Raw genomic sequence first — 72,089 nt, forward strand, 5'->3', positions numbered from 1 at the left:
TATATCTTACCACTTCCTCTCCTAACACCTTGGTTTGAGCCCGTGTCATCTCTTGTTTCTATTAAAGAAATAGCCTTTTGACTAGCAGATCAACCAGCATGATCCTTTGGGAAAAAAAGTCAGATCATATTACCCATTTGTTGTGGACCCTTTGATGGCTCCCCCGTCATACTCAGAGTGGCCGCATTCTTTGCCTTAGTGTACACTATGACCTGATTGTCCTCCTCCCACTGACTCTCAGATCTCATCTTGTACCTGTCAGCCTCATCATCAAGTAGCTGCTACACCAGCCTCCTTGCTGTACCTTGAACATATCTCAAGGATTTTGTACCTGTCCTCTATCCCTGGATGGTTCTTTTCCCAGATAGCTGCATAGCTAATTTCCTCACTTCTTTCAGATCTCTGCTCAAATGCCACGTTAACATGGGGAACTTCCTTGATAACCCTAAATAAAATAGCAACAATCCTGCCCCCCCATCCTCCTTACATTTGGTTTTACCCCATTGACACAATATTGACATATCCATTCTTATTTGTTTATTGTCGGTACCCCACATAAGCTGAAACTTAGTTTTGTCCATTGTATTCTCTTTGCCTAGAGCAGTAGTTGGGGTCCAGGTGGGCACACAGGTTGGGTAGTGAAGAGTCACTTCTGAATTATACAAGACAGTCTGAGGTTGGGAAAAAACACACCTCAGTAAGTGCTCAATAAGGTTTTGTTAAACAAAATAAACAAATGACTTGCCATATTAGTATGTAAATGTGTATCTCATTCTTTATTCCACTTGTGCGTGGAAGATATGTACATACCTTACTATACCTAACTAAGCCCCCAACCGAGAGATATTTAGGTTGTTTTCAATCTTTTGGTAAAAAGAAAATACTGCAAAGGATAACCTTTTACATACCTATTTTTAAAAACTAGATTGCCAGTTTATTATAAAAGAATACAACTCAGGCCAATTAGATGGAAGAAACGCATAGGGCAAGGTATGGGGAAAGGCCATGAAGCTTCTGTGTTCTCTGTGAGCACACCACTCTCCCCAAGTCTCCACATGGTCACCAATCTGGAAACATCATACATACATCATTTAAAAATATTTAGGTAATATGGATCTCTGGGATAATTTCCTAAAGGTAGAAATGCTATGTCAAAGGGATGTGCCTTTGTGATTTCATTAGATATTGCTAAATTGCTTTCCAAAGAGATTGTATCAACATACAATTTCATCAATCATGCATAAAGGTGTTTGTTTCTCCACACCTTCAACAACATCATGTGTTACATTTCCACATCTATGTCATAAGACGTCTTTCCTAGGAAGATTGTCATATTCTCAAAAGTTGAATGAATTCCAAGGAACATATGGAGAGATAGCATTTTCTAAATCAGCTTCTCAATAAGGTGAAATGACTAGAGCAAGGACAAACATGACATGACACATCAGATTAAAAGAAAAAAACTGAAGATGATAATTAAATGAAAAATTAATAAGAGAGAAATTATTGGAAACATTTACCAACATAAACCTCATGCAAATAAGTATAGAAAGAATGGGCAGAGATTTAAAAAATTTTTACTTAGTGTTACCACCTCAGGGTGTTGAAGTTTTTCTACACATCTAGATCGTCCCTCCAGTTTTCATTCCCCCCAATCTAGCATAAATCTGAGGTAGACTTTCAGAGACTGACAGTTTCTTTCTTGGATTATTATTATTTTTTGCTTCAGTCATATACCAGCAGGATTTCTCATCTGGCATTCTATGAAAGAATTAAACTCTAATTATCTAAGGCAGAGGTCAACAAACTTATTCTGTAAAGGACCAGGTAGTAAATATTTTTTGGCTTTGAAGGCTGTGTGGTTTCTGGTAACGATTCAACTCTACCATGGTAGCTCAAAAGCAGCCATAGACAATGCATAAATGAATGAGTATAACTGTGTTACAATAAAGCTTTATTAACAAGTTGGGAAACTGGAGTTTGCCCGTGTGGCAGTAGTTTGTCAACACCTTCCCTAAGGTACAGATGAACATAATGAATGAAGAACTATCCTATGCAATTAGATGGCACTAGCTATCGCTTATCTCTGGGAGAATTGAGAAAATAGTCACTCAAATCATTTTTTATATGGCTAATTCTTTTGCAAACTGTAGATGAGAAGGGCAATGGGACCTAGAAAACCACCTTGTAATTGAAGTCAACTAATCCCAGTGAAACCTAAACGCTGTGCCTCTGTCAATGGCGGGCGGTGGTCCTCTTCATCCCTACTTAGCGTCTTTGGTCTGCGCCTCCTTTAATTCCTCCTTGCCCAGCCCTGAAGTGTGGTTGAAAATACATGCTGCTGCATCCTGTGTTCTCTTTTTAATTCCCTAGTGCACCCATGGCTTGATGTTCTCATAACTTAATTGATACCAACAGTATTTTAAAATAACCCCCTAGCCCCTCTAGTAGCTTTTCTTAGTTTTGTGCAATGGGTGGAAGATGAACGGATGGAGCACTGGAGATATTTCTCACTCCGGGGGCAGGGGCAACATGTGATTTCTGGGAGAAAAATCAGTGGCTAGAAGACAAAAGACGCAAGCACAGTAGCATGGCATGTGGGGTTCAGGTGGGCACACAGGTTGGGCAGTGAAGAGTCACTTCCGAATTATACAAGACAGTCTGAGACTGGGAAAAAACACACCTCGCTTGTCTTTTCATCTTTTCCTTTCCATTTTTTATTTTCTGCAAGCCTTCTAGTCTTTTCTTTGTAGTTTTATGTCTTTTCCAGAAGCACATAGACTTGAGAGAGGAAAAAGTTAAAACTTAAGCTAGTTGGTCTAGTTTCTGGTTACTCTTCAAATAATAGATTAAGTATGAAAGAAGTTCAAAACCATTGAGTAAAGTTGGCTTTTGTATTATTTGTAAAATTTAGTTATTATTTCCAGGTAGCACAAATAATGCATTGTTGGTTTTACTCTTAGAAACATTTACTTCAGTTTTCAAGTCAGTAGATGATTATTTTATTTGGCTGCATAAATGCAGAGGTAGCATTTTGAACCCATCTGTGTATTTTATCACTATCATGAGTGTCTGAAATACAAAGATTTTCTTAGAAATAGAGTGACCCAGAATTCCTGTCCTTGGCCTTTCTTCCCAAATCAGGCCAAAGAGAAATAAAATACCTAGTCTTTGATCAGTTACAATACTGATAGTTGGGAAAACAACAAACAGTAGATTGTTTTCCTACCCATTGTGAAACAAAATAAAATGTTTACCTATAGGGGACACTAGATCGTCTTTAAGTCGCTCTCTCCTATCTTTTCTTCCTATTTTCTTCATGGACTCAGTGTCTTACCTGAGCAAACATCTTTCTCTGTTTGGCTTCTATTCTCTGAGTGGACAGGACAGTGACCTATTAACTGCAGTGTGGGCTCTGACTTTTTCAGGAGCAGGAATTTGAAATACAACTCTTATCCATCATATTTCTCCAATTCTTAGCTCTCCTTTACTTTTAAACACTTCACAAAATGGAAAACCTTTTTGAATAAAAGCAGGTAGTTTTTTTGGAGATACACAAGGAAAAGCTATGAAGAGAAGCAGGGTATTTTTCTTTAGTATGTGGCTGCTTGAAAGTTGCTGTTACATCAAGAGAAGTTTTTGAAAGTTGCTGTTACATCAAGAGAACTTTTTTGTTAAGAGTGATTAGAGTTTGAACAAAGTCTATTTCTAACATTCTCATTAGGGAAAAAAAATAAGGTATCTATAGCTATATATTTATAATAAATTTCAGAGGGCAAGTATATATTTAAACCTATATTAATTGCACATCAAAACAGGAGGCATATGTGGTGGGTACATTCCAAAAGGTCTTAGAATTACAATAAACATTCCAAGTTTCATATACTTATCCAAATTCTCTCATCAAGCATCCAGGATGTGAAGCTATGAGAACAGGATTTCTTGAGAGAATACCAATACATTCCAGTCTCTGGGAGACTCAGAAGATTCTCACTCAATTTATTATTACTTTGGCTGTAAACCAGAAAGAAATGATAGAACACTAAAAAAAAGTACAAGATGGAAAATTTGTTAAAATCTTGAAAAAAATTTGTGCTTGATTGGGGTAAAGCTTAAGAAAATGCTATTTATCTGAGACAGTTTCTTTACTACTTTATGCAAACATGAAATAGCATACTTTTCATTTTTAGTGCAATATCTCTGTTCTACAATAAAGGCGATGAGGGGTACAGTTGCTTCTGAAGCACCTTGAATTGATTTGGTAGATTGATTATGCTCTAGGTAACAAAATAATGGCCTGGGGGTTTGACAGTTATTCTACGAACCTATTGGGATATTTTATTTCATCTCTCTGCTTTGCCATCTGGCCCAAAATATTATTGATTGATTGTTAAGTGCTTCCCATTTTGAGTCAATGCAATTAAGGAAACTTGAAGGTCTGAGGGAATATCAATGCTTTCTAATAATAACAGCAAGCCTCACTGAACAACTACCCCAGGCACTGAATTGTCTCTTATCCATCCATCAATCCAACAAAGAGATAACTAATAAGGACCTACTGTATAGCATGGGGAACTCTACTCAATACTCTGTGATGGCCTATATGGGAAAAGAATCTTAAAAAGAGTGGATATATGTATATGTGTAACAGATTCACTTTGCTGTACACCTGAAACTAACCCAACATTGTAAATCAACTATAATCCAATAATTGTTTTTTAAAAAAATCCATCAAAGAAGGTCATTTTTTTAATCTTCATTTTCCAGGGAGAGCACCAAGGCTCAAAGAAATGAAGTGATTTGCTCAAGGACTTGTAATTCAAGTCCAGTTCTGTTTGTCTTTAAAGCATCTGTTCTATCCCTCTCTAACTTAATTCACCCTTTAAGATTTTTAGTATTCTGACCTATGCCCTGGGTGACTGCTTGGGTAACTTTTCTAAACAGTATGTTGATAGTAATATGCATGCTTACCTATGATATTTGCTTGAGAGGAAAATGTACAGGGCAGGGACAAGTATGGATGAATTGGGTCTTTTACAAGACTGGAACTCAGTAGCAAGAAGCAATATAGACCTAAGCTATGATCCTTACTAGATGCAGGTTAGGTGTCTTTGGTAGTATGGTGGAGTCCTTCCTGTCATGACGATGCTATCAGCACTGATTTTACTCTAGAAAAAAATAGACATGGAATGACACTTTTCCCTGAGTGCTTACACATTATAAATTTGCAAGGTACTAGGATCAGAGGTTTACAAAGACTCATGCCACTTAAACCATATTGCTTTGGATAACTTAGACACTGCTGTTTTAAAATCCACTAAAGCAGGGCTTCCCTGGTGGTGCAGTAGTTGAGAGTCCGCCTGCCGATGCAGGGGACACGGGTTCATGCCCCGGTCCAGGAGGATCCCGCATGCCGTGGAGGGGCTGGGCCCGTGAGTCATGGCCGCTGAGCCTGCACGTCCGGAGCCTGTGCTCCGCAACGGGAGAGGCCACAACAGTGAGAGGCCCGCGTACCGCAAAAAAAAAAAAAAAAAAAAAAAAAAAAATCCACTAAAGCAATGATATTATTTCTATTAAATGTAAACAGTTCAAATGTTCCGACTTAAGTCTGTAAAAATATGTAGTGTTCCTTCTATTTTATGTTTATTTCAGATACAAAAGCAATAATACAGTTAATTATAGTTTCCACCATCATGTGCTAGGAGAATTAAGGCTTATGCATTACTCTATGAGTCTCAAGTTTTAAAAAAGTTATTAAATGTATTGTTGTTTCTCTCAGCAAATTTTAACATGTTTGGGGTTTTTGACCCTTTGTACTATCATATTGTTGTCACCACTTTGGACATGTTTCTTTGTGTATTTCACTGCCCCTACCATGATGTATTGCTCTTAATAAGTATAATAAATATTTTTTAATAAAGCTGAGTCACAAAAAGTTTACAAAACTCTTTCCCTGGTATTCAGCTCATTAATGGTTATGAGATCAGCATGTCCGACAGTAAGTGTATCTTTTAATTTTCTTGATCATCCCTTAGTCTTATTTACTGTGGGCAAGTGGCTCCCATGGATTGCTTTCTCCACATCATCGGTGGGAAACGTCTGCAGCTGTGGCATCATAGGTGGCATCTCTGAACCTAAATAGCTTCAATTTGGTGCTCTTCCTCCGAGCAATTTTTCTTCTTTCCAGACTTTTTTATTTTCTTTTTCTTTTCCTTTATTTGGTGTTCTTCCTCTATAATAAAAAAGAATTTAGAAAAAAGGATTGGGAATTAACAATTTGGAAGAGCAGAAATTAACTTTGGTCATGAAAGGACTTGGATACTCGCTAACACAGCTTTTCCTGTTGGCTAAGGAAAAGAATGGCACCTAGGGAAAGAGGACAGGCAAAGAGAAAGCAGAAATCTGCCCGCTGAGAAGAACTTACTGAGCACTCGTTTCTACCCAGGTGATGTTTCCGTTCAATACCACAAAGGCTCATAATGTCCTTTGTAAGACGTGAATTGCCTCTCAGCTATACGAGCATTTAGGTTGATGTTAAAATTAACTGCATGTATGTGCACTGCCATGCGTAAAACAGATAGCTAGTGGGAACCTGCTGTATAGCACAAGGGAGCTCAGCTCGGTGCTCTGGGGTGACCTAGATGGGTGGGGTGGGGGGGAGTGGGTGGGAGGGAGGTCCAAGAGGGAGGGGCTACATGTATACATATAGCTGATGCTGTTCGTTGTACAGCACAAACTAACCCAACATTGTAAAGCAACTATACCCCAATAAAAAATAAATAAATAAATAAAATTTAAAAAATTAAATTAAATTAACTGCATGTGAGAAACACGTCATCTATGGGACAGAGGAGGCTGTAGCGGGCTGGGTGCTTAAGACAATTGGTGATAGATCCTGGGAGCCCACTGTGCTCTGACCCATGAGTCTGGGGCTCATTGTCATTTGGTCTGGTGGCCAGTCTCAGATTATTGGGGGCGGGGTCCCTGGAGCTAGTGTATGAACTATCAAGACACCGTTTCTTTAGACATTAGTTAACATTTCTTGGGAGGAATAAGTTAAATACAATTTAGATATAATTATGACTGTCCTCCAGAGACTCAAGAAGTCTAGGCTAAACTTAGGGAGTAGCTAAGAGAATGAGTGAAGAATTGGAGAAGACCACTAAACCAAAAGAGCTAGATTTTCTTTATTCTTTGCCATGAACTAGCAGTACGATCTCTGATAAATCGTTTTATTTCTCTGGTGCTGTTTTCTAAAGTTTTAAATGAGTTGTATTGGGAAAGCTTTAAAATACCTTAAGGCTTTGAAATTCTACTTCTGTCAAACTTGATCACTCGTACTGTCCATGTTTATTATTTAGGGCAGATGGGAATTAGCATCATTAATCACTCATTCCTTCCTTCCTTCCTTCATTCAGCAGTTACTGAGTGCCCCACCACCCCATGCCTCAGGCTCTGTTCTAGATACCTCGGATACATCAGTAAATAAAACTGACAAAGGGCTTCCCTTGTGGCTCAGTGGTTGACAGTCCGCCTGCCGATGCAGGGGACACGGGTTCGTGCCCCGGTCCGGGAAGATCCCACGTGCCGCAGAGCGGCTGGGCCCATGAGCCATGGCCGCTGAGCCTGCGCGTCCGGAGCCTGTGCTCTGCAATGGGAGAGGCCACAACAGTGAGAGGCCTGCGTACCGCAAAAAAAAAAAATATATATATATATATATATGTGTGTGTGTGTATATATATATATATATATATGTATATATATACTTATGTGTCCTTTTCAACATGGAATCTAGAGGTGAAAATAGACTTTTTCTAAAAGTGTTTTGACTGAAACATATTAACTGCAAATATTCTAAAGGTTAAGATCTACTCTTGTATAGTCCATAAAGTAAAACTTTTAGTTTTTACATAAAATTGATTTTAGTAAATTTGAGGTTTTCTGTTTTTCATTTGTTGAAAACTATGGTTAGTGAAATAATGAGTAAAACCTGATGCTTATTTACTTCATTTATAACAATAAGACTTCATGAATATTGAGTGAAGTCACTTAAAGTGACTCATATGTTGAAATTTATTGAATTACTTTAATAGGAATTTCAAAATCTGTAACATAGGGAAATAACTCAATTTTCAGAATTGTTTTAATACTTGAGTGGAAATCCATTTTAAAAGATTTTTCAAATACAGTGTCATTCAAGTGAGTGATACCAGGTAAAGAAACTGCTTAGCTTGTAAGTTTTTCAAATTTCCTGTTTAGGTATTTTAGTCATCACAGCGTTTCATGTACATTTTTAAAAGCAAGGGTTTTGCTTAGCAAAAGGGCCTACAAGAATCCTGATGCTGTATGTAGCCTACCAAGGACTATGTTTCATGCTTATCTGATTGCCGTTTATTTATTGTGAGAGAGAAGTGGGCATGCCCTAAAGAAAGGGAAGCTGACGTGGTCTCCAAATGAATGCATGGGTGTCTCAATGTTTTGAGTCCCCTTCTCAGCAGACCTGGATTCCTAGCCCTTTGCTACACCTGAAGGAACATTCTGCATAAAAGGGTTAGACTGATCTGACATATCCCAGAAATGCTGAAGTGACCACAGAGAATAAGGAATCTGGGGAAGAAACACTAACTTCAGTTGCTGTCAGAGAAGAATAAAAGATTAAAAAACAACTTATTCTCAAGAATAAGAACCATCTTCACACGTTGCTTATCTCTGAGTTGCAGAAATGCTCTGTGGTGATGCAAACATAGGGGTGAAAAAGCATCAGATTAATAAAGATTTAATTAAACTCTTACATATCTGGTAATGGCTATGAGGTAAAATTGATTTGCATTTCACTCTTTTTTAGTTATAAATCCTAAATTTATAGGCAGGAGCAAGACTCCAGAGGTCAACTTACCAACAATTATACACTGAGACTCTCATGCCTCTACCCAATGAAGTTTCTTTTAGAGTTGACAGATATTTTGGTAGATATGAATGAAAGTGCAATTATATAAAAAGTTCATGTTAAATGGCAACATGACTTTTATGTAAGTTTCAAATCATTAAGTTACTCCTTAATCTAATCCATATAGGTATTTGACCAAACTTTTAATACTACATATGGAATGCCAGTATATATAAAGGAGAGACTCCAGGTCTCTGCTTAAGTGGATTCATCAGACCCGTGCTGCCTTTGGTTCTCCTTCAACACACTTAGCGCCAGTGCTCTGACAGATCTGGTTCTGCATTCCAGAACCGTCCACTTAACTCTCCGCAGATACCGGGAACGCACAGACTTTTGGAGGCTGGGACTGAAGCTGACTGAGGAACTCTTTATGATAATTAAATTACTTTCCAATTCTTATTGTGTGTTTCAGGAAAAGAAATTCCAGGAATGGTTTCTTCTGATATTTTTTATTTCCCCAGATCAATAGAATTTTCCATGCAAGAACATCAGCATTGCACACAAATCAGTTTTTTTGTTTTGGTTGTTTCTTAATTCTCAAGTTTCATGCATGCCTCAGAACTCTCCAAATTTTCTGTTAAGATATAAAATCAAACACTTTTACCTTCTAAAGTGGTAAATTTTTTACTGAAATATAACATAAGAATACCACAGAATACTATTTGAAAGTGATTTCAAATTTCTGGAAAAAAAAGGGGTGTAATATATTGTATGTGTTTCCTTAATTTAGCTCAAGAAATGGACTTAATATTTGAAAGAAAAAGAGTTTTATGGATTAAGACTAGACACTAGAAGTTAGTTGATCTGAAATATTTTGCCTTCAGTATTATTGCTAAGACACTAATTTCTGTGACTGTTTCTCTTTTTACACAGTGGAAATCCTAATATTTGCCACAGATTTGCCACATAGGGAAACAAAGAGTATATATAAGATATTTGGGGAGAGGCAATGTTTATCTTCGTAAATAGTGTTACTTATCAGAAGAATCAGCTCTAGTGAACCTAAACAGGTAGAGCAATTATATTCAGTTCTCAATGACTTTTCTGTAAGATAAGTATACACAGTATTAAAAAATTGTTCCAAATCAGGACCAGTGGGTTCAGTGACCACTGGTGATATTTGTATTACTGCCTGAGAAAAGCAAGGAGTTGAAAAGACACCTGAAAAATATTTATACAATCCCAAGTCTTCGTAACAGTACAAGACTGAGGACGGTGGGGAGAGTCTTTAAAAGGTATTGCAGAGGAGCTGAGCATGGCGCCTAGACGGAGGATGGTATTATAGGCCTGAAAAACTGCCCATGACACATGCCCCAAGCTCATACATATCACATAAATAACTCTGCCAAGGATGCTAAAACACAAGTATGTGTCTAAACCAGAACCTGATGCTATGTTCAAAGGCCTTCTCTTAAATGGTTGACTTAAGTCCTAAAGAGACTAGAACAGAGCAGGATGAAAAACAGACCTATATTCTTGGGAAGCTGAGAATGTGCATGTTTATGTAAAATGTACTTTTTAAAGAGGTATGAATTTGGAGGTCAGGATTAAGATATCTAGAATTTCCATTATCCAAGTAGCACGAGTCTAGTTCATGACATTTGAGAATCAATGTCAAGGAAGAAAGAGCACAGAGAACACTGGTCAGCTCTGACTTTATCCACTCGTTTTGGCTTTAAAAAAAGGCCCAAATGCTTATTTTTAACTTGGAATCAAAAGAAAAATGTAGAGAAAGAAAGGAAAACAAGAGAGAAAGGAAGAAAAAAAGGAATAAAGGAAGGAAAGAAGGAAGGGAGAAAGAAAGGAAAGTTAAAATACCAGATGAATACTATGTTTATCCTCTGGAAAATATGCATTTCTTCTTCTCAACCCCTTATAATAGTTATAAAAGTCTTGACACACCATTTGGTATGTCCTCTAGTGTTTTCCAGGGAATAATATCATTCATTCCAATCAATATCTTATTTGTTAAAAATAGTTTTAGGAAATATTTAATGAAAAATTTGAGATGTAAACAAAGAAAACTGAAAATTATTAATATATAACCACCTATCCCAGATGGCAGGACTTACTCTCATTTCACTTCCCTTCATTTTCAGTCCTCAAAAATTTCTGGAAAATGTTCTTTAGTTCATGCAAAGAATTTTGTATCAACTGTAACCTCATGGTTTCACTAGGGATTCCAAGAACAAAGTTTGAGCTATGATTCCTATTGGTTTGTGTGTGCTAATCTAAGATCCAACAACTTTTTTCTTATATATTTTTGCATCCTATACATACACATTTATATTTTAAAAGGCACATTTGGGTGAAGTCAAGTGGGCTCCAAGCCTCTTAACCCAACCTAGTGGGTCAGAGTGTTCAAACAAGGCAGTTGGGCAGTGACTTTTGCCCACCTGACTTTGGGCAAAAGTCAATTCAGCTGTTGACTTGGGTTGGGTTGGATTCTTGACCTAGAAAAACTTGCCTCTATCATTTAGGCACAAAAGAAAAACGTCAGTAGCTGAAATGTGAGAATGTTTTCTAAATAACCAGTTTTTGACCCAAGAATACTGGAAGAAAGCCCTAGAATTCTAGAAGAAAATATACTTATAAACTAAAATATATTTTCAAAAATGAACAATTATGAATCTCTCTCTCTTTTCTTTTCTTTTTTTTTTTTTTTTTTTGTATTTCTAAATCCTCCGGTCTCTGGCAATAATTCTGACTACCGAGTGACAGAATTTTAACTACCCATAAGGAAGTGTAGTTGTCAAGACTTCCGGGAAGATGTCACTGATGTAGGGTCTCACACGTAACATAGGCTGGGCCCTGGGAGTAGCTTCCAGGCAGCTCCTGAATGGGATTTTTCAGTATCTCCAGAGATATATAATTTCAAGTAATATAATTATTACTTGAAACTGGAGCCACAAAGGCTGTAACTGCTGGTGGTTAGAGCTGGTTTACTGAGCAAAAGTCCTTCAACTAGGATTCAATTCCTGGGAAATTGGGTCATACAAATAAATTCTGTTACTTTTCCCAAATCCATAAAGTTGATTTTTTCCTTGGAGTTATAATTTTATATGTAAATTTGATATTGATTTATTGTACACACATACTTTTAAAAAAATGCTTGTCTCTTGACCATCTCAGATGGGAAACCATAGTTTATGTGGTCTTTAGGGACAACCAGTATTCCTCATACTACATCATTTTTACTATCTACAAATTGTAGTTTGGATAGAGCTTATGGAGCTGAGAGGATCTATCTGTAGCCATGACATTTAATTATCTATTCCAAATGAAATTCTGCTTCTACTGTAAGAAATTATCTGATTTTTATAATTCTTGAAACAAAAGTTTCCATATGTTAAAGAGACATATATAACAAGCTTATGTAAAATATACAGATCTGTAGCTCAAGAATTTATCTCATTAATGAACTAAATATTACTTAGTGCCTAGATAAATGATTCTTTGAATATGATTTGTATTTGACAGTTTCCAGGGTTCACTTGAATGCATCATCTCACTGTATCCTCACTGTATCACCGCAATGAGAAGCGCAAGCTTCTCACTGCAGTGGCTTCTCTTGTTGCGGAGCACGGGCTCTAGGCACACGGGCTTCAGTAGTTGTGGCTCGTGGGCTCTAGAGCGCAGTCTCAGTAGTTGTGGTGCATGGGCTTAGTTGCTCCGCGGCATGGGGGATCTTCCTACACCAGGGCTCGAACCCGTGTCCCCTGCATTGGCAGGCGGATTCTTAACCACTGCACCACCAGGGAAGCGAAGTGGTTAAGTGGTGTTACCTCCATTTTACAGAGTTGGAGATTGAGGCTTGCAGATGTTTGATTATGGACCCTAAATATCAGTTAATGAAGTTTTTGAGAAGCAAAGCAGTGTAAAACAACCAAGACAGCTAACGAAACCCATTTTGGAGTGATTTTTAAATGCTTCTGTCCTGGAAAATGGCTTTTCTTCTTTTACTAAATGTTATAAGACTATGAGTACAATTCAGGGAATTAAAAAAAAAAAAGATCTCCCCCCCAAACAAACAAACAAACAAACCCTGAGGAGCAGCTGATAATAGCAAAGACCTTTTTGTCCAGAGGTGCCCACGGTACTCTATAAAATCAGCTGAATGAGCCCAGCTGTGTGGCACATCCCTTTGAAATGGCCCCATGCTGTTTCTTGTTTTAATTCCCAGGTGTGTACATAAGACGCAAGATTTCCAAACTAGGCTATTCTTATTTGCATCTCAACCCCTGAGAAAGTGAACTGTTTGTGGATCTTATTTCTCCTAAAATCTTTTGTCCTCTCTTAAACAGGAGTCAACAAACAGTATTCTTCAATTTATTGGTTTAGTGCTGGATTTTCATTCTTATGAAATTTATTATGGTATAGCTAATCCCACCTGTTTGGTTATTTTGCCATCTTTTGAAAGTTTTCTCATACCCACCAAACATCCTTTTCTGCATTAGAAAAATATCCGTATTTGTGGCATTTTCTAATATCGGGAACCAATGGCATCTAACAGATTTACCATCCTCAAATTCAATGGTTGTTTATTTCAGAGTTCAAGCAGAGTGGCAGCCAGGCTGCGGTCATTAGTCTATAACTCAAAGGCAGTACTGGGAGTCAAGCCTGGAATTCTTTGTCCTCTAATCATGTATTTTACACCTCTCCAGGGAGTGGTGAGGAAGAATTGATGTGCACTTTCAGCTCCCACACTATGTGTCTCATCTCCCAACTGGGCTTCTGTCTCCAACTTTCTTCTTACTTAGCTCTACTTCTAATTTTTATTTTTAGGGCCACCATTCTTGGCTTGATTTTCAGCAAGCGGTGTGTGAGCAGCAGAATTTTTTTTACTCTGCTCAGGGGAAATTGTGTCTGGAATCCTTGTCATTTCTAAGTTCCTAAAGCAATATCTCGCTAGTTAATTTAACAAATGTTAAGTTGCTAAGAGAGTAGATCTTAAAAGTCCTCGTCACAACAAAAATACTTTTTTCTAACTATGAAGAATGACAGATATTATTAAACTTTTCATGGTGAGCATTTCACAATGTGTACAATTAGTGAATCATTATGTTGTATACCTGAAACTAATATAATGTTATATGTCAATTATACCTCAATAAAAAATGTATGTCATTCAAAAAGACAAACCTCAGAATGGGAGAAAATATCTGAAAATGAAGCAACTGACAAAGGATTAATTTCCAAAATTTACAAGCAGTTCATGCAGCTCAATATCAAAAAAACAAACAACCCAATCCAAAAATGGGCAGAAGACCTAAACAGGCATTTCTCCAACCAAGATATACAGATTGCCAACAAACACATGAAAGAATGCTCAACATCATTAATCATAAGAGAAATGCAAATCAAAACTACAGTGTGATATCATTTCACACTGGTCAGAATGGCCATCATCAAAAAATCTACAAACAATAAATGCTGGAGAGGGTGTGGAGAAAAGGGAACCCTCATACAGTGTTGGTAGGAATGTAAATTGATACAGCCACTATGGAGAATAGTATGGAGGTTCCTTAAAAAACTAAAAATAGAACTACCATGCGACCCAGCAATCCCACTACTGGGCATATACCCTGAGAAAACCATAAGTCAAAAGAGTCATGTACCACAATGTTCATTGCAGCTCTATTTCCAATAGCTAGGACATCGAAGCAACCTAAGTGTCCATAGATAGATGAATGGATAAAGAAGATGTGGCACACATATACAATAGAATATTACTCAGCCATAAAAAGAAATGAAATTGAGTTATTTGTAGTGAGGTGGATGGATGTAGAGTCTGTCATACAGAGTGAAGTAAGTCAGAAAGGGAAAAACAAATACCGTATGCTAACACATATATATGGAATCTAAAAAAAAAAAAAAAAAGGTCATGAAGAACCTAGGAGCAAGATGGGAATAAAGACGCAGACCTACTAGAGAATGGACTTGGGGACACGGGGAGTGGGAATGGTAAGCTGGGACAAAGTGAGAGAGTGGCATGGACATATATACGCTATCAAATGTAAAATAGATAGCTAGTGGGAAGCAGCTGCATAGCACAGGGAGATCAGCTTAGTGCTTTGTGACCACCTAGAGGGGTGGAATAGGGAGGGTTGGAGGGAGACACAAGAGGGAGGGGATATGGGGATATATGTATATGTATAACTGATTCACTTTGTTATAAAGCAGAAACTAACACACCATTGTAAAGCAATTATACTCCAATAAAAAAAATGTACATCATAAAGAAAACTGCTTCTCTAGTTAACATTTTCTAAGGTTTTTCTGTATAAGTAGCTATACAGAAATGCATTCAAGTGAAGTGAAAACATTTGCCTGTACAGATGAAAAATTAATTACTTTCAATCTTTTTCTATAAACATCTGAAGAATACACTTTTCTATATTGGTAGTTTTCTTTCAGAAATTAATTCAAAATAGACAATAAATTCATTTTATTTAAAGGATTACTATAAGCAAATGATTATAATGTTTTTTAAAGAGTTATCCTGTATGTACAGATAGACACACTTATTTATAGATAAAGAACTTTAAACTTTGCAGTACTGTTTATATGCTATATTGGCATTTGTGTATTAAGTTTTTTGATATTTGACATGAAAATTCCAAACTCTGGCATTCAATGCTAAGTTAAACATTATTCTATTAAAATTTACATATCTCAACTATGGTATTTATTTTATATGCTTTAGACATAAGGTGATGTTTTGTATGCTTTTTAAAATTTATTTTTTAATTTACACAGAGTGCAATTCACTTTTTTTGCTAGGTAGTTCCAAGAGTTTTGACAAATGAAAAGGCAAAAGCATCACCATAATCAGGATACAGAACAAGACCCTCACTCCAAAATTTCCCTGTGGTGTTCCGTGCAGGCGAAACATCCTCACATCATTCATGTTGAAAACCACCGTTCTATAGTTTTCTGTCCCTATAGTTTTCTTTTCCGAAATGTCATGTAAATGGAATCATACAGTGTGCAGCATTTTAAATGCAGCTTTTTTCACTTTAGCACAGTAGTTCTCAACGGAGAACAATTCTGCCTCCCACAGAGGGTATTTGGAATATTTGAAGGCATATTCGGTGGTAAAACCTGGGGGGCGTGGGAGAGGGCTACACGCTCCAGTGGGCAGAGGCCAGGGATGCGGTGGAACGTCCTGGAACACAGGGACCGCACCCACTACAAAGAAGCCTCCGGTCCAAAACGTCAGCGGTGCCAAGGCTGGGCAACGCTAACTTAGCGTAATGCATTGATGATTCATTCGTAGTGTTGCGTATATCAGTGAGTAGTCCGTTGTTTTTTATTGCTGAGCAATATTCCACTGTGTGAATGTGTTCTAGTCTTTATCCATTTACCTGCCAAAGGACAGTTTGGTTGCTCCCAGTTATGCAATTACGGAAGTTTTTGAGCGAACGAAAGTACTAGGGGTAGGATTGCTTGGTCATATGGTAAGTGTATGTTTAACTTTATAAGAAACTCCGCACTGTTTTCCAGAGTGACTGCACCAGTTTAGTTTGCCTTCTCCCCAGCAACATGCAAACATCCAGGTGTTCTGCATCTTTGGCACTGTTTGGTATTTGTATTGTTTGTTTGAATTTAGTCATTTTACTAGGTGTTTAATGGTATCTCATTGTGGCTTTCAGTTTGTCTGTTTCCGTTAAGTTTTAGAATTTTATAATCTAATGCACATATTCTGAGATTACAAAAGTAGTATTATGTAAATGAGGTCTTGAATAATTAGCACAAGGTTATTAATGCCTGTGGACCTTCACTCTGTTCTTCCTCACTGTAGAGCTGCTGGTCCTTTGACAGCTTCTATTGTAAGAGAGACCAGTTTTGCAACATTAGGATGTGCTGATCTACCAGGTCTTCTCAGGACATGCCTGGCCCAGGACTTGAGCCAAGGAGGAGGAGAAGGCAGAAGCCATCCCCTTTTTACGTATCACTAAGGAATTATCTATCTGAGCGGACACATTCCTCAGAGTTCACTGGGAAGGGACAAAGTGAATTCCACAGAAGCAGCGCCTGAGCACAACACAGCAAGACTGCTTTCTTGGATGCAAGTGTTTGTAAAACATTTCCCTCTACTGGCTGGCTGCTGAAAGTACTCCTAAGAAATCAGAGGAAACAATTCGCTACCTGCTCTCAAAATCTGCTCTTATTCCCACCTCTAACAACTGATTATTAAATGCTTTCTTGCATGTTTTCCTTCTTTTAAAATATCCCTTTGATCAAATATTAAATTTGGGCTTCCCTGGTGGCGCAGTGGGTGACAGTCCGCCTGCCGATGCAGGGGACGCGGGTTCGTACCCCAGTCCGGGAGGATCCCCCATGACGCGGAGTGGCTGGGCCCGTGAGCCATGGCCGCTGAGCCTGCGCGTCCGGAGCCTGTGCTCCACAACGAGAGAGGCCACAGCAGTGAGAGGCTGAAGTACCGCAAAAAAAAAAAAAAAAAAAAAAAAAAATTAAATTCATCGCCCTATTTCCCTCAATTAGTTGTGACAGGAGTATTGATGCAAAGAGGATGCCATGATTTCATTTACAACGAACTTGAAATTTGCCCTCAGAAATAAGCAGCTGTAGCCCTGAATCATCCCATCAGGCTTCTGGCTTCCAGGTGGAAGGAACAGAGAGGGTGACCCCAGTCCTGCAGCGGCCATGCATTCTTAACCTGGGATAGGAATCATAAGGGCGCAAGGCTCATGGTGTCCAATGGGAACATAAAAATTGCAGGAAATACCACTATGCTTAAAAACAGTGAATCTACAGACTGACCAGCAATCTCAAGTGGTCTCTTGCTAATAGGGGCTTTCCTCACTTTTATGAAGTGAAGGCAGAGGAGTCCAGTTTGGGATCCACACATTCTGGCATTTTACTCCCAACAATTTGACTGGAAACCTAGGTGCCTGTGGCCTTCGGCACCCGCAGTATCACAGTGTGATATTAGTTCAGCACATCCAGTAGTTCAACCACACAGCACGAGTGAACCTGGGGTGACCAAAACACCAACCCAACTCAAATTCCTAGAGAATCAGAAATGAGCACACACTGTCCTCCCTGACCTTCTTTAAGAGCCCACTGTTACCCTAATGCTCAACTTCCCTGGGACCAAAAGACATTTAATTTACATTCCAATTTCGGTAATTTATTTTCAAACTTAGGTCATTGCGAACAAGGCTTTAAGGGAGTCAAGAAGCCCTCAGTTGAAAATGATATAGTTGGTACTCTGGTTTTCCATGGGTACCATCCATTCTCAATACTATTGAAATTTTTACATTTTCTCAGGGTGGGAGGCTACTTTTTATTCACAAAAAGCTCAGGGTAAACAGTGGTGGATGGTCTTTGCTCATGGAATTGAGGTGTAAGGGTTCATTTGGCAACTCGCCCTCACAGAGCTAGCTGTGGTGCCTTCAACCTCACAGCTGGTTCTGAATGAATCCCACTTTCCACACGCATGTCTGCGTGCCCCGTGCTGAGTAACAATGCGAACTGCAGTCATGCACCAGACCAAGACCCTGCCTCTTCCCAGCTGGGGCCCTGGGCACGTTGCTCATGGGAGTTTCCTGTCCTCATCTCTCAAGCAGAGATGATGATCCATTTTTACAACGTGGTCATGAGTCTCGAACAAGGACTAAACATGTCAAGGGCTTGGCATGAAGTAAGCGCTCAAAATCATGTTCTTTGCTCTATAGATATCATCAATTCTTGCAAATGCATTATTTTACACACAACTCAAATTGTGTACAAAGGGGAATAACCTTGTATCAAGTCAAATTACATGGGTAAAATCTGCACGCTCCATACTCTGTTTCTGCCTCACTGCTCCTGATGCTGTAAGGATCCTGTCTTTTGGCTACTTGTTGACTCTCATTTGTAAGCCAGGTCTAGATAAAAAGGTAGGAATTTTCTTAAATGATAAATGTATTGTACTCGGTGCTGTTTGATTAGCGTGAAATAATTGCGGGGTGATTTTCCTTTACAAACAGATATCTTCAAATCAACCCTTCTTGATTGGCAGATCCATGAAACCTACAGAGCAATTTGTTCTAAGATGAGAAATCTGTTCACTTTATGCTCATCTGATTTCATGGTTTTTGAAATTATTCTTTTTCATTTCTATTTTTCAATGACATTTCTTTCAAAGTCCCAGTGGTGCTGAGTGGAAACGCATCCAGTGACCCTTCCTTGCCCAGGCTACTTCTTGCCAGGCTACCTTTTAAAAATGCATATCTAATCACGTCCCCCCACCCCTACCCGCCCAGCTTAAAATCATTAACTGCTGTCTCTTTGCTCCTGGGGTAAAACCAGAGACCCTGAACTTGGCCTCTGGTGCCCTGACCTCCTTTGTCCCAGCCACCCTGCCTGACCCTTGGTCATCAAACCATACTAGACGTCCGGGTAGTTCTTTGTGTCCCTTTCCATTGAACGGCCTGCCCATTCAGTGACTCCAGAGACAGAATGTGGCTCTCTTTCCTCATCCGCCCTTGCCTTACGCTGAAGTCCGTCAACCTTCAACTTATATGTCATTTGTCCAGAGGTGTTTTCCTGGCTCTCCTCTGTGTAGTCAAATTTCCATATTATACGCACTTCGCCACTTTGTATTTCTTCCTAGCATTTATCATAGCTGTAACAAAACAGGTAGTGTTTAGATATTCACCCAACACTGTGTATGTAAGCTTTATGAGGGCAATTTTATTGATTGAAAGAGTCAACATCAGCCCAAACCAAACATTAGTTTAGTGAACGCAGACCAAACTTTCAATCAATATTTGTCAAATGCACGATTGAACGGCATATTCAATACCACTCCCTCAATGTCTAGTATATAGCAAATGCTCAACAAATGTTTGTTCAATGAATAAATGAACATTTTGTCTGTTCAGTAGGAAAAGGGGAGCTACCGCAGTGTGGAGAGAGTTTCAGGGGATTACAGTGAAAGGATCTTCTGCATGAGAGCCAGAGATCCTATCTGCCTGACCATCAGTTCACAGGGCTTTCTGGGCGGAGTCTTCTGCTTACCTGGGAGTGTACAGGTCACTGCACTCCTGTCAGGGCATATGGTCTGCCGCCAGAGGGCTGGCTGCGTAACTTCAGGAAGTCACGTGTCTCCATTTCCCACATAAGGAAGGACACAGGGCTCTTCCTGCCTCCCCAGCCAATGTCACAGGTTTATGAGAAAAAAAAAAAAAGTACTGGGAACTATTTTTTGGAAAATCAGCAAGTCTTTCCAGATCAGAGGAGGTGTGTCTTTTCTTCTTTTTTTTTTTTTTTTTTTTTGCGGTACTCGGGCCTCTCACTGCTGTGGCCTCTCCCATTGCGGAGCACAGGCTCCGGACGCGCAGGCCCAGTGGCCATGGCTCACGGGCCCAGCCGCTCCACGGCATGTGGGATCCTCCCGGACCGGGGCACGGACCCGTGTCCCCTGCATCGGCAGGTGGACTCTCAACCACTGCGCCACCAGGGAAACCCCTTTTCTTCTTTTGAAGGAAGGTCATGTCTGCTACGGATCTCCAAAACAAAAAACCACAATGAGAACAAAATCAGAATAGCTTATAAGTCACTATAGAAAAGAGTCTTACTTCAACATAATTCTGCTTCTGTGGAGCAAATAGACAGCATGTATAGGAGAAATGCCAAAAGAGTATTCTATTAACAACAGCAAAGCATCAACCTAGCAGACAGCAGTCTCCTTAACTGCAGCAGGCTGGTAGTTACAGAGTCACTAATAGTTTCACCCTACAGACAGCTGATTACAGACACAAACTAAACAACAGTCAGGACAACAGCAGCATAATAATAAAATAATGAAAGCAGCAGCTACGATTTCATTGTTAACATAAGGAGGTAGTGCTTGTTTAAAATATTTCATCATATTTTAATTTGCCCAACAGCCTTGTGTGGGCAATTATTATTATATAGATGAAGTGAGCCTTGGAGCATTTATGCAGTTTGCTCAAGTCACACTGTGCGCGAGTAGCAGGGACAGGAGTCCATCCATTCCTCTCTAAGACATAGATTCTAACCACTGTTTTCTACTGACCCTCCATCCAGTCTCTTCGGATGTAAGGGTGGGAAGGATCCTTCATAGGGCTTTTTGCTCACACTGACACAGCTGGATAACAGCAGCTGAAACATTTGAAGGAATTCTTAACAAAGTTTTTGAATCTTACTAAAGGGTTTCAACATAATTTAAAATTTTTCTTAAAGAGGAGGGTGGCTCACCAGCCTTGGGCTTAATTTCTCTCTCTCAAGCTCCCTGTATCACAGGTGGAGTCACCAAGGCTCTCACCTGGCAGCTCCCACAGGGTCTGGCACGGGGAGGGAGTAGTGGGGGGGAGTTGGAAGCCCCTGTTTGTCAGGAGGCTGGACACACCTTTGATGAAGGATCATTACCTACCCAGGATATCCTTAACATTCCCTGATGGGTCACTTACATTTTATCACTTCCTATTGGTCATTAGAGCAGATAGCTTTCAAAGACAGGGCCTGGTGCAGGTGGACAATATAATCCGGGCAGGAAATAGCTGCATCACACCATGCTCTTCTCTAAAGGTATAAGGAGGTCGTCACACTTAGCTCTTCTAAACTTATGCCCCAGCTTCACAGTGTTCAATTTGAAAACTAAGGGGTGATAAAATGGGTGGAAAATGACTCTTCATAATTCAAGGAAATAAAAGGAAGCAGTTGTCTGGATGATACAAAAAGTGGAAATCCACAAACGCTTCATACCTGACTTTGGCATGCATTAATAATTTCTTCTATCCAGCAGGCATACCCTTCCTAGCTATGTTTTATTTGACTGAGGTTAAAATGTATTTTCCATTCATGGATATATCAAACCTGAACATTATAGAAGGATGATCCAATGTACATCAAGCACACGGAGAGCCTTTCTCTATTGAGTCGTGTTTTCTAAGTTCGTTTGTGCTGCCTTATCACTGAGTTTTCAGGAAGAAGGTTGATAAATATTTCAGAGGCTGTCTCTGTCCACAAACCAGCTTCATCATGGCAGTTCTGTTGATTCACCAGTTCATGGGACAGGACCCTGCTTACAAACAACATTCCAAGTGGTATTCTTTTGGGATTTTAGATAGAGTACCATAGAAATATCTACCTCATAAGTTTAATAGGAGGATTAAATGATGACTATACATAAAGTAATATGAGCTATTAGTAGCAGCAGTAGGAAAAGCTAGAGAATGAGTCAGAAAGATGATGTATTATGCTAATAATATTTGGTACTCAAGTTGAGCCTGTCTAAAGAAATCAGCTGTAGGTATTTATTAAGTCACTCAGTCATGAATTATTGAGAACCACCTATGTCCCAGGCAGTGTTGTAAGTGTTGGAATGAAGCAGTGACTAAGACAGACCCAATCTCTGCCTTATGGAGCCGATATTCCAAGGGACACACAAAGTAGCTTTTCTTACTCTCTTTAAAACATGCTTTTGGTGGTTTACTATCTTATTATTTTTTTTCTATGAAAAATCCATACAGAGATAAAGAATGTTATTTTGATGTGAACAAGAATTACTATCTTTTACTTTTCTCTACCTATTTCATCTCTCCTGTAAGTCTCTAAAGTTTAAGGGCAAGACTGGAGATTGGTTAATTTTTTATTCTCATACCATGCCTAGTAGTGTCTTTTTGTAAATAACATGAAATAAAAATATTTTTTCTGAATAACCAACCAATCTCATAACAAATTACGGAAATCTCTCTCATTATTTTGTAGTTACGTTTCCTATACTCACAAACATAATGAATTTTTCCAGGCACCACAGGCTTGGTTTACTGGTTTTTACCTTTTAGACACTGAAAGCACTCCTCAGAGGATCAGAACTAGCTCTGAGTTTTAATCTACTTATGCTGGGTGTCACAGAAGGGGAAAGGATGGGCATGTGGCTTTACTCCCTGCAGGGCAAAGCCTGCCTCACATATAAACGAGAGCGGATTCATCTTGCTTGGCCACGTGATCCAGGGAGTGAGGAACAGTTCTCAGGGCCAGGCTAGGGAGATACAAGGTGATAAAGATAAGCGCCATATTAATGATATATAAAAGATATGTTATGAAATTCCCCAGGAAGAGAGCTCATTTGGGGTTACAGTGAATACAGAAGAAAGGAAATGAATTTAGGCTTGAAGAATAAGATTCCGGTAGAAGAGAAGGAGGAGGACACTATTAGTAGGTAAGTGGAAACCTCCCACTTGGAAGAATACCAAGAGCCTTGGGAATTTTTACTTTATTCTCTAGGCAATGGTAAGTTAGCAAAGGTTTCTGCCTGGGAGATTGACATATAGCTTGTGAAAATGGTCTTTCCTGCTAAACTTGATGCTATTGCCTGAATTTAGAATTGAGAAATGATTAGAATTTAATGGAATATGATAGAACTTAACTGGAATTTAATAGGTCACATAGTCTATTAGGTGGATTGCCATCAGCATTAAAAAAAAGAAAAATAGAATACAAAGTATTAAAATATATCACATGTAGTGAGGCTAAGTATTTTTTTTACTAAACTTTCACTTTTGCACATGTTGGTAAGTGGGTGGGTAGGGAATCTGGAAGTGGATTTCAGCCAAAAAAGTTCAAAACCACCGAGGTAGAGTCGCTCATGAGATGGTTTACTAGAGAGCTCTTGTTTCTTTCTTCCATACCAGAAATAGTTGTATTCCAACTAGCAACTATAGTATTTTATTTTTATCATATACATATCAGATTATCCTATAAGGAAGAAGATTGTGCGTTGTCAAAGACAGTAACGAAGAAAGCAATGATACTGGTTTGATTCAGTCTATTGCGATAGGGAGAGCGCCCCAGATCTGAGATCATGGAGCCTCAGCAGCTGGTTTCTCCTTAGCTTCACAGGGAGGAGTGGAGATGCCCCAGGTGGGATGCTTTACCCTATGCATTGTTCTGTCATCAAGGGATGTCTCCATCAGTTAGCTGTGCAGGAAAAGTTGATCTCTGTGTCTAGTTAATTGCAGGGGGGACAAACAGTTCTAATCTCAGCTAAGCCATCCGTGAGACAAAGAACAAGGAGCTGTCTGTCTTTGCCAGCATGTGCAGATAAAAGGGGAAAGGTCTGTGTTTGTCCCTACCATAGGTAAACAACGGGGTCCTCAAGAGTCTCTGGGGTCACGAGAAAGAGTGGCCAGTGAGTCTTTCTCACATAGTATGGGAAAGGTTGGTCTTTCCGGTCAGCCATTTCCTGGAACACAAGAGTGAGGGGATTTTGGAAAACAAAAGCTTGGGGAATTTCCTACCTGAGAGCTCAGGTTAACTTCAACATTGTCAGTTTTCTCCTCTGGATTGGCTTTAAAGAAAGCACAGGACCAAATTTCGCACCCACTTCCTACAAATGGGCAGAGCGTGAATCCAGCTAATTTCTTGGATGATAATTGATGGTGGTTAATGCTGCTGAGTGCATAATTCTGTAACAGGAAACTTCTTTTTAATCTAAGACTAATTAATATTGAAAATGATCATTTAAAGTGGATCTCCTTTCAGGGCAAAATTTAATAGAAGACAGAAAAAATAATTTGAATGGACATTTATCTTGAAAAATGACACTTAAAATAATAAAAATAAATTTTCTGAATCACTTATTTAATAAAAGGCAATTTATAATTGCAGCTGTAAGCTAATTTTAGCACAAAGAATGGATGAGGCATTGATTTGAAGCCATAGCTTCATACAACACACTTTACTTGTGATTTTCATAGCACAATTTTATGGAAGATACCATTTGCAAAAAATATTCAAGACTTCTTCAATTTTCTGAGATGTCTCAGTGTTTTGATGTTCACTTTATTCCTTTTTGAAGTTTCTGTATATACTCTTCTACATTTGGTAAGCAGTCTAACTCTATTAAATGTTCATTTGTCAGTGGAGTCCTTACCGTTCCCTGACATCAGGTTTTTATCTTTTCCATGTGATGTCATCTTGCAGTTGATTGGTACTGAATATGTTGTATTGCTGGATATTTAAAACATATATGTTGACTCAGTGTGTGGACTGACAGAGTAAACATTTTCTGGGTTCTGCAGTAAATACTTTCCTTTAGTTCTGGATGAGCCTCATTGTTCTATTAAATTCCTAATCTTGGGGCTTCCCTGGTGACACAGTGGTTGAGAATCCGGCTGCCAATGCAAGGGACACGGGTTCGAGCCTTGGTCTGGGAAGATCCCACGTGCTGTGGAACAACTAAGCCTGTGCGCCACCACTACTGAGACTGCGCTCTAGAACCTGTGAGCCACAACTACTGAAGCCTGTGCACCTAGAGCCCGTGCTCCACAATAAGAGAAACCACCACAGTGAGAAGCCCAGGCACCGCAACAAAGAGTAGCCCCCGCTCACCACAACTAGAGAAAGCCCGCGCGCAGCAATGAAGACCCAACACAGCCAAAAATAAAATAAATATATTTTTAAAAAAAATTCCTGGGCTTCTGTGGTGGCGCACTGGTTGAGAGTCTGCCTGCCGATGCAGGGGACACGGGTTTGTGCCCCGGTCCCGGAAGATCCCACATGCCGCGGAGCGGCTGGGCCTGTGAGCCATGGCCGCTGGGCCTGCGCATCTGGAGCCTGTGCTCTGCAATGGGAGAGGCCACAACAGTGAGAGGCCCGTGTACCACAAAAAAAAATATATATATATTCCTAATCTTGAAGACTTCAAAACAAAACTCCAATAGCAGCCACCCCTCTGCATTTTCATGCTTTAGTTCATGTAATTCTCACTTCAACTCTATGAGACAGGTGTCATTATTATACCTAGTACATGAAAAATGAAGGCTTCGAGAATTTGTGTAATTTTCCCTAAATCCCACAGTCACCAATGGCAGAGTCAGGACATGAACGCAGGAATCTTAATAACACAATTTGTACTCTTTGCCTAAACGAGATGCTAGCCTTCTCCTCACCAAGACTACCCACTTTCTATTTTTCCTACTTTTATTTTGCCCTTTGCCTGGATTTCTTTATCTACTTATTAGAAATTTAGTTTTATCTTGTTATAGATTTTTAGCCAATTTAAATTCTTTGTAGGAAAAAAGAGAGGTGTATGCATTTTTTAAAAAGCAAATAACTTTTCAAGGGAATCTGGAGGGAAAGTGCACAAGGTTCTGGATCCTGTGAACTAGAGCCTCACTTGGGATCTTCACTCACTAGCTGAGTGGTCTGAGGTCAAGGTTAGAGCTCCAAGGTCCTCACCTGTAAACAGTGAAGTTATTATTACCTGTCTCATAAGGTTATTTTAAGATTAAACACAATAATACATCTAAAGTGCTTGGCATCTTGTCTTTTACATGGAAGGCACCTAATAAACATTTCTATCATCAGTGTTTTTATGCTGACAGGGAGACAGGTCTTCCAGGAAACAGTGTCCTGGGCTGGGAAGAAGCAGCCCTACTTCATTCTAGTTCCACTACCATTATGTAACATTTATTTTTCTCAATTTTTAAGTCATGAAGATGAGACGACCATTATTTATTTCAGGTTGAGTGGATTCTTAAAACTTCTTTGGAGAGGCACCATCTAAGTTAATTCTGTAATGATCAAGTTACAAATATTTTATTAATTTGAAGATAGACAATATGGCACTGATGTAAGCACCTATGAATCTCAAAGGACAGCGATACAATCCTGGGATGACTAATTCTGGGTGCTCGTGTAATGCTAGAACCTGTTGGTATGATTAGAAGGTCCAAGGGGGCTTCCCTGGTGGCACAGTGGTTAAGAATCCACCTGCCAATGCAGGGGACATGGGTTTGAGCCCTCGTTTGGGAAGATCCCACATGCCATGGAGCAACTAAGCCCATGAGCCACAACTACTGAAGCCTATATGCCTAGAGCCCGTGCTCTGCAACAAGAGAAGCCACCACAATGAGAAGCCCGTGCTTCGCAACGAAGAGCAGCCCCTGCTCGCCACAACTAGAGAAAGCCTGCATGCCGCAACGAAGACCCAACACAGCCAAATAAATAAATAAATAAAAGAAAGTCCACATGTAATCATGCTTTTGATCACGGTGGTGGTAGGTGAAGCTTCCTTGCCCAGCCAAGATTTCTGTTGGGCTACATGTTTTTCTACAGTGACTGATTTCTGTTCTTATTTGGACTCATATTTGCAAAGAAGCACTATATGTTATGTTTCAACTTTAAATTTTAAAGTACATCATATGGTCCAGAACAAAAGCAATGTGCTTAAGTACCTCTGAAAGGTCAAATGTAGATGATCTATGTAAATTCAGTTAGGGATCAAAATAGCCAGACTTCTTCCAGTGAGAAGAACTGAACTGACAGTCTTTGAAAATCTTTCTCTGGAGACTTCTTACAGTAACAGGGGAAAATGTGGCTTCTTGGTCAGTTTCCAAACAAATACAATTTCCTGAAATATCTCAGGACTTTGTCATACCTTATACCCTTTTTGACAAAGAAAATTGTCTTAACTGTTCCCTTATAAAAAGGCATAGAGTAAGAGAATTGAGAATGTTAATTACAAATGAGATAGTGGATTTACAAACTATTAAGAGCTGCAGAAATCTTGCAATACTAAAATATTCTGATTTCTTTTTTTTTTTTTTTTGCGGTATGCGGGCCTCTCACTGCTGTGGTCTCTCCTGTTGCGGAGCACAGGCTCCTGACGAACAGGCTCAGCGGCCATGGCCCACGGGCCCAGCCACTCCGCGGCATGTAGGATCTTCCCAGACCGGGACACGAACCCGCGTCCCCTGCATCGGCAGGTGGACTCTCAACCACTGCGCCACCAGGGAAGCCCAATATTCTGATTTTTTATTAAATATTTTTTATTCAGTTTTAAGATCACAGTTAAAGTACTTTAGCATGTTATACACATGACTTACATGTGCAATTTTTAGAAATATCAAATTAAGTATAAGATTTTGAGGAAAGAAATTATATAAACGTGTAGATTGACTTTTACTACGCATACATCTAAGAAAGCAATAATTCTGTTGTACCATTAAGTGGAAATCATTTATTACATGGCATGTTTACACCAACTCTAAAGAGAACCAAGCCAATTTCTGAAAGCAAGAAAAATGAGCAATTCGGTCATGCTGAAAACTGTCAACAGACTTAAGACCTGGTGGTCAAATGAAGCTGTGGTTAATTTATAATAGGTAAGTAAGCAATTCAAACCTATGGGAAAAGTTCATATTCTGGTAATGTGGACTCTCAGGTGGTTTTTATTCCTTTTCGACAGATTCCTGAGAGCAAGACACGAGTGCTAAGGAAATGAGAAACATGTTGCTGAGCATGTGCTGAGCTCCAGATCACTAACCTCCCCCACCCCAATTCTGCCGCTTCGAGCTGAGGCACTAAAGTGAGGCGTCAGGGGACGTGAGCACCCCCCTGGGGCCGCCAGGGGAGGTCATGGTTAGTCCACGAAACGCGTGCCTCTGTGATTTACGTTAGAGCTTGTGAGGTAAGACGTGTGGTGCGGTGCAGTGGGAGGGTGTGGAGGCATGGAATTAGGTCCTTGCTCCTCGGTAACCAGTTCTGGCCCAAGTTATTAGAAAGTCTTTGGAAAGAGTAGTAATGTTCACAATAACTAATTCTGTGCATAAAGATCAAATTAAGGGCAGAATCAATTTTGACCACTGACTGCTAAAAGGAAACAGAGGCCACCGAACTTCTAAGTACAAGGTTTCCTCTTTTCCGTTATTAGTATAAATCACACCACCACAAATAAAATTTGGCCAGGAGAGGAAACTTTTTTGTATGTGTGAAGAAAATGTATATTGATATTTTTAAGGAAAGCGTAGCACAAACAGATGGAGGTGTATGAGGGGAATCAAATGTACTTGTCTTGTTGTTCACTCTTTTGCTGCTTCTTTTTCTAAAATGTAAGATAATGTCCCCAGTGAAAAGGACAAGGTCATTTAATATGGGGTATAATAAACTTCACTATCACTTCCAAACTATATAAAAGCAAAGCAGTCCATCAAACGCTGAATACTTCACCAGACATATCTGGTAAGATGAACTGAACCACTGTTTCTTTTTTTATTTTAAGTATGATGTTAGTCAATCTAAATAAGATAACTATAAAAAAAAAACTCCCCAAGCTCAAATAAACACAAAATCCAAATCTAATTCTTTGGGAATGCTTGTATAAATAAAAGCAACACCTAATTAACAATTAGTACACTCTTTATAAGGTGCAAAACAAGATCCTATGTGGGGAAAGCTAAATTTTAATTCCAACCTAGCAGTCACACTGAATACTGTATAGGTCAAATGTAATAAAAGCATTTGCTTCTACTGCCCATTGTTATCTCTGGAGAAGGTGGTTTGGGAAGTCAAAACACTGCAGTGGAAAATAGTGGCATTGAAGGTAGAAGCAAAAAAAGACAAACCTTTGAAACAGGACTTACTGAAATTAACCGTTAAAGCCGAGGTAGCCCATTAGGATTGGCCTTATCTGAGGGCTCTGTGGAGCAGTGCAATCAAAGGTGAACCTTCTCACAGCATCACGTACACCCTGACTTTCCCTTTACAAATGAGGACTCCAGGCCTTGCACGACTTCCTTCCTTTTCCCCCAAGAAGCGGCGATGCTTCCCCTTTGCTCTATGGATGCTGGCCTCCAGCCTCCAGCTGCTGGGCTCCAGAACACTTAGGATTTATACAGTAGTTTAGCAGGCAGCATGGTCCCACTGCTTCACATTAATGCCAAATGCCAAACTTGGAACAGAGTTACTTGATATTCCCCATCGCTCCCCCGGAACTGTATAAACAAAACATGTCATTCAGTTTTCAGCTTACTCCTAGTGCTGTATCGATTTATAATCTGCTTGAGATTTTACATAGGTGCAAACATTTCCAGAGGATGAGCCAAGGACTACAGAGTGCAAACAAAATTTTCTATGACTCAGGCAGAGTAGCATCTGACTTGATAAGAGAGTGACAGGGATTACACAAGTTGGATTCTAATAACCAGACGCGTTCAGATGCTCCTTTTTGTTCATAGTGTTCCATCACTTTTTTTCTCTAAAGCAGTTTGAATGGCAGGAACCATAATAACGGTGATAACATGGGAATGAGTTCAGCATGGCTTTCAGGGGGCACTGGTAGAAAGCTCATCTGACGGAATTAAATAAATATATTTTCGGGGGGGAAAAGACTGTCAGAATTACAATGGTATGATATATTCTTTATAAAAGAGGGCTTTCAAGAATTCACCATTTTGATCTAAAATCTGGGAACTAACATAGTTTGGGGATAAGAACCTGTGTCTTCAAAGTGGCTGTGGGACCTTTTGCCTTTTCCTGGCCTCATTACAGTTATCAAACAAATAAACACTTAAGAAGGGTGTCTTACAGTATTTTCTCTCTTTCACTCAACTTCTTAGAGCTGCAGCTTCAGTAACTATAATATACTCTACACACTTCAAAATTACATAGGAAAATACCCAGAATAACTAAATAAATAAAAGGCTAAAGAAAACTGGAACAGTACTGTGTCTCCATCTGAGACTAAATCATCCACTTCCAGCAACACAGAGAAGGGCTAGGACAACTTTTTTCAAAAGATTTATATACAGGTTTGAATCCAGAAATTAAGGTTAAAAGCATAAAAATTGAGAATTTCAACTAGATTCAGAATGGTTTCAGAAATATATGATACAACAATTTACAATAAAACAAAAGCAGAAGAGCATCATATTTTGGTTTGCTTGACATATACATAAGGTGCAACAACTTTTTCTCTTGAGGATGCTTGTGGGACAAATGTTAGTGTAGATGGTGTTTGCTGGCAGATTAAGGTACACACCATAGCAATATGATTTTCCAAAATAAAAAAGAATGAGAGAGTGAAATGAAAATGATAAATGGGGGAGGGTACTACATGTTGGTCTGCAATATGTGTGCTCACAAATGTTGTTACCTGAAAATACCAACACCCCTCTCCAGTGGATTCAGGGCATGAGAAAAGCACTATTTTTGAAATCAAGACATTACTCAGAGAAATGACAAGGCGAGTGTCTAAAAGACTATAAAGCTTTGCAGGATTTCTGCTACTCTCAGTGCCTAACCGCTTAAAAATTAAGCATGTCTAAAAAAAGGTGGGTTTTTTTTTTTTCTAAAGTATCTGAAAACAGTCGTATCCAGTAGGTTGCCCTCCACCCCGACCCCTGCCTAAGGGAAAAGCCACTGAGGTTTAGGAAAAGCACATCAAGTAAGATATATTAATCACATAGAAAAAAGTCATCTTTTGTTTTGCTTCTTTTTAAAAAGGGTCCCATGAATATACAGCACTCTGTTAAGGAACTCTAGTGAAACGTAATCAGAGGACTGGAGGAGAGGGCACTGGCAAAAATAGACCTATTCTAACATGTTCTAGAGAATAACAAGTTAGTGCCACTGTCAAGGTGCATGTTCTGCACCAAACAATTTTTGTTGTTGATTTTATTTTTTTTTTGGATTTTAGCTAATTATAAGTTTTAAATCACTGCTAGCAAGTGGTCCAGAAACTCCAACAGCCACCAACACTGGGACCCAGCAATTTTCAAACATTCACTTTGTGTTTCGAAATTTAGAAAATATTAATACAACAGCATCATAGTAAAAATATCATGCTAAAATCTGGGGTTGCTCACCTGATTTATTTCTGTGTGAATGGGGCTAAGCTTCTGCCTCTGATTAACCTTGCTTACTAATTCCTTCTTCCTCCATGCCCACAAGGAATATGCATTTTTGAGGACACCGTTCCAATGCCCTGATGCCCTCTTTACCTGCTTTGAAAAAAAAAAAAGCCCAAATCTCTCTGTTCTTTTTCAATTCTGTTAGTATGTGGTACATATTTTCCAGCACCGAAACTTATGTAATATCTACAACCGTGAAAAGCTAAACCTAGTCAGTACTAATAGAGTCATTTTTTTGTATGGCTATTAGGTCAAATTACGATTAGAAAAAAGAAATCATCATTACAATTCAGTCAAGTATAAATAAGATAGCTAGATAAAACCTTGTAAACTGTCACCATTTAGAGATCTAATTCGAAAGTTTCAAACTTGTACTAACACTATCAAAATTCCGCCACTTTGAAAACCAGTAAAAATTATTGCTGGAATCCAATAATTAAAATTTGGTAGTTTGTGCTGTGATGCAAGAGTGGGGAAATACTTTGTGCTATGGAACAAATACCCTGTAAAATCTGTAGCCGCCGACTAATTTTGATTTATCACTTTGCATCTGTTGCTAAGAAACAAGATACTGTGAACGTCAGGTGGTGGAGTCAATATGTTGAATGTTCTAAGCCAGTTAATCCAGTTGCACTGGAATATGTATAGTTGGTTTTATGCTCAAAAGCAACAAAACATGAAAAGGAAACAGGAAACTTGCAGGTGGATCTATAACTGCGAGTCCCACTCTGGTCAGGCACACCTCCCTCATCAATACCTCCGTAACCACAAAAACTCAAAATGGCTCTAAAAACCTGCAGTGCCAATTAGGCTGTGCATAGCAATTGCTACCCGTCCAGTCTGTCTGGGATGCATGTAAAAGGGCTGTAGCTCAAAGACCACACAAAGTGAGTGTGTCTTCAATGTGTTCTCAATAGTGAAGTAATACTAAGGTCACTTCTGAATACTATGTTTCTTTTTTTGTCTGTATGAACGATCCATTGGTCACTCAGACCCTTGTGTAAAAATAAAAGAATCCTCAAGGCATGAAAACATCAGTAATCTGTAATCTGCTGGACTCTTCCCTGTCTGGGAAAATATTCGCCACAATTTGACCCAAGCAAATTCTTCCTGGTCATTCAAGGCTAAGAAAAAAATTCTGCTTGTAAGAACTGTAATTTTTCTTCTTCTCTCTCTTTCTCTTTTGGCCAGCAAACTACCACTCTGGTGGCAAATATAAAAGTGCAGAATATATGGACCACAAGGCCGAGCATACACCGCTAACACTGGTACATCTGCCTGCCCGTGCTGTTTGGGAGTCTCTGGAAGAGGCTTTTTAATATTATTCTACAATATAAATGTAGGTATAACCTATTATATAAACCATCTTAGAACATAAACCTCCATGTACAAAAAAGACTAAGAATATCTAATAATAACTAGTGCAGTGTGTCAGTTTTTGTTTTTTTGTTTTTTGTTTTTGTTTGGAAAGAATAACTAGGTAATATATGAAACTAGTTTCACACTCTCTGGTTGGTAAAAGAGATGCTGGATGAGCTACAGTAAAGGCAGCCTTTTACCAAGTTACCACCTATTACCATCAAAAGCCTTCAATAGAAAGCAAAGTTCTAGGATCATCCCATTTCTGCTCATTATCAGACAAACAACATCACCCTCAAAGACTCTGGGTTCTGAAAGAACAAACTGGCCCAGGGTGCCAACTTCTGCTTCAAGTGAATCTGGGCCGTGTAGGGCAACAAGCACTTGTTTGCTGTCTCTAGTTTCCACCACATGGACTCACTAGCATCTCTCAATAAAGACAAGGCTAGGGTAGTAGGTAAAGCACAATGTTTTACAATTAAAGGGCGCTTCACTGGTCAGCGCAAGAAATAAGTACAGGAGTCTGGGGCATTTCTTTTGGCTGTCCGTCATGGGTGAGCGGAGTGGATCTCTGACTTCTATGCATTTTCCACGGCAGCCACTCCGGCCAGCGCAGCGAGGCTGAAGAACGCAGACACGGCGGGCATCTCCGGGGTGCTGCTCCGCGTCTCCGTGGCCTCTTGGTTGTGTGAGCATTCGTCATTGCAGCCTGTCTCGGTCACCTTAATGAGACTCCTCTGCAGTTGTTCCTTTGGTTTGTCATCCAAAGTACCTCCTGCTGGTGATACCCGGCCATCTGCTGTCCTGACAAGGTGTGTGATCTTGGTTTTCCTTGCTTTTCTCTTTTGACTGCCCACCAAGGGTTCTTGCACTGTTGTTGGCTCTGGAGTGTTGGGAATGGATGGGGCATTTTTAACCTTATAAGCAGGCTCTGTGGTGTTTCTGTCTTCTGAAAATATGGCTTCTGTAGGGTGAATGGCAGCCAAGAAGAGTTGCTTGTTTGACCATTTATCCCCACTTCCTTTTTCCGGAACATTAGGCTTCTCCTTTTTGTGCTTGTATTTGCTGACAATTTTGTGGAATAAGTTCTTTTTCTGAGACTGGAAAGGACCTTTGCTGGTTTTGGTCGGTTCTGAGGACATATGTCCAGTCTTCTTCTTTTTTCTTGGGACAGGTACACATTTCTCGTCAAATGTAACAGGACTATACTGAGGGAGGCTGTGGAATTTCTTTTCAAATTCTTCATCCAGCTTTGCTGAGCCAAGGAGAGAGTCTTCCTTTGCCTTTGTCTTCTTGAACTTCTTGCTTCCACTGGTCCCACTCTGGTGAAATGTCCAGCTTTCTTCATGCCAACACTCTTCATGATCAGAGGACTTTCCTTTTCCTGACCTTCGTTTCCCTCTGCCAACATTAGCTCGCAGAGACGTGAGCATACCCTCAGACACCAGGGTTTTATAAAGAGCACCTTTGCAAGACCTCTCAGATTTCCGGGAGCCACAAGTCTCTATTTTTCTGTGACACTCACTGTCCTCAGGCTTGGCCTGTCCCGATAGACTGGGTGGTAATGCAGCCTCCGTAGGGGTCAAAGGTTCTGCTTTTATACCCTCTGGTACCTCACCAGAAATGTTCTTGCTGGCAGAAATACTGATAAAATCTTGAGGTCTTGACTCTTGGCTGGTGTCTGAGGATTTCTCCTTTGACATTTTCTTCTCTCTTGATTTCACTTTCTTCTTTGGTGGCTTGGCATCCAAAATGCTTCCCTTGCCACTCGAGGATGTATGGACCTTCTTGCGAGGGGTATCTCCAAGCTTCTCGATGCCCCAGTCTCCCTTTGCAACAGCTTCAATGGTGTACCTGACACTCTCGATATCAAATTCCGAGGACTGCCTCTTTTGGCAAGTCTGCTTGGGTGTGGATTTATCATTTCCATGTCGATCCATTTTGTTTTTCTTCTTTTTCTTTCTTAGCTTGTCTGGTTTGCTTAATGCTGTGGGATCCTCGATGATCCTAATGCCATGAGGATGGCACATGGGATCCTTTCTACTGGGAACATCGCTTATTATTATCTTGCTACTGCCAGAGTAAGAAAAATCAGGGAAGTGACTACATTTTTGATCGTCCTCTAATTCTTCCTTTTTAATTGCTTTAGGAGCTTCCATTTTTATACCCATTATATCATCCATTCGCAGCTCCTCAAAATTTCTTAATTCCTTAGAATCTCTTACATTTTCCTTAGCTGATTTTTCAAATTCTGCTTCTTTCTGGAACCTGGCTTCATCGATTTTCTCCATTTTCATTTCTCTTTCTTCCTTGCCCTTCTCCAATTCTTGAATTCTTCCGCCATCTGATTCTTTGGCTTTTATTAGCTTTGATTCTTCCATTTTCACCCCCTCTGATGCCAGGCACATCTCTGCCAGTTGAAAGAGGGCAGACTTTCCACAGCGTTTTACAGGTTCAGCACCGCCCAACTGTGAAGTCTTCGAACAAATCTCTGCAAACTGAAACAAGGCTGATGCTTGACATTGTTTTGACGGAACATCAGGGTGGGAGGTACCTGAAGATATCTTGGCAAACTGAAATAATGGTGACTTCTGACGCAGTTCAGAGGATTCTGAAACATCAGGCCTGCAAGTGCCAGAGGATATCTCTGGTGTCCCAAGAACATGTTCTGCAGCTAAAAGCAGCATGCTCAGGCCTCCCATTTGAGTAGGATCAGCCATCCCAAAGTTAAGCTGAGGCATTTCTTCAGGCTTTGTTTTCTTGGGGCTTGGCAAGGCTCTTGAAGAGTCAGATGGGAAGGCCCATAGTTTCTCCCGTGGATTGACAGTGGATGTTGGGGAGTTCACAGGCTTGTTTGTGGTAGCACACCATTTGTAGCCAGGATTTGCTTTCATAAATGCATGTTTATACTCCTTGGCCATGTCTGTGTATTTCTGCTTTTCCTTTGGATCGAGAACAGCCCACCAATCAGCTAGTATCTTGGTAGCACCTCGGTTATCAAGCCTGGGGTGTTCCTGACGTACAAGAGAGCGATGACGTTTGCAAAATAAGAGAAATGCATTCATTGGTCTCCGGGCTCGCTGTTCTGGTGATTCATCATCTTCAGTTTCACCATCTTGCTCTAGACCAGCGGCCCCAAGAAGTTGAACCTTATCAATATCCTCCTCTTCGTCTTCCTCTTCTTCCTCTTCTGAAAAGTCAAGAAGTTGCTTTGCTAGCAATGGATGCCACTGAAGGCACTTTCGTTTTGGTCCTTTTCCAGCTCCTTCTCCTTCTGCGGAATAATCTTTATTTCTATTACTGCCTTTCATTACTCTGACCGGTCAAGTCAAGACTTTCCATCGTGATTTCAATGGAACATCAGAACTTCCAGCTTCTGTGATGCAGCAGAATTCCAGGAAGGCAAACGGAAAGTACACAGGGAGGAAGATGAACTGCAGCAAAGCCTGTGTCATATGATACTGACTGCGTGGGTTCGCCGGGCGCGAGGGCGTGTGTGTGGCTCGCCCTCAGCGGCCAGTCAGGGGTTCTCTATGGGAAAGTGGAGAGAGAGGAGCTCGCGGAGCCGCTCTGCCTCCGCTTCACTGTACACTCCAATATTCTGATTTTTAAAGAGTGACTCTCATAACCAATAAGGACCTACTCTATGGCACAGGGAACTATACTCAATATTTGGTAATAACCTATAATGGAAAAGAATCTGAAGAAGAATATATATATATGAATCACTGTGCTGTACACCTAAAACTAACACAACATTGTAAATCAACTATACTTCAACTAAAAATGATTAATTAATTAACCTAATTAAATACAATTTCTTCCCTAAAATAATAAGAATGACTCTCAACTCTTCTAAACATATAAAATATTTTCTTAAACCTTAATCCACCCACTCCTGACACGTTAGGACCTGAGGCAAGACTGCGCTGTGCTGGAGGCTGAGGCCCTGCCCTCCAGCTCTGGGTCTGCCCCGTGTCCTGTAGGGCCTTGCTTACGGGACGGAACGTGGACGCCCAGCCACGTAGCCAAGCTCCCGCCTCCCCTGCTGCACACAGATGAGCTTGGTCCCCTGGGGCCTGCAAGTGTCACATCTGTGGCTGGGCTCGTCTTCTTTACCATGGTCGTCACCTGGAAGCTTCTTAGAAATGCAGAATCTCAGGTCCCACCCAGACCTACTCAACAGTCGTCTACTTTTTCATAAAATCTCTAGGTGACTTATGTGCAAGTTAGAGCTTGAGAGCCTTTGCTCTCACGTGGGAGGCTGAGGTCAGAGGCACCCATCTCTTAAGTTTATGAGACTCCCTGTTAAAATGCTTTGTTCGTCTTCTGAGCTCTCAAGGGCTTGAGAAGATTCTGGCCAATGATCAGTTCTGTTCAATTCCTTGTTGGACTTAAGGTACATTCCAAACTATAGCTGATTTTTCCTCTTCTACATTTAATTTTTTTGCGGTCAGGTAATTTTCCTTAAGCTGTTTTCTTAGTTGGAATGCACCCCACCCACCCTACTCTGTCAATATCACCCGCATCAGGGTGGCCACCTCTTCCGTGAAGCCCACCGCAATACCCCAAAGAAAGAGCTTCCGTTCTGACCCCATCCTCCTTAGTTGAAAACTCTGGTAGCCCATTCACTGGGTCTGCTCTGTTTATACAACTGAATCCTCCATGAGACAATCAGCTCCCTGACATAGGAGCTGAGTCCCATTCAGATTTAGATTCTCCATTACCCATAGCTTAGTCTATTAGATTTTAAATAAACATGTGAAATTAAATCTTCCTCTCTTAAGTTTATTTTTGTGGCTCCTGCACTTCTCTGCTTGTGCCAGAAAGGATATTAAAATAGCCCTGCAATTTTAATGAAGGTAGGTTTTACTCCTGGGTCTTACCACATTTAGGAAAGTGTATACATTTTGTACTTTCATGCAAAATTGTGCTTGGCACCAACCTGGTGGTCACGAAGGGAAGCTAGGGTGTCCTTCGATGAGAATTCTTGGGCAGCTGGGTGTACTTCTGTTAGTGCACAGTATTCAAATGGAGGAATTGCTTTAGCTTGGAAAGTAGACCTCAGATATAGGAGGAATAGAGCAGAAGAAAAAGGAACTTATGAAAAACGGAATACAGAAGTGTAAAGGAAAGGTAAATTTCTATGACTGGCTCAGTCTTCTGGCTTCCGTGTCCATAGATCATAAATGGGGAGTCATGGGAGTGCAGAGAGGGGGCAGGAACTTGCAACGGGGAGTCTGTGCTCTAGTTTTGGCTCTTCTGCTAATTAACTGAGCACCTGAGAAGCTCACTAAACATTTGTGGGTCTCTGTGGTCACATCTGAAATATGAATAGTTGGTCAATGCTTCTTAACCAGAGAAGAAAGCTAGAAAATGGGGGCGGGGTGGGTAGGGGGTCTTGTTTAAAGACACGTGGCCAGGTGGGACACCCAGAAATGCGTATTTGCTGGGTTTGTGATGGGCCCCAAGTATGAGGTGCCTTTCTGATATTCAGTTCTGGTTAAGCATCAGTAAATCAGATGCTCTCTTAACATTCCTTCTAGCTCAAATATTCCCCGATTTCATGACTACCAGCCCCGTAGTGAATGCATGGTTAGGAGTCTACGTGTCTGGCAGACACTGCTGGTTGTACCCCCTCTTCCTTTAGGAACAAAACCCAAACTTTTTGCTCCGCACACCCCTCCCAGAATAACTATTACATTTCCCAGCTTTCCTTTGGGTATGTCCGTGGACTAAATTCTGGCCAAAGGGAAGTGGTGAGTGTAGGTTCTGGGAGCGCTCTTAAAAGACAGAGGTGTGCCCTCTTGCTTCTTCTTGCTGACAGGCATGCATAGATGATAGTGGAAGATGGGCCAGCTGGGTCAGTGCCGGACATGGGAGCTGCCATAGAAGATGGGAGGGAACCAAGACAGTGTGGCCTGGGTCCAGGACACCAGGGAGTCGTGTCAGGAGGGAACTTCCTACCCCCAGGCTTCCTTTATGTGTGAGAGAAAGACATTATCATCTAGTTAAAGTAACTGCAATTTTGCTCTTACTCTTTCTTTCAGCCAAACCCATTTTAAACTAAAACAATATGGAGCATGAAAAAGACTTTACGGACTCCAGCTATGCTTCACAATCTTCACGTCAGCACGAATTGGAATGTCTGTTTACTCTGGCTTCTTGTTTTCTACTTCTGTAAATGTAGTATGTTTATAAGATGGAGAATACTATTGTCTTTTACAGAGAGCACTTCTTTCACAGCCAGAAATTGATGGAGAGGTATCACAATTTTAGGAAGCACAGTTTTCTTTTTATGATTTTATCTTATTCTCTACAAACATATATTATTTCCTTAGCATATGCCATATATATATATATATAATTTTTGCCCTCAAAAATGGTCAGTCACCATTAATTTTGTGTGAAATTTGGTAGGACCTGAACTACAGTGAAATACCAAGAACTGCCATTTAAATTACATATTATTGCTAATAATTGTTATGATTGGCAATAAGCAAACATGTGGTGTTGAGTTTTTTAAACGCTTCTACATTTTTTTGGAAAGTTTGTGCTTTGTCAGGAGCTCATTAGGAAAAAACCTTTAATTCTTTTCCTTCTTATTTATAGTTGAACAAAAACGCACACCTCCACACACCATATATGTATACGATAATGGAATTTGTTTCTTGTGAACTTGCATTTAGCCTGTGAAAATTACCTTTAACGACTTTGAAAGATATTGTGCTTTTTGCACATTTTAAGTTTCTGATGGGGGGCATGGATGAGGGGCAGTGATGGGAGGATGGTGAAAGAAAAATTATATATATACGTATATATATATATACGTATATATATATACGTATATATATGTATATATAAAATTCAGGGAATAAGATCTGCAAAATTCTGGGATTAAAAGTCATGTGAATAATCGTTTCCATTTACAAACCTCTCTTAATAAATAATGGTAAAATGCCACAGTAGATATTTCAGGCTATTTAATAAAACTCTCCTTCTCTCTCTCTCTTTCTCCTCTCTCTCATACACACACACAGACACAGCACACCCCAAAACAAACTCATTCTCACATACAGAATAGAAACTAAACCAAATCAAACCATAGAGAAAGATGATTGGGTGGGGAAAGGAAACGGGGACTCTTTAGAAGAGCTCTCTCTGTTTACCTTCATTCCTCTCATCCGGGTCAGTGTAGATGGAAGCCAGAGTAAAGAGGGAAAAGATAACAAAAGCCAATAAAATGAATGCCATTTCCAGGTTGGTAAACGGAAGCTCCATGAAAGATCACAAACTTCTTCACCTGCAATAGAAAGCAGACGCTGGCTTAGTATACCCTGGTCCAGAGAGAACTTGTTGAGTAATTATTTATTGTAGAATGAGATTTACTAAGACTTTTAAAGATACTTCTGTGCACCTGGAACAACACACCTGGCACTAGCAGAAATGGAGGGTGCTCTCGTTTTTTGAAATTTGGCATCAGTCTTGGTGTAATTGAACTTAGACTTTGCTGTGTAGATTGGAGGAGAACATGGGAGTCTGAATGGCAGAGTCAATTTATGTTTTATGAGTTTTTTGGACAAAACCCTGGGAGTAAAGACAGAGTATATTTCATATCATGAAGGAAAAAATAATGTTGGTTTCTATCTCACTGACCACACCCAGGTTCAGAGTAATGTTCTTGTGCCTGAAGTTAGCCAGCGTTTGCCAACCAGGTGATAAATCTACAATTGAAGCAATTTTTAGTGAAGAAACCATAGTCTTCAGAGTGGCTAGATCAAACTCAACCCAAATAAAGATAAATGTGTTAACAATTCAACCATGAGAACTTCCAATCTCAGACTCGAAAAAGGAGAGCTCATGTGTCTAGAAAGGAAAGCATAGTTCCATTGGGGGGAAAGGATAACATCTAGTTGGAAATAACCTCTGTCTTTCTGTCTTTCAATGTTTACTACATAAATGTAAAATATTTAAAACACTGCAGACATATGTGGGAATGTTATCATTTTAAGAAGACCCAAAGAAAGACATTTCACATCTTTCCACTGCAACTCATTCCAAATTCCTTATTTACTGTCTATTTTAGGGAAATAACTTCTTGGGGTCTTTCACCTAAGGGTTCAGTCTCCTTTAAATATATTTTTTAAATGACTTCATCATACCCTGTAGTTGAGAGACAAGATTTGAGGTGGGAGTTAGGCTTGCTCTCTTTCCTAGTTGCAGTCTTCCAGTGTTGCTCTAGCAGAACAGAGGTGGGTGAGGGGATAATAAGTTCTTTAAAATCTGCTGGTTTTGAACAGATTTCTGATTCTTTTTTTTTCCTTTTGGACATACTTCTTACAATTGACAATAGTTTGGGGGATATTGATCAGAAGTCTGTAGCTTTTTGTAGGTTTGTAGGACAGAAAATTAGACATGGAATTTATGTGTCATAGGTATGCACATTTTAAGATAGGAAGAATACTACCGGGGCTTCCCTGGTAGCGCAGTGGTTGAGAATCCGCCTGCCAATGCAGGGGACACGGGTTCGAGCCCTGGTCTGGGAAGATCCCACATGCCGTGGAGCAACTAGGCCCGTGAGCCACAACTACTGAGCCTGCGCGTCTGGAGCTTGTGCTCCACAACAAGAGAGGCCGCGGCCATGAGAGGCCCGCGCACCGTGATGAAGAGAGGCCACCGCTCGCCGCAACTAGAGAAAGCCACGCACAGAAACGAAGACCCAACACAGCCAAAAATAAATAAATTAAATTAAAAAAAAAAAGAATACTACCAAGGGGGTTAAGATGTATCTTGGAAATTTTTCACATCAGTGCACATTAGTCGAGCTTATTGTGGTTACTGGGAGCTGAGCATTCTAGAGTATGGCTCTACTGTCATTTAACCGCTCATTTGATGGGAATTTGGGTTCCTTCTAATTTTTTGTCATTGCCAACAATGCAGCAGAAAATATTTTTTTGTAAATATAAGTTTGCACACAGGTACAGATATCTCTAGGAAGGATTTGTAGAAGTAGAACTGCTGGATGTATAACATTTTGAAATGTTCCTTCACAAAATTCCCTGAAATTTACAACCATATCAATACTATATGTAAAAAACTGATTCCCAAATCCTTCCTCAACACTCCCTCTTTAGGTTTTTCCCCCCAATTTGAAGTTAAAAATACTATCTCATGTTTAAATTGGCTTTTCCCTGGTTTCTAGTGAAGTTGAACATTTTTTTATGTGTTGATTTATTATTTATACAGTTTGCTCTGTGAATAACTTGTCTTTATATTTTGCCCAGTTTTAAACTGGGCATTTGCAATTTTCTCAATGATTTGTAGACACTGATTATAAACTTTGGATAAAAAATTCCTTTCTGGGCTTCCCTGGTGGTGCAGTGGTTGAGAGTCCACCTGCCGATGCATGGGACACGGGTTCGTGCCCCGGTCCGGGAGGATCCCACGTGCCGCGGAGCGCCTGGGCCTGTGAGCCATGGCCGCTCAGCCTGCGCGTGGAGCCTGTGCTCTGCAATGGGAGAGGCCACAACAGTGAGAGGCCCACGTTCCGCAAAAAAAAAAAAAAAAATTCCTTTCAATCTATCTCTTGTCTTTGTTTATGATCCTTTTTGTTATTCAGATTTTCAAATTTTTAATTATTAATTTTTTGGGCTGTGCCATGTTGGGCAGCTTGTGGGATTTTAGTTCCCCGACCAAGGATTGGACCCGGATCCTGGCAGTGAAAGCGCCAAGTCCTAACCACTGGATTGCCAGGAAATTCCCTCAAAAATTTATTTTTAACGAAGTTAAGTCCACCTTAACTAAAAAGCTCTTGTCCATCTCTCGTCTCATTCCTAGTTCTCTCTGGTGTCTTGCCATGTCTGGGGTAGGGATTGGAGGTTAATTATTACTTATGACTGCCAGTGCCTTGTTAAAAACTTTATGATGCCAACACATCTGCCTCACAATTGCTCTTTGTCATCTGTCCCCTGCCACACTGAAACCAAGCTCATAGTTACACACTCAGATGGAGAAGGCATGGGGAGAATTTGTCCAACACAGTGATTAAGGAAAACAGAACTGGGTGTTCCAGATGGTTCAGGGAAATCAGTGTAGGAAAAAGTGATCATGTTATTCTGTGGTATGTCCAGATCTATAACAGTTGATGGATTCTGTTTATTTCTCTAAGAATGTATTGATTTTTTAAAAATTAATTGATTGATTGATTGATTTTGGCTGCATTGGGTTTTCATTGCTGCACGCAGGCTTTCTCTAGTTGCAGCGAGTGGGGGCTACTCTTTGCTGTGGTGCATGGGCTTCTCATTGCGGTGGCTTCTCTTGTTGTGGAGCACGGGCTCTAGGCACACGGGCTTCAGTAGTTGTGGTGCACAGGCTCAGTAGTTGTGGCTCGCCGTCTCTAAAGCACAGGCTCAGTAGTTGTGGCACACGGGCTTAATTGCTCCACGGGATGTGGGATCTTCCCAGACCGCGGCTCAAACCCACGTCCCCAGCATTGGCAGGTGGATTCTTAACCACTGTGCCACCAGGGGAGCCCTGTATTGATTTTTTTCATTAGTATTGTGTTTCCAAAACCCAAGGTATATCTGTTAGTAGAGACAGAATCTGTCACATCATGTTGACATTAAGAATCTGGGCAGTATTATGAGAACTGGCTGTTAGTAAGTCACCTTGGCATAAATAAGTTGAATTTAGTGATTTATTCAAATGCACAAATCTTTGCAATAAGTAAAAGAATGTTTTGTGATTTTTAGAGTAAGTCAACATGTTATTGGCTGCTTCCAGAGTCACATATACATTTTTCTTCTTACATCATTTATATATTTAAAAATAAGAAACAGCCTTAGTTTTGTAGCACAGTTTTCAATTTACAAAAATATTAAACAGCACAGAGAGGTCGCTGTACTCTCCCCGTCTCTGCGATTTCTCCTATTATTAACATCTTGCAATAATATAATACATTTGTTACAATAATGAACAAATACTGACACATTATTAACTAAAATCCATAATTTACATTGTTTAATTCTTTGAACTGTACAGTTTTAACAAACGCACATCAATCACCGCTACTGTATCATACAGAATAGATTCTCTTGTGCTTCCTTTACTCATCCCTGTCCTCCAAACTTCTCAAGTCCTGACAACCACTTATCTCTTTACTGTCCCTAGTTTTTCCTTTTCTAATTGTCATAAAGTTAGAATCACATAGTCTGTAGCTTTTCAGACTGTCTTCTTTCACTTAACAATTAGTATTTACTGTATGTCTCTTTATGGCTTGATAACTCATTGCTTCTTACCACTGAATAATATTCCATTAGATGGATGTATCACAGTTGGTTTATCCATTCACCTATTGAAAGACATCTTGGGTGTTATGAGTTTTTGGAGATTATGAATAAAATTGTTATAAACATTCAAGTGCAGGTGTTTGTGTGGACATGATTTTTCAGTCTAGGAGAATGTTTGATGGACTATATGGTAAGATCAGTTATATACATACATATATCCCCTCTTTTTTAGATTCTTTTCCCATATAGGTCATTATAGAGTACTGAGTAGAGTTCCCTGTGCTGTACAGTGGGTCCTTACTAGTTATCTATTGTATATACAGTCGTGTGTAGACGTCAATCCCAACCTCCCAATTTATCCCTTCTTCCCCTTCCCCCTTGGTAACCGTAAGTTTGTTTTCTACATCCATGACTCTGTTTCTATTTTTGTAAATAAGTTCATTTGCACCATTTTTTTTAGATTTCACATATAAGCAATATCATACGATATTTGTCTTTCCCTGTCTGACTTACTTCACTCAGTATGACAATCTCTAGGTCCATCCATGTTGCTGCAAATGACATTATTATTTTTTAACATGTGCTCTCTATCAATCTTTTAATTGTATCTATCCAACTCTAGATGCTAACCACTGGGCAGAAATCATAGTGGATGCCATGAGAGGGCAAAAAACAAGAGCCTCTGCCCTCAATAACTCGACCTTCTCACAGAGGGAAACGGGACAAAAGAGAGGTGCGGTCAATATTTACTAACCTGTGTTCCTTGTGGAAAGTAAGATAGATGATAGCCACCAAGTGCTAGGGAAATCCGTCTAAGAATGAGAACCCTTGGGGCTGAGGTAGTCAGAAAAGACTTGGAAGAGGAGGTACAGCTCCATTTGGGAGGTGAAGGGTGAATAGAAGTAGGGTAGAAGGTTCTTGTTAATGTGCTACAGAACTCCACTATCTTTATATCTACTTCACTATTTTTGTTTGCCATCTGAGTTTCTTTTTCTTACCTTATGCTAGAGAGTGGAAAAGATCAGATTGAATAGGCAAAGGAGAATTGATAGAATTTAAGGTGAGGCCTTAGTTTTTATTTAAATGCTATTAGAAAGTAACTATAGGTCTTTAGTAGCATGACAACATGACGAAGCAGCATCTTGAGAACACTAACTGCATCTCCCTGTGAAGGATAGATTGAAGGAAACGAATCATATTTGGAAAAACTTGGAGTGACTTAGCTCTGCATTAGGTTCAGCAATTGAAATAGAGAGGAAGGGGTGAAGCTAAAGCCGCTTGGAAGGAAGGATGGGAGGGTTTTGGATGTTTGCTGGCTATATGGGTGCACAGGGTGCCCTGACACTAGTTAAGATGCAGTACAAGGAGGAAGAGGGGAGATGAAATCACTGGAAAAAAAGATCCACGGAATCATGTGAATTCAGCGGTAGAGAATATTAATTTCTCAAACTTCCTCAAGGTTAGTAGAATAAATTCTCATGAGTTCCACAATCCTTCAGCATTTGGAAATGAGATTGCTCACACTCGTGCTTCTTCAGAGGATATGAGGAGTATTTCGGTGTGTTACAGCAGCTCAGAGAACAAAAAATAATTTTTATTGCCAGTATCTTAGTGAGGATTGTTCCTGAAACAATAGAAGCAAAATAACAGAGAAGAAAAAGAAATGATGCCATCTAGCGGCGACCAAGTGCTGTAGGTCGGAACAAGAAATGAGGAGGAAATACCCAAGGTCGCTAACGTTTCCTTACAGTACATGGTAACCAACACGCACCTATGCAGACAGTCTCCCATAGCCTTCAGCTGTCCCACACCCAGAATATCCACTGACTTTAAGGTAGCTGTTTCTAGAAGGAAGCATCCATTAGCATTTTCTACACATGTAGATCATACACTGTGAGTTATCTCTAGCTCTGCATACTGGATGCTGTTATCCTAGACATAACGAACACAAGGTTCTTGTTGGATTTTAAGTAGAATTTGAAAGCTGAGTGAAAGGATGTGGTAGGTAATACGTATTGTGAGATATCTGCGAAACCAGGTCCCCCTAAAACCGAGTTCCCTTACCAAGTTTATGCTCAATCTCCCTGTCCAAAACTTTATTCCCTTTCTTGTGCCCCCTGACCTCAATCATGACCGCTAATCAACCAGAGTCAGGTGCCTAAATTGGATATCATCAATAACATAGTTAATGCAATAGAACTGCTGTTGTAGGTATCATCGTTAACTTACAAGCTCAGGCTGTTTCTCCAGGGCAAGATGAGCTCACAGACCCTGAGCCGTGGACCACTTGGCCAGAGAGTCTAAACCAGAGACATTCTGACTCCTGAGCTAGATGAAGAAATGTCACAAGATGATGATAATCCTAGCTTCTTCATTCTTCCCCTTTAAAACACTCTCGGGGCTTCCCTGGTGGCTCAGTGGTTGAGAGTCCGCCTGCCGATGCAGGGGAAGCGGGATCGTGCCCCGGTCCGGGAATATCCCACATGCCGCGGAGCGGCTGGCCCCGTGAGCCATGGCCACTGAGCGTACACGTCCGGAGCCTGTGCTCCGCAACGAGAGAGGCCACAGCAGTGAGAGGCCCATGTACTGCAAAAACAAAAAAAAAAAAAAAAAAAAGGAAAAAAACCCCTCTCAACTCCAAGACCAAGTGGGAGAGGATCTGAGGCTTGTCTCCCACACTCTTGCTTGGTGTCCTGCAATAAACCTTTACCTTGCTGTAAATTCCCGCTGCCAGTGTTTGGCTTTCAGTGCTCTGGGCATGCAGGCTCAGTAACATCTATGGCTCTTGAACGTGGAAACTAATTAGGTCCTTCCCGACTGATGGGGCAGAGAGCCCGTAACCAGCATCCCTCCACCACCATGCCCTCAATTCCAGGAAAGGTGGCTTCATGGCCATCTTCTGGGTCTCAAAGTCAAACGTTTACTGTCTGAAGGCAAAGCTGATGCCTTCAGAAGATGAAGCTCTTTGCCCTCTCCCCACTCTTGAGTATTCTTTGTCGGAGCACCTGAAACATAGACGGTTGTGCAACCTGCATTTCTTCCTGGGTCAGGTACCTACAGCCTGATCTCTGGATGCTTTTGTCCATCTCAGGTTACTCCGTGTATAACTGAATCACGTGTCCCCTGTCGTAGGATTAACTGCAATTATAATTTAGTAGCAGGCTGTAGATAAATCATATCCATTTTTACATAATAAAAATAAATCTTACTCCTTTTGTCATATGTATTTAGATCATATCATAGTGTATCTAAGCTTATTTAAGTTGCAGTCGCTTACTAATAACTACAGCATGGCATCTTGGTTTATCATTATTACTTAGATGATCCCCAGAAACCAACTAACTTCAGACATTATCCTCTCGATTTGGGGAGGGAAATGGGTCATTAAATTAATGTCGCCCCACCATCCTGCACTCCTGCTGTCCTTCAACATCTAGAATCCTCTTTATAAGTGTAAATCTGATCACGCCACCCTTCTGCTTAACTCGCAAGTGGCTTCCCCTGGAATACAATCCTAATCCCTAGGCCTTCCCTGCGAGGCCCTGCATCACCTGCCCCGCATCCCCTCTGATGGTCACACCTGTGACACGTCCTGTGCTCCCTCGAGCTGATCTTGTCTGTAGCCCTGGTCGCAGCGAGCTCACGCATGCTGAGCCCTGCACAGCTCCTCCTGCCCGGGCCTGGCCATCTTCCCTACATTTTCCCTGTGTCTAGTTCCTGTCCCAACACCACCTCTGCACAGAGGCCTTTCCTGACCTTCAGGCTAAATCAGGCTCTGAGCACTCTTCATTGTCCTGTTTTCTGTTGATCACAGTTCTTCTCCCTTGCATATTTTGTTTGTCTCTCCCCATGAAAGCAGGCCCCTCTATTGTTTGCAGTTCTCCCAGTCTGTGACTTGCCCATTCATTTCCTTAAATATGTAGTTTGACGATCACTAGTTTTAAATTTGATGAAGTCTAATTACTTATATTTTTGTATGGTTATTAATTTCCGTGTGCTATCTCAAAGCCTTTTTTTTATTCCCAAGATTCAAAAATACTCTTCTATCTTTTTTGCGCTAGAAGCCTTATCATTTAATTTTTTTAGATTTATTTTTATTGAGGTAACATCAGTTTATAACATTATATGTTTCATGTGTACAACATTATATTTCTACTTCCGTAGAAAATATTTACAAATCATGTATTTGATAAGGGGTAAAGATTCAGAATATAAAAAGAACTGCATATTATATATCTGACACAGGACTTGCAGCTGCAATACATACTTACAAGAACTCCTCCAACTCAATAATAAAAAGAAAAGCCACCGAATTTTTTTTAAAATGAGCCAAGTACTTAAATAGGCATTCAACAAAGGAAGATATATGAATGACCAATAAACCCCTGGGGAAATGCTTAGCAACATTAGTCATTAGGTAAATGCAAATAAAACCACAGTAAGTCAGCATTACCCAAACACCAGAAAAACAAAAATTAAAAGGGCTAACCATCCCAAAATTAGCAGGGATGTCGAATAACTGAAGTGAGGGAGATGAAATGATGTAATCATGTTGGAAAGGCTCTGATGGTGTCTTATAAAACGAAAACTATTAGTACATTATGACGCAGCAATTCTACTCCTAGGTGTTTACACAAGAGGCTGAAAACATAAGTCCAGTGAAAGATACATGTAAATGTCCATAGCAGGTTTCCTCATAATAGCCCCAAACTGGATAAAACTTGGATGTCCATCAACAAAAGAAAAGATAAACAAACCGTGGGACATTCGTACAATCGAATACTATTGTAATACTACTCATAGTAAAAAAAAAAGGAATGACTTACTGATACACTCAAAAACATGAATGAATGTAAAAAGAATCATGCATATATACTGTATGAAGGAGAATAATGTTTGCCTCTAGGGTGGGGAAAGGGACTGACTGAGCAGGGGTATGAAGAGCCTTGCTAGATCTGGAGTGATGGTGATGCTCTATATCTTGACAGGGGCTTGGATTACACAGATGTATATATCAAATGGTATACTAAAGATATGCTCATTTCCCTGCACGTGAATTTTACCTCAAGGAATAAACACGTATTGAACTCTAGTTAGTGATATGTATCCCGAAGTATTTAGGGGTACACTTTAAATTGAGATCTGCAACTTTAAAATGCATCATAAAAGTAAATAAGACAAATTGATGGATGGATAAATGGATATTGGATAGTATGTGAAGAAGCCGATATAGGAAAATGTTTTTATTTTATTTTTATTATTAAAAATTTTTTTTTCTATTTTCCCACACCGCCCGGCTGTGGTATCTTAGTTCCCCGACCAGGGATTGAACCCATACCCCCTGCATTGGCAGCGCTGAGTCTTAATCACTGGACCTCCAGGGTAGTCTCAGGAAAATGTTAATTATAGAATCTGCATGGTAGGTATTTGGGTGTTCATGGTATAATTATTTCATTTTTCCTGTATGTTTGAAAATTTTCATAATAAAGTGTCTTTGCTGCTAAATCTTAGGTAAAGTGCCTCTAGGTTGGGCCTGTAGATACGAAAAACAGCATTTTGCCCGTGTTTGTATAGGTTGATTATAAATATTGCATCTCTGGGAAATTTTGTCTTTAATTGTTGCTAATGTAATTGCTGCTCTGTCTCAACAGACAGTTGTTCTGTGAGCCTGGGTGGCCTTTCTGTACCTTATTACACGGCACAACAGGCCATGACATCAGTTTGATCCAACCTGAATTTTGAGGCATATCCCATAACATTTTACCTCAGGTTGCTGGTTGAATATCTAGAACAAAATTATGTTGGTCACAGAAAGAAATATTATTTATCTTCTTTATTCTAAATTAAAAATAAATAAATCATTATTTAACTCTGTTCCTCAGAAATATTTGAAATTATTGAATTTCAAATTATTGAAATTGAATTATTGAAATATTATTGAAATATTTGAAATTATTTCTTGCTGTTACCAAAATATAGCACTATATTTCAACACAAGGAAAGTATGGGAACAGAGTGAGGTCTTGTGATTCCATTTAACTTGCTTAATTCCACCTTGGAATTAAATGAAAATACATATCTTCTAATTTGGAAAAAAAGAAAAACTAGCACAAAGAAACCAATCATAGCAAAGGAGAAGAACAAAATTCAGAGGGGCTGTACTACAAAGTGGAGATTTCTCCTCCACCTTTTAAGCCATATTTCTTTGACTTTAAAAAAAATCTCCGGGCACGAACAATACGTGGAATTTCAAAGATATGGCGATGAAATATATTACTGGTTAATATAGACTAATAAAAAAGAGTTTCATTTTGAGATTAAAAAGTATGTGGAGTTTATAAAAACTTACCAGAAGTATTCCTGTCCCTGAGAAAGGCTAGGAAGAAACCCATGAGTCTGGTTCAGACAGAGGCTTCAGTGTCTTGGGGTCAGGACGGGCCGCGCCACGTCTGTTAATAAACATGTCACTTAACTCGACTCGTCCATGAAAACACAGGCGTGTCCTTGGGCCTGTTCATTAACCGAAGTTTAGTGATCTCCTAGTTGGAGTTTTAATTAGGATTTGTCCAAGGAGAATCTGCACCCCTAAAGGGAAAAAAAAAAAAAACCCTTCTGAAGAATCAAGAAGGAAACAGGAACAGTATGAACGCAATTCAGTTATTTACTTTTTCTATCGCACCCTTCTGCAAATACCATTGTATATACAGCTCTCAGGAAGCAGAGACAGCCCTCAGCTGACACGCCCTGGAGGTTCAGCAGGTGGTTTATAGGAGTGAGTGCCTGAGCACAGGTCAATTTCTACAGCCTTCTTTAAGTATAATGTAGGCTGAACAAATATGAGTTTGGTAAACAATTAACTCGACAACCACTTGGGACTTTACAGCTAGTTGTCAGCTTGTCTTGTTTTTTATTGTTGCATTTAAAGCAACCCTTTTGCTGTTTACTTCACCAGGAGGTCTCATTCGTTTACATTCTCTTATTCATTATTTTTTTTACCTTAAAAGCATTAATGAATAAATTAATTAAGGAGTGAGACCAACACTTATGGAAAGACTTTAGCAATTTTAAATGTTCCCACGCTGAGGCCTTTGCATGAAGGGAGTTATTATAAGGGGCTGCTAAATTCTTATGTCCAGTGTATAAAAGTTTGTGATCTCTCCCTAAATGCCAGAAATACTACATTAATGTTAAAAAAGCAGGGGAAACTTGAGGCCCTCTCACAGAGCACATTCCATCGGGTTCTAAGTCAGCCTCTTCACTCCTCAGCAATACTTCCATGACCGGAATACCCGGCAAGTTAGGAGTGGAAGGAATCTTCCTCAATCTGATAAAAGGCATTATAAAAACCTAGAGCAATCATTATACTTAAAGGTGAAATACTGAATGCTTTCCCCCTACGGCAATCCAGCCACTTTGGACGTTATACTGGAAGTTCTAGCCAGTGCAGGATGTGCCCTTCATAATATTTGCACATAGAAATTTCCTTCTTTTGCTCGAGCTTTCCAGCATCGAGAGACACGCTACTTCTGGAGGTATTCCGTCCCGTGTTTGTAGAGTTCTGACTGTTAGAAAAGATGAAATTATATTACAGCAAATTTGGTTTCCCTGAAATTTCTTCCAACAGAATTTAGTTTTATCCTTTCAGGCACATTGAACATTTCTACTTCCTCTTCCACCTGGAGCAATTGGGATATCTGAGGACAGCTACCATTCCATCTGAGACTTCAGTTTGCTAGTTCTTTTCCCTGTATTTGCTCTCCGTCATGAATTCAAGTCCCCTCAGAAGCCTGGTTGTGTTCATTTAAATCATTTCTAGCTTGTCAAGGGTCCATCTAGGAAGTGTGGTGTCCAGGGGTTTCGCATCTACAGGGCTTCAGCTCTGTACACAGTAGAACAGGAATATTGCCTCTGCATTCTAGGTAATGATCTTTCCATAAAAAGAAACATCATCCTTACTATGAGCTAACATTCCCAAGTCTCTTTTACACCTGCTGCAGATAAACCAGACCTTCCGTATCCTGCACTAGTGAAGACAATTTCTTTGAGCATAGGTGTAAGTCTTTACATTTCTTTCTCTTAATTTCCATTTTATTAATTCTCACACATCGTCAGGGCCATCTATTTCTGTCGTAAAATATATACTACAGCTTTGTGTCTTTCACAAAATTGATAATCATATTGTTTTCTCTGTCTAGTTGCTGGTAACACTCTTGAAAAGCACGGGCTGAAGATAGCACTTGAAATCTGCAAAATGATTGAAATCTATTAATCAATATTATTTGGTTATGTTGTTCAACTAACTATTAATCCTCATACCAACATTGCCATCCATTTAAGCTTCTCTATTTAATCAGATCATTATGAGGACTCTGTCAAGGACTTGCTGACAGCCATTATATTCTTTTTTTTTTTTTAGTAATCATTATTTGTTTTATTTATTCATTTATTTTTATTAAAAAAATTTTTTTTGGCCACACTGCGCAGCATGCGGGAATCTTAGTTCCCCGACCAGGGACTGAAATCATACCCCCTACGGTGGAAGCACAGAGTCTTAACCACTGGACTGCCAAGGAAGTCCCTATGCTCTTCTGTTGATTACTCTAAATTAACTCAGGGAAATAAGTTTGGTCCAAGACCACTGTCCTTGATGATACCCTGTGGTCTCAATGACCAGAGTTTTCTCTTCGGGGGGTTGACAATTGTTCCCTTTAATAGTGAACCCTCTCTGGAGATAAGATACTTCTGGCTGCTGATTAGGGACCTTGGACCTCTTAAACCATCGTGAGGATATAGGATGGGGAGCAAACCATGACTTTTTTTTCAGAGTAGAGAACTTCCGGTAGTTTGGTTTTTCTCAGAGTGTTTAAGTTGTCTTCTGGACTTGGACCCTAAAGAGATTATTTGGTTCTGTGAACCTCTGAGTTTTATTTCAAGGAAAATCCTACTTTAACATGTGATGCAGATAAGATATATAAATATTAGGGATGTGTTTATAACATCATTACTCTGAAAGTTACACAGAGCAAGAGCAAATTTTCCTTAGGTATGGACTTTGTTTCTAATTAGCATTTTATATTAAGGTTTAAAATTCTAAAGGTTCAAAAGGGAACATACACAAAGGTCTTCCTCTCATCCCTATTTTTTAGCCATTTACTTATCTTCACTAAAGACAACCAACTTCACTGGGGGGGTGTGATTTCAGATATTTTATGCATATACAATCAAATATGCAAAAATACTCTGCTTTACTTTTAGTACAAATGATAGACTACTACATATATTTTTCTGTACTTTGATTTTTTCCATTTCATATATCTTGGAGATTATTCTAAGATATAATTTTTTTAGATAAAGTTGTGAGGGTTTGTTCTTTTATTTTTAGTTTTTAAATTATTTTAAATTCTTGATAATTGAGAAATTAAAACATGTACACAAACAGATTCTAATTTACCCACTATGCAACTTCAACAATTATCAACTCAAGGTCAGTTATCAACTCAAACCAATTATCAACTCAAGGCTGACCACTCCTTATCATTTTTTAACAACAGAGTTATAATTAACACACATTATTATATTAGTTCCAAGTGTACAACATTGTGATTCATTACTTTTATACTTTATAACATAATCACCACAAAAAGTCCAGTTATCATCCATCTGTCACCATACAAATTTGTTACGATATTATTGACTATATTCCTTAGGTATACATCACATCCCTGTGACTTATTTTTTATATAACTGGAGGTTTTTACCTCTTAATTACCATTCACCTGTTTCATCTGTCCCCACCCACCCCCTCTGGCAACCACCAGTTTATTCTCTGTATCTATGAGTCTGTTTCTGTTTCATTGTTTGTTTGTTTTCCAGATTCCACATATAAGTGAAATCATAGGGTATTTATCTTTCTCTGTCTGACTTACTTGACTTAGCATAATAGAGGGTTCATTATTTTAAAATGCGTTATTAAAAGTAAGCTTTTCCTTTGCTGTAGTTATTTGTTTTTATTTTAATATTAATATATTATTCAATATCACATAACTTAAAGTTAAAATATTTTAAAAGTTAACATAGACCACTAGATGGTGCTGTCATCACAAAGAAATGAAAAATATACATAGTATTTTAAAAATAATTTGCACACCGTAAGGAAAAAACCCAACTACTATGAAACTGTACAAAGCAAAAAGTATAGGCTAAATGTCTAAGTACTATTCTCCAAAGGCAGTCAATGATAACATGGAGACTTTTCTCTCTTCCCAGTTATTTTATCCATACTTGTCTATCTATCTATATCTATATATTAATTTCTCAATTATCTATATATTCTTTAATAAAAACTCTCATACACACATTGTTATTTTGAAACTTACTTCTTTAAACCTAATAATATATAATGGAGTTCTTTCCATGCCAGTACATATAATTAATTTCATTCTTCAGTAAAATGTGTTGAGAAAATTGTTTTAAATGATCAGAATATTATAAAATGTTATGATATTTTACTTGTATAATTATTATACTTATTTAATGATATGTTTATTTGTTATAATTGATTTCATTGCTCATAATAGATATTTAGGCTGTTTCTGAAGTTTTGCTTATCCAAACAATAGTGCAGAAAACATCCTTGTGCATTTATCCTGGCGCGCTGGCTGTAGAAGTCCACGTTGACATCATTTTCTCTTGGAAACTTAGAGGCATGATCTCCTTGACTTAAAGCTTCTAGCCTTGCTGTCGAGCAGTCAAATGTGCCATTCTTATTCCTGATTCCATTTAAGCCCTTTGAATCTGATCTGTTCTCTCTGCCCATCCCACTCCCTTTCCCGGCTTTAGGGACCATTTCTTCTGAACACTCTTGACCATGTCCCTGGGTGCCATTCTTTTCTTCCAAACAGTGTTTTGGGCCCTCAGTGAACCCTTTCAGCCCTTCTTCCTAGCAAATGTTCTTTTTTTAAAAAAAATTTATTTTAATTTATTTTTGGCTGCATTGGGTCTTCGTTGCTGTGCATGGGCTTTTTCTAGTTGTGGCGAGAGGGGGCTACTCTTTGTAGCGGTGCACGGGCTTCTCACTGCAGTAGCCTCTCCCGTTGCGGAGCACGGGCTCTAGATGCGTGGGCTTCAGTAGTTGTGGCACACGGGCTCAGTAGTTGTGGCTTGCGGGCTCTAGAGCGCAGGCTCAGTAGTTGTGGCACATGGGCTTAGTTTCTCCGTGGCACGTGAGATCCTCCCGGACCAGGGCCCAAAGCCATGTCCCCTGCATTGGCAGGCAGACTCTCAACCACTGAGCCACCAGGGAAGCCCCCTAGCAAATGTTCTTGATTAGTTCTTTAATAATTTCCTCCCCTCCATTTTCTTTCAAGAATTCCTATCATTCAGATTAATAATCCTATCAGACAGAGTCTACATTTTAAAAAATATTTTTCTCTTCTATTTCTTTTTATCTTTGTCTCTTTGTTCTATTCCTGCTTCATGTCCTCAACTTTATTTTCTAATCCTCTGGCTTTTTATTTCTGCAGTCGTATCTCTTTTTAAAAATTTATTAATTCTTATGTGCCATATAATAAATAAATTGAGGTGAATCAAGCTGCAGCACTAAAATAAGGTTCAGATTAATGTTTTACTCATTCGTTGTGCTTTATGAGACCAAGTGTGGCAAAACGGACAAGGCGCTGGCTTAGGGGTCAGGAGGTTTACGTTCCTATGCCAGGTAAGCCAATAATTAGTGGTGTCAGCACATCTCTGGGTCTCATTTCTCATTTATTCGTTAATTTATTCAGCAGATATTGTACTCAACTATTACTATGAGTCAGGCACCACGTTATAAGAAGAGAATGTTCAACCAGGTGGTGTCAGGTGTTTTCCTCCCTCTGAAATTCCAAAGCCCTTGGATTCTAAGGCCCTTGGATTCTACCTCTTAGCTGGTTCCTTCCTTTCTTTTCCTACTTTCACCACCTGAGGTCAGGACCTTACCTTCTATTGAATAAATTTCTGCACCATCTCTCGCTGGTTTTTTGATGCCACAGCAGGAAAGACTAGGGAAGGAGGAGAGGAAGCAGGGCACATGGCATGATTCAGTGAGCCTGTGGGATTTTGGAGTTTTCTAGTCTCACCCCGTATTGCTACGGTCATATTTTTAATTTTATAGAGCTTTCTCCTTTTCTAGTGGGGTCACCAACTATCCTGGTTTACCTGGGACGGTGAGTTTCCTGGGATGGGGGACATTCTGTGCTAAAACGGAGGCAGTCCAGGACAAACCAGGGTGGTGGTCACCCTACCTATGGACACTCTTTTCTGGTAGCAGCTTTTTCTTTTTTCTTAGTTGCAATCATTTTTTTTCCTCTCTGCAAATATTAATGATAAGTTTTGTTTTAAAAGGTTTTTGTTTTTCATAGTATTATGTGTTGTCTCTGCTTCCTTTGAGCTCCTCTGGTTTACTTATTTTAGCCTCTCCTTTGCATTGGAGACTTTTCACAAATGTCTTGTAACAGGCTGATCACATTTGTGAGTATTGACTGAATGCTCTAGGAGTTTGCTGGGGTCTGTCAGCCGCTGGGTTTTACTGTGGGAGGATTGGGAAGGGACCTACCATATCACTGTGAGATTGCCAAATGTCAGCCTAGAGAGCCCCTTTTTTTAGGTGGGCCAGTTTTTTGTTTTACATCTTTATTGGAGTATAACTGCTCCACAATGGTGTGTTAGCTTCTGCTCCATAACAAAGCAAATCAGCTACACACACACACACATGCTCCCATATCTCTTCCCTCCTGCGTCTCCTCCCACCCCACCCTCCCAATCCCACCCCTCTAGGTGGTCACAAAGCACCGAGCTGATCTCCCTGTGCTATGCGTAGGCGGGCCAGTTTTCCCAAACAGAAATCCTCCATGTGCTGCTGGGAGTCTGCCCTTCTGGGGGAGCAGGGTTCGGAGCAGAGGACGCAGTAAGCAGAACGTTCTGGTAAACGGGCTTCCAGGACTCCCCTGTTCTCAAGCAGGGGCTTCGCTCTCTCTGTTGTGTCTCTGAGACTCAATGCTCTGTAGTTCAAACGTTTAAAGCATGTAAACCTCTAGTCTGCCCCTGTAGCTGGAGAGAGGTTCTTTCCTAGCTGTGTTGGAAGAGGAACAGTTTCTGGAAGTCAAACTGCTCTTTTAAGATGACTTTCAGTTAATTCTCCAGATTTCAGCTTCAAACACTTGAAAGTCTCCTTGTCTTATTCCAAAAACCTTGCAATAGTGTCCTAGTTATTTCCTGGTTACCTCCTAATGCCTGTCCTTAAGCCCCCTCCCCAAACTAGCTCCCACAAGCCAGGCACAGTCCCAATTCAGGACACTCACATTTGCTGTGCCATCTTCCACCAGGTCTTCGCATGATTGGCCCCTCAGCTCCTTCAGTTTTTTGCACAAATGGCACCTTTTCAGCAAGGGCTTTCCAGATCCCCATACGTTAAGACACACTCCCCAGACCACGACTACCTACCTGTGTTCTGATTTTTTTCAACAGCCCTTGTGATATTATATATATATATAATATTATTATTATTATATATTTAATATATATTATAATTATATTTAACTATATAAATAATTATATAATATATATACATATATATATATATAAATTAGAATGTAAGCTCCCTATTAGAAGAATTAGAAGGTTAGCTTCACGAGGACAGGCCTTTTGGCCTCCTTATTTCACACTTTTCAGGAGTGCTTGGAGTGCTGGGCAAACAGAATGATCTGCATTTCATGTGTGCCCTGCATTTGAACTTTCAGTAGCAGCTGGCGCCTCGACTCCTGGGTCTTTCCAGAGCAAAGCAAATAGGCTTGATTCTTCCTAGCTACCCCACTTCCACCTGCTGCTTCCCATAGGCACTGAATTTTTAGACGTCTCTGTTCTAACTCAGTTACCACTTTCTTGCCTGCATTTTCATTCTAAAATTTTGTGATCTCCTTGGTCTTTTGTTGTCTCGTTTCATGCTCTCTTTGTCTTTACAAATGTCATAAAAAATCCTCCACTGTCATTTTAGTAGGGGTTTGGGAAAGGATGGAGAAAATCATATGTGTTCAGCACATATAATTTAAGCAGAAATCCTAAAGCATGGCTTTACCTATTTTGGCTACTTGTATTTACTGTCTTGTGAAGCACCTGCTTATGCATTGTGCTCAATTTTCTTTAGGGCTGCTCTTCTTTTGCTGCTTGATTGTGATTTCTTTTGTAAATTCAGAATATGAGCTCTCTGTCTTTTGTGCTGCAAAAATTTTCCTCAGAAAGTTGTTTGGTTTGGACTTTGTATGACTGTGTGCTTGCTGTTTCATGAAATTTTGTTTGATCACATCTTTTCCTATGTATCAGTTGTTTTGATTCCATTTCTGAATTCTCTGGTATGTTTGATCTGCTTGTGTTTTTGTTTGTTTGTTTTATGTATAGCTTTGGTTTTTGCAATAAACACACAATGTTTACAAGAATAGTACAAAAACTCCCCAAATATTTATATTTTACCACATTTGCTTTATCTTTCTATTATTATTATTATTTTCTGAACCACTTGAGAGTAAGTTGTACACACAGACTCTTTACTCCTAAATATTTCACTGTGTATTTCCTACATCTTAAATAGCCTCAATACGGTAATCAAAAGCAGGAAATTAGTATTGATTTAATGCATCCATCTTGAGTAAAGACCTTATTCAAATTTTGCCTATTTTCCTAATAATTTACTTTATAGCAATAAGGAAAAAGAAAAAGAAGTCCCCTGTCCAGGATCTACCCAGGAATGTGCTCTGCTAGTTGTCATCCCCACTTAGTCCGTAATCTGAAGCAAGCCCTTAGCTGTTTTTTGTTTTATGATTTGACACTTTGAAGAGTACATTTTCTCTGTTGAGGTTTGTTTGACTTTTCCTCAAGATTAGACACAGTTGGGCTTCTCTAGTGGCACAGTGGTTGGGAGTCCGCCTGCCGATGCAGGGGACACGGGTTCATGCCTCAGTCTGGGAAGATCCCACATGCCGCAGAGCGGCTGGGCCCATGAGCCATGGCCGCTGAGCCTGCGCGTCCGGAGCCTGTGCTCCACAACGGGAGAGGCCACAACAGTGAGGCGCACATACTGCAAGAAACAAAAAAAGATTAGACACAGTTTATGCTTTTTGGGTTGGAACACGGAGTAATGTTGAATACTTCATAGTGATATTAACATTGATCATTGCGTTAAGGTAGTGTCTGACAGGTTTTCCACTGGAAGAAGATTTTGAGACTATATAAATACCTTGTTTGTTATTATGGTAGAGAGTCTAGAGACAGCCACCACCAAATCCTCCTGTACCACATTGCATGCTGCTTCTCACATCAAGAGGTAGAATCTAATTTTCCTCCCTTGAATCTGAGCTGGCAGTGATGAACTGCTTCACCAACAGAATGAGGTGGAAAGGATGTTCTGGTGCCTCAGAGGCTAAATCCCAAGTAGCTTCCCAGCCTCCACACGGATGTCTTGAAAGGCTTGCTCCTTGGATGTTGCCTCTTAGAGCTCAGCTATCATGCTGTGAGAGGCCCAGGTTATGTGGAGAGTTTCTGTGCAGGTGCTCTGGGTAACAGTTCTAGCTGAGCACCCAGCTCACAGTCAGCATCATTTATAAGTGAGCTAGTTTAGGGGTTCAGTCCACACGATGACTCCAACACCAGATGCCATCTGACTGCAGCCATATGAGTGACCCTAAGTAAGAACCACATAGCTGGGCCCTGACAAGCCACAGGGCTGTGAGAGGTAGTAATAAATTTTTGTCTTAAGGCTCTACGTTTAGGTTGATTTGTTGCACGGTAATAGATACATGCAACAGAAGTTAGCTGGAACTGGGTTTCTGCTGTAATAAAGACCTAAAACTTGTGGCATTGGCTTTGGGACCAGGCAGCAAGCAAATACTGGAAGGGCCTTGAGGACACTGTTAACGAAATCTGAGGGACAGTTAGGAAATTCTTATTGGAAGCTGGAGAAGTAAGGACTCTTGCTATGTAGTCTCAGAAAGTTTGGCAGTAAAGTTGCCTCTGGAAATGCGGCAGGTAGAAATGAGCTAATGGATTTGGCCAAGGAGATTCCATGTAGAATGTTGAAAGTCCCACCTGTTTCTTTTAGCTACATATGCTAAAAGTAAAGGATAGAGAGAATTGAATTAAAAAGAGGTACTCTTAAGTTTGGGGACAGTTCCCCAGGGAATTAAGTTTTCTCAAGATAAGAAAGGGCCTCTGGGTAAAGACCAAATCTAGGACATTAATAGTAACACTGGCGTCAAGGTAAAAACATAGTTAAGGGTGCAGCTGTAATCCCCATCGCTGAGTTGTCAGAAGGACTTAAGGGTGGAATATTACTTAGTCACGTAAAGAATGAAATCTTGCCATTTGGAACAACGTGGTTGGACCTAAAAGGTACTTATGCTCGGTGAAATAAGTCAGACAGAGAAAGAAAAAATATATGAGTTCACTTATACATGTAAATTCAAACAAAATCACGGTCCATGACTCCCACGTATGAAGGTCTCTTAAGAAAATAAAACAAAGAGCAGCAGAATCATCTACCTCAAATGAGTGCTGAGAATCTCTCTCCTAGAGCCACCAACTACATCCTTCCGTGAGGTGCACTGGCAGGACATCCTCACAAGAGGGCGCCCTTGCTCTGCTCTCACCGCCTTGACACCAGCAATTCTGGTGGTTGTATTCATCTTTCAGTAAATTGCACAAACTCCCATCCTCTGAGGGGCCGGCTTTTCAGAAAAATGTATCAAATTACTAGATGTAAAGTCAGCATTAAGGAATACCAAAGGGAAGCCGGAAAGTGACGGCTCTGAAGACAATTCAGTATGAAAACACTTTTCTTTCATATCTATATCAAACGCCAGTGAAAAGTCTCCAGTTTTACTAATGAGTTCAATGCCCAATGCAGTTTTAATAAACCAGAAGAAAGCTGATGAAAATTTGGACTGAAGATGAGGCAGATTTAACATATGCTATTTTATATTATCACCAGAAAACATAACCACAACTAAAATCTGTAAAATGTTATATGTGGCTTTGTAAAACATCTTACACAGTAGTTCCCACTGTTCTGAGAGTAGATTATTCAGCTATTTTTAACCCTACTTCATAGAAAAATTAGAAAAGTTAATTAACTTGTCCGAAGACTAACAAGTTTGTGGCAGAATTAGGACCTGCGCTGAAGCAGAATAAGTTCTTGTTTTTGTTTTTTTGTTGTTGCTGTTGATTTTTTTAAATCCATGAAACTACACATGCAATATGCTTTATTGCTCAACCTAAGGAGGTTTCAGAATTCTGTAAACAAGCCTATGCCACATTTCTTGAAAGTTAACAAGCCCTATAACTGCTAAAATAAGCAGGACTTCATTTTAGCTCACGACTAGTGCTTCCTCACTAAAGAGTCTAATCTGCATTCCTCATTGATATCATCAAAAAAGAGTATCAATACACACAATTCTATTATAAATAAATTACTTACCACCTGCTAACAAGGATGTGAAAACAGCTTGCTAAGGCAACAAAGATCAAGATGAATGAAGAACAGAATTTGACCCCCAGACCACTGTAGCTTTATGAGAGAACCATCTTCTGCAGAGATTCTGGGCGATGAAACTCCAAGCTGAATATCATGACAGTAGCTCAAATTATCTTTAGAAACCAAGTCAGAGGTCACACGTCAAATGCCTTAGGTGCTAGACAGATAACCCAATGATGATGTGGAACAAGCGTAAGAATTTGTTTTGTTTCTGTGAAATACTCACTCCTCTTAGTAGCTTTCATTTTCCAACTTTCAAGAGAGACTGTTGTGTAAGAAAGACTTCACTTTTCTCTTAGCTCTGTTCTAGGAAGAACAAGCACACAAACAGCCTGACAGTGGTGCCTGGAACTCCAGGCGTGGGATAAGCCCAGAATTCCAGCCTGGAATAAGGGTTGTGGTGATCTGGACTGAACATTCCCACCTAGGGGGGAGCCACTTCCCAGCCCTCACCCTTTGCTAGCTCAGAGGAATGTGGATTCAGCCTTACTAGATTTTCAACTTTTCTTGATTTTCAACTTTTCTTCAAAAAGTTGAAAATCTGGATTTTTCGGTGCAGTCTTCTCTTTTGTGTGTGTGTGTGTGTGTGTGTGTGTTAAGCGGGCCTCTCACTGCTGTGGCCTCTCCTGTTGCGGAGCACAGGCTCTGTACGCGCAGGCTCAGCGGCCATGGCTCACGGGCCCAGCCGCTCCGCGGCATGTGGGATCTTCCTGGACCGGGGCACGAACCCATATCCTGCAGCGGCAGGCAGACTCTCAACCACTGCGCCACCAGGGAAGCCCCAGTCTTCTCATTTTTAAGGTTTCAACTAACACAAAAAATTTTTTAATATGCTAAGTAAGTCTGTGGGCAGAAATTTGGCCACTGGTTTGCAGCCACTTAGCTGTGCCTTAATTTCTGGGAGAGATGTGTGTCCTAACTTCCTGACCAGAGTCATCAATCATCTACTAGACTTCCCTACTGAGATGTTTACAGTCCTCATAAGTTTGACATACATGTAAAACCAAACCACAGTCTTCCCTGGCAAACCCTCTCTTCTGCTGTTACTGCATCTGATCCACAGCAGCCCCATCTCCTCAGTTGCTCAGGCTCCAAATCGGCAGTTGCTCTGGACACCTCTACCTTGCCACCCACATGTGGTCAGTAACCACGCTGTTAATTCTTCTTCTTAAAACTCTGACAACTAGTGCTCATTTCTCCATCCCCACTCATCAGTGCTGCCTCCACCTGGACGTGTGCCACAGCTCCCTGACTTTCTCCACTTGCCCTTCCTCACTCTCCCACCAGCATCATCCTTTAACCTGAAATCTGATCATGTAACTTCCGAACTTGAAACCTTTTAATGACTTCTGGTTGCTATTAGGATGGAGTCCAAAGTTTAACCTGGTTTGTAGGGCCTCCAAGATCCAAACACCATTCAATCCTTCACTTGACAAACACTTACTGGGTGCCTGGCAGGCACATTTTGAGCTCTAATGCACAGTAATGAACAGAACACACCAACATCTCCACCTTCAGGACTACTTTCTGGGCATGACTCAGAAAGCATGGTTTCTCATGCATGTGCAGCTATACTGGATTTACTGTTAGTTCTTCCACTTATACCTAGGACCTATCATGTCCCAGGTAGTGTTCTAGGTACTGAGGGGACAAGGGCTGTGTGGGCACAGCTCCTGTGGTCTTTGTCCCAGTGCTATCATTCATAATTGGGACAGGAAAAAAGAAATATCCCCACGGCTAACATTTCTACCACGATCAGTGGTCCAGTCTTCGAATTCTTTTCTATTTTTTTTTTTTAGTAATGTTGAAAATGCAAGTATGAGTGACTCATGTGAGTTTTACTTTGTTTTTTGAAATATAGTCCCCTAATATCAATAATGGATAATAATGAAAAAATCAAATTGTCCAGATTTGCAATATGGCCTCAAGTCCCCAGAGGGTGGTGTTTGACCTGCTGGATGAATAAAACTTTAAATCTATGAGAGCCCCCTGTTAGGGCAGCCTCAGAGCATCACTGTGACAGAGCTGTTGTCACTCACTCAGCCTCCCCTAGAACATGCCTCAAACTTCTTTCAGCTCCATGATCTGCACACAAATTTCTTGCCTCCCCCTGTATGCGGTCAGCCCTTTCTCTCCATTCTGAGTGAGCTTCTTTAGCACGTTTTCTGTAGGCCTAATGTTGGAAAGACAGTGTCAGGGGCTAGAACAGTCCTGGCAATCATGAGCATCGAGGTAGAGAAGGAAGCAGACAAGGAATGAGACCCAGACTCTAAGGAATGCGGAGAAAGGAGGAAAGCTGAGGAGATGAGGACATGTGTATTTGACTGATCCTCAAAAATGGGTAGATTTCACCAGGCAGAAAAGAAGATAAAGAGAGTACCAGTCTGGTGGAATATTCAGAGTAACTTGAGGGGTGTGAAAGTACTTCTTATGTGTTGGGAGGGTCCTGTAAGGGGAGTGACGGTGTGGAAAGGGAAAGGCAGCGAAGATCCATCCGGGCTGGGGTCAGCTTATGCTACAGAGGGTGGAGAAGGAGGTCATGACAAGCAGCAGGACAGAAGGCACGTGCGGGGTTCCCAGGTAGATGCCGCCAAGCAATTCAAAGTAACCATTGCGTGTCTGCAAGACCAGAGCCACCACAGACCTCCTGGCTGCAGCCTCAGACGTGCCGTTTTCCGTGTGGACCCACAGCATCACGCCAAGTATGAATCCAGATAGATTAAACAGATTAAACACTGGTCTATAGTTTTCTGTCCCTATAGTTTTCTTTTCCGAAATGTCATGTAAATGGAATCATACAGTGTGCAGCATTTTAAATGCAGCTTTTTTCACTTTAGCACAGTAGTTCTCAACGGAGAACAATTCTGCCTCCCACAGAGGGTATTTGGAATATTTGAAGGCATATTCGGTGGTAAAACCTGGGGGGCGTGGGAGAGGGCTACACGCTCCAGTGGGCAGAGGCCAGGGATGCGGTGGAACGTCCTAGAACACAGGGACCGCACCCACTGCAAAGAAGCCTCCGGTCCAAAACGTCAGCGGTGCCAAGGCTGGGCAACGCTAACTTAGCGTAATGCATTGATGATTCATTCGTAGTGTTGCGTATATCAGTGAGTAGTCCATTGTTTTTTATTGCTGAGCAATATTCCACTGTGTGAATGTGTTCTAGTCTTTATCCATTTACCTGCCAAAGGACAGTTTGGTTGCTCCCAGTTATGCAATTACGGAAGTTTTTGAGCGAGCGAAAGTACTAGGGGTAGGATTGCTTGGTCATATGGTAAGTGTATGTTTAACTTTATAAGAAACTCTCCACACTGTTTTCCAGAGTGACTGCACCAGTTTAGTTTGCCTTCTCCCCAGCAACATGCAAACATCCAGGTGTTCTGCATCTTTGGCACTGTTTGGTATTTGTATTGTTTGTTTGAATTTAGTCATTTTACTAGGTGTTTAATGGTATCTCATTGTGGCTTTCAGTTTGTCTGTTTCTGTTAAGTTTTAGAATTTTATAATCTAATGCACATATTCTGAGATTACAAAAGTAGTATTATGTAAATGAGGTCTTGAATAATTAGCACAAGGTTATTAATGCCTGTGGACCTTCACTCTGTTCTTCCTCACTGTAGAGCTGCTGGTCCTTTAACAGCTTCTATTGTAAGAGAGACCAGTTTTGCAACATTAGGATGTGCTGATCTACCAGGTCTTCTCAGGACATGCCTGGCCCAGGACTTGAGCCAAGGAGGAGGAGAAGGCAGAAGCCATCCCCTATTTACGTATAACTAAGGGATTATCTATCTGAGCGGACACATTCCTCAGAGTTCACTGGGAAGGGACAAAGTGAATTCCACAGAAGCAGCACCTGAGCACAACACAGCAAGACTGCTTTCTTGGATGCAAGTGTTTGTAAAACATTTCCCTCTACTGGCTGGCTGCTGAAAGTACTCCTAAGAAATCAGAGGAAACAATTCGCTACCTGCTCTCAAAATCTGCTCTTATTCCCACCTCTAACAACTGATTATTAAATGCTTTCTTGCATGTTTTCCTTCTTTTAAAATATCCCTTTGATCAAATATTAAATTTGGGCTTCGCTGGTGGCGCAGTGGGTGACAGTCCGCCTGCCGATGCAGGGGACGCGGGTTCGTGCCCCAGTCTGGGAAGATCCCCGATGCCGTGGAGCGGCTGGGCCCGTGAGCCATGGCCGCTGAGCCTGTGCGTCCGGAGCCTGTGCTCCACAACGAGAGAGGCCACAGCAGTGAGAGGCTGAAGTACCGCAAAAAAAAATTAAAAAAAAAAAAAAAATTAAATTCATCGCCCTATTTCCCTCAATTAGTTGTGACAGGAGTATTGATGCAAAGAGGATGCTATGATTTCATTTACAACGAACTTGAAGTTTGCCGTCAGCAATAAGCAGCTGTAGTCCTGAATCATCCCATCAGGCTCCTGGCTTCCAGGTGGAAGGAACAGAGAGGGTGACCCCAGTCCTGCAGCGGCCATGCATTCTTAACCTGGGATAGGAATCATAAGGGCGCAAGGCTCATGGTGTCCAATGGGAACATAAAAATTGCAGGAAATACCACTATGCTTAAAAACAGTGAATCTACAGACTGACCAGCAATCTCAAGTGGTCTCTTGCTAATAGGGGCTTTCCTCACTTTTATGAAGTGAAGGCAGAGGAGTCCAGTTTGGGATCCACACATTCTGGCATTTTACTCCCAACAATTTGACTGGAAACCTAGGTGCCTGTGGCCTTCGGCACCCGCAGCATCACAATGTGATATTAGTTCAGCACATCCAGTAATTCAACCACACAGCACGAGTGAACCTGGGGTGACCAAAACACCAACCCAACTCGAATTCCTAGAGAATCAGAAATGAGCACACACTGTCCTCACTGACCTTCTTTAAGAGCCCACTGTTACCCTAATGCTCAACTTCCCTGGGACCAAAAGACATTTAATTTACATTCCAATTTCGGTAATTTATTTTCAAACTTAGGTCATTGCGAACAAGGCTTTAAGGGAGTCAAGAAGCCCTCAGTTGAAAATGATATAGTTGGTACTCTGGTTTTCCATGGGTACCATCCATTCTCAATACTATTGATATTTTTACATTTTCTCAGGGTGGGAGGCTACTTTTTATTCACAAAAAGCTCAGGGTAAACAGTGGTGGATGGTCTTTGCTCATGGAATTGAGGTGTAAGGGTTCATTTGGCAACTCGCCCTCACAGAGCTAGCTGTGGTGCCTTCAACCTCACAGCTGGTTCTGAATGAATCCCACTTTCCACATGCATGTCTGCGTGCCCCGTGCTGAGTAACAACGCGAACTGCAGTCATGCACCAGACCAAGACCCTGCCTCTTCCCAGCTGGGGCCCTGGGCATGTTGCTCCTGGGAGTTTCCTGTCTCAAGCAGAGATGATGATCCATTTTTACAACGTGGTCATGAGTCTCGAACAAGGACTAAACATGTCAAGGGCTTGGCATGAAGTAAGCACTCAAAACCATGTTATTTGCTCTATAGATATCATCAATTCTTGCAAATGCGTTATTTTACACACAACTCAAATTGTGTACAAAGGGGAATAACCTTGTATCAAGTCAAATTACATGGGTAAAATCTGCACGCTCCATACTCTGTTTCTGCCTCACTGCTCCTGATGCTGTAAGGATCCTGTCTTTTGGCTACTTGTTGACTCTCATTTGTAAGCCAGGTCTAGAAAAAAAGGTAGGAATTTTCTTAAATGATAAATGTATTATACTCGGTGCTGTTTGATTAGCGTGAAATAATTGCGGGGTGATTTTCCTTTACAAACAGATATCTTCAAATCCACCCTTCTTGATTGGCAGATCCATGAAACCTACAGAGCAATTTGTTCTAAGATGAGAAATCTGTTCACTTTATGCTCATCTGATTTCATGGTTTTTGAAATTATTCTTTTTCATTTCTATTTTTCAATGACATTTCTTTCAAAGTCCCAGTGGTGCTGAGTGGAAACGCATCCAGTGACCCTTCCTTGCCCAGGCTACGTCTTGCCAGGCTACCTCTTAAAAATGCATACCTAATCACGACCCCCACCCCTACCCGCCCAGCTTAAAATCATTAACTGCTGTCTCTTTGCTCCTGGGGTAAAATCAGAGACCCTGAACTTGGCCTCTGGTGCCCTGACCTCCTTTGTCCTAACCACCCAGCCTGACCCTCGGTCATCAAACCATACTAGACGTCCGGGTAGTTCTTTGTGTCCCTTTCCATTGAACGGCCTGCCCATTCAGTGACTCCAGAGACAGAATGTGGCTCTCTTTCCTCCTCCCCCCTTGCCTTACGCTGAAGTCCGTCAACCTTCAACTCATATGTCATTTGTCCAGAGGTGTTTTCCTGGCTCTCCTCTGTGTAGTCAAATTTCCATATTATACGCACTTCGCCACTTTGTATTTCTTCCTAGCATTTATCATAGCTGTAACAAAATAGGTAGTGGTTAGATATTCACCCAACACTGTGTATGTAAGCTTTATGAGGGCAATTTTATTGATTGAAAGAGTCAACATCTGCCCAAACCAAACATTAGTTTAGTGAACACAGACCAAACTTTCAATCAATATTTCCAAATGCACGATTGAACGGCATATTCAATACCACTCCGTCAATGTCTAGTATATAGCAAATGCTCAACAAACGTTTGTTCAATGAATAAATGAACATTTTGATTGTTCAGAAGGAAAAGGGGAGCTACCGCAGTGTGGAGAGAGTTTCAGGGGATTACAGTGAAAGGATCTTCTGCATGAGAGCCAGAGATCCTATCGGCCTGACCATCAGTTCACAGGGCTTTCTGGGCGGAGACTTCTGCTTACCTGGGAGTTTACAGGTCACTGCACTCCTGTCAGGGCATATGGTCTGCTGCCATAGGGTTGGCTGCGTAACTTCAGGAAGTCACGTGTCTCCATTTCCTACATAAGGAAGGACACAGGGCTCTTCCTGCCTCCCCAGCCAATGTCACAGGTTTATGCGAGTCCGGTGAAAACTGTGAGAGTACTTTGTAAACTCCAAACAGCTCTAGACGTTTGAGTACTGAACTGTGAAAGCATTTATAACATGTTAGGAGGAAAATCATTAACAGTCAATCAGTTCAGAAGGGTGTAAAGCCCCTCCTCCCAATTCCTCCGTCCAGAGTTACCCACTCTTGCCAGTTTCTGTGTGTTCCTGTCCTTGTCAATATGGTCAATAGACTGATTTATCTGTATATACATACAGAGAAACGTATACATATATATATATATATATACTGATAAGCACACACACAAATACCTACGTAAACCTAAAAGTACGAACCAGATCTCATCCCGTTCAGCAGTGTTCCGCTCCACTTACTGCAGTGTGGGCTTTTTCAGTGACAGTGCACGTGGAGGTTTCCCAGCCACTGCATAGGACTCCCCCTGTGTGCACCTGCTATGATTTGTCTTTTCCATATTGGTGGATGTCTGGCTTGTTTCCATTTTCACCACTGTAAACAGGGCTTCAACAAACATCCTTGTCCAATTTGATTTCTTACCTTCTCTGCTTAAAATGATTGAATAGTTTCCTCTTTTTACACTCTGCACTGATATCTCATGCCACGTGACAGAAGCCTGGTGCTCATTGATGGTATAGCTGTAGAGCCAAAGTTGTCTTTATCATGTTACCTCTAGCTCTGGGGCAGCTTCAGAATTATCTCTGGTGTAGCCTACCTGCTCAGGCAAAGTCGGGCTGTTTACTGCTTGTGACTTTCCACATCTATCTTTTTGCCTTTACTGCTTAAATGGTGGTGCCTTTACCACCCTGCTTAAACACGTTTCCTGAATTCTCTCTTTATGATTTTCCATGTGTTTTTTCTTCCCTCAAGAAACAGCCCCAAATCCACCTCCTCTCAAAAGTCTGTGTAGGCTAATTCCATGACAGTTTTCTGATGCCTTAAATGTTCTTGTTATTTTTTAAAACGAGCATTTATTGACTGTCCATCTCACTGCACTGGAAATGCATGTGGATATGAGTACCTTGTAAGATTTCTTCAGCTGTTCCTTGTCCATAAACTGCCACATCTAAGTTAACAATGGATAACAAGGGTGCCATAGTCTGCCCTTCGGAGCTCTACTGTCAAATTCTATCAGCATCTAAAATTTTGCCTTTGCTTCAGCTAGGTGCATGGGGCTCTCTGTGAGACGGCATGCTATGGCCAAAGTGGGATGAAGTGAAAAAGAAAGAGGAGTTTCTTAGCATCAGATCAGTCCAAAAAGATTATGTGTTCACTGCAATGTGCAGGAATTTTGCCTCATGAGTATCTGAAAAGCTTGTAGTCAGGGCAGCGAGGTGTCTGATCAACAGTGACGTACACGGGTCCAGCTGTCCAGGGGAGTAACTTGGAGGCCTTTATAGGCTGGATAAGAGTTGACTGGGCTGGAGCCATGACTGGGCTGTAACCACTGCTCTTTGTGATCTGTTTTGATCTGCTCAATGTTCCTCTACAGACACAGACACCTAAATTCTAGAATTAAAAAATGTACTGGAAACAAATTGTTTTGGCCAATCAGCAAGCCTTTCCAGATCAGAGGAGGTGTCTTTTCTTCTTCTTTTTTTTTTTTTTGTGCGGTACGCGAGCCTCTCACTGCCGTGGCCTCTCCCATTGCGGAGCACAGGCTCCGCACGCGCAGGCCCAGCGGCCATGGCTCACGGGCCAAGCCGCTCCGCGGCATGTGGGATCCTCCCAGACTGGGGCACGAACTCTCATCCCCTGCATCGGCAGGCGGAATCACAACCACTGTGCCACCAGGGAAACCCCTTTTCTTCTTTTGAAGAAAGGTCATGTCTGCTACGGATCTCCAAAACAAAAAAGCACAATGAGAACAAAATCAGAATAGCTTATAAGTCACTATAGAAAAGAGCATTACTTTAACATAATTCTGCTTCTGTGGAGCAAATAGACAGCATGTATAGGAGATATGCCAAAAGAGTATTCTATTAACAACAGCAAAGCATCAACCTAGCAGACAGCAGTCTCCTTAACTGCAGCAGGCTGGTAGTTACAGAGTCACGAACAGTTTCACCCTACAGACAGCAGATTACAGACACAAACTAAACAACAGTCAGGACAACAGCAGCATAATAATAAAATAATGAAAGCAGCAGCTACGATTTCATTGTTAAAACAAGGAGGTAGTGCTTGTTTAAAATATTTCATCATATTTTAATTTGCCCAACAGCCTTGTGTGGGCAATTATTATTATATAGATGAAGAGAGCCTTGGAGCATTTATGCAGTTTGCTCAAGTCACACTATGAGCGAGTAGCAGGGACAGGAGTCCATCCATTCCTCTCTAACACGTAGATTCTAACCACTGTTTTCTACTGACCCTCCATCCAGTCTCTTCGGATGTAAGGGTGGGAAGGATCCTTCATGGGGCTTTTTGCTCACATTGACGCAGCTGGATAACAGCAGCTGAAACATTTGAAGGAATTCTTAACAAAGTTTTTGAATCTTACTAAAGGGTTTCAACATAATTTAAAATTTTTCTTAAAGAGGAGGGTGGCTCACCAGCCTTGGGCTTAATTTCTCTCTCTCAAGCTCCCTGTATCACAGGTGGAGTCACCAAGGCTCTCACATGGCAGCTCCCACAGGGTCTGGCATGGGGAGGGAGTAGTGGGGGGGTTGGAAGCCCCTGTTTGTCAGGAGGCTGGACACACCTTTGATGAAGGATCATTACCTACCCAGGATATCCTTAACATTCCCTGATGGGTCACTTACATTTTATCACTTCCTATTGGTCATTAGAGCAGATAGCTTTCAAAGACAGGGCCTGGTGCAGGTGGACAATATAATCCGGGCAGGAAATAGCTGCATCACACCGTGCTCTTCTCTAAAGGTATAAGGAGGTCGTCACACTTAGCTCTTCTAAACTTATGCTCCAGCTTCACAGTGTTCAATTTGAAAACTAAGGGGTGATAAAATGGGTGGAAAATGATTCTTCATAATTCAAGGAAATAAAAGGAAGCAGTTGTCTGGATGATACAAAAAGTGGAAATCCACAAACACTTCATACCTGACTCTGGCATGCATTAATAATTTCTTCTATCCAGCAGGCATACCCTTCCTAGCTATGTTTTATTTGACTGAGGTTAAAATGTATTTTCCATTCATGGATATATCAAACCTGAACATTATAGAAGGAAGATCCAATGTATGTCAAGCACACGGAGAGCCTTTCTCTATTGAGTTGTGTTTTCTGAGGTCATTTGTGCTGCGTTATCAC

At 40.5% G+C, this 72,089-nt stretch overlaps 2 protein-coding genes across 2 annotated transcripts; both read right to left on the reverse strand.

Moving 5' to 3' along the window:
* Nucleotides 1–6,134: 6,134 nt before the first annotated feature.
* SMIM31 (small integral membrane protein 31) lies at nucleotides 6,135–40,260 on the reverse strand (the record flags this gene model as incomplete). Its single annotated transcript, XM_079710286.1, has 2 exons — nucleotides 6,135–6,232; nucleotides 40,149–40,260. 2 exons carry the CDS (start codon nucleotides 40,258–40,260, stop codon nucleotides 6,135–6,137), a joined length of 210 nt encoding a protein of 69 aa, XP_079566412.1.
* Nucleotides 33,470–36,290, reverse strand: LOC307052774 (HMG box transcription factor BBX-like; the record flags this gene model as incomplete). Its single annotated transcript, XM_079703897.1, is given in 2 exon segments — nucleotides 33,470–33,563; nucleotides 33,565–36,290. Coding segments are annotated over 2 exon segments (2,820 nt in total).
* Nucleotides 40,261–72,089: the final 31,829 nt, after the last annotated feature.

The sequence above is a fragment of the Hyperoodon ampullatus genome (assembly GCF_949752795.1).
Source record: "Hyperoodon ampullatus genome assembly, chromosome: 1".
Classification (NCBI taxonomy): domain Eukaryota; kingdom Metazoa; phylum Chordata; class Mammalia; order Artiodactyla; family Ziphiidae; genus Hyperoodon; species Hyperoodon ampullatus.